This window comes from Argiope bruennichi, chromosome 4 (genome assembly GCF_947563725.1).
Source record: "Argiope bruennichi chromosome 4, qqArgBrue1.1, whole genome shotgun sequence".
NCBI classification, from domain to species: Eukaryota; Metazoa; Arthropoda; class Arachnida; order Araneae; family Araneidae; genus Argiope; species Argiope bruennichi.
In genome coordinates this window covers 77,368,799-77,440,887 of record NC_079154.1, presented here as the reverse complement: position 1 = coordinate 77,440,887, position 72,089 = coordinate 77,368,799, and the positions used below count along the sequence as shown (strand labels likewise).

Sequence of the window (72,089 nt, the reverse complement as noted above, 5' to 3'; positions counted from 1 at the left end):
TGGAAGTAAGTAAGACCAATGACCCCGGCAAACCAAGTGGATCCCAAAGGAGTCTAGTTAATATATATATATATACACACGATAAAAAATTGCTATTATTGAAAATAATCTTTAGAATTTTGTGATAATTTACAAATTAGTTTTGTGCTGCAAAGTGTTCGGAAATTATGGTAACATTTTGTCGAATTTTTAATTAATTAATATTTTTTTTAAAATCGCCATGAGAGACATATTTTCACTTTTCAAAATATACGTATGCCAGGTTAGGCTACTTGAGATTTTTAGGCGTAACCAGTAGAGTGCCGTACATGCGCGCAGATATATACACATTCATCTTTATTATTAATAATGTAGTACAGAAAGGAGCACCGCGCCATGTACCTACACTTAAAAGATATCCTTTATTAGTTGAAAAAACACAGTGTCGGAAAAGAGAAGTGTGAAAAAAGAACTTAAATTGAAATATGAATCCATATTTAACTAAAAATATAAGTATAAAATATAAAAAAATATTAATGAAATAAAAAAAATACAGATGAAAAACTAAATTTAATTTCGATAAAATTCCTATACAAAACTCAAAGAATATGAAAAACAAAACCAAAAATGCATAATGCACTGAAATGTAAAAATGCTTTTAAAAAATAAAATAATATGTAACATTTATAACACCGAAAAATCTTCAAATCAGTTACCTATCAACTCAACATAACAAGTTGACTGTTGTCATGAGCATATGGTGAATATGATTAATTTTATCTCTTGTCTGCCACCCACTTGAGTTAAGTAACTGGAATTTCAACATCGGCTATCTCATATGTAACACACTCTATTTCATAGTGAATAAATTAAACACAGCGATGTTTCTTGAGGGAAAAAATATTCCCGCTTGCAGGATTTTTATTTATTTTGCATTTTTTTAAAATTGTTTACTAACTAATCATAATTTTTCTTATTGTACATTGCAAACACTGTTTCACATTTCTTAAAGTATTTCGCTATGATTTTCGAAAAGAATATGCTCTCCTTAATGATGAGACATAATTGTGAATGCATTAATTATTCAAAGCAAATAGCATCATTGCTTTTAAAAATTTCTCTAGAAAATAATTATTCAAAAAATGAAATAGTTCAAATTAAAAAGATAGAGAAGCTCTTTTTTTTTAGTGAATGTGACAGGATTTTTATTCGGACATGAAAATTATAGAACTAATTTTGGAGTTTATTATTTCAAATTCATTAAATGTTTCAGGACATATTTTATATTTTATATTCTGTAATTCTTGTCTGATTTGTAAGATATTTACTTCTTAAAAGTAATAAAAAATTCTTCATGATTTTTATCGCATTTTTTAATTTGTTTATTTTTTAGAATTTATAATAAAAAATCAGTTTCCGATTTTATTTGGTAGCTACTTCATTTAAAATTGTCAAACAAATGTAATTATTTGCAAAACTCTAAACGCAAAAAATGGCATAATTCTACTTCGAAACATCTCTTGCTAATTAGATAAATTGAAATATCAGAATGTCATTAATTTACCCCATCAAACAGTCGGACACTCTTCTTTACCAAGAAAAATTATATTCAAATTTCTTAACAATATTTTTAATGAATGGTTACAGTTTTAATCATAAAACGGCATTTTAAACATTTCAACTCCTGGATCCATTTTCAACCAAAAACGTAATTAAAATGTTCCAATTTTTTTAGAATAAATTCTAGAGAAATAACCTTAAAATACGCTTCAGAACGAATTTTGTTTTGGGCAGAATTATTGCCAGACTTGTATCTCCTTTTTCTGCGAAGATTTATTGCACCATCCAGTCTGTAATTTAAGAAGTTTCTGCTCATAGAGTAAAGATAAAATTTGTGTCAAATGATGCCAGAGTATTCTTGCTTCAGTACCTATTAAAGCATGCTGACTGCTAAATTATTAGCCGTTATCAAAAATAAGCATTTACTATACAGGATTGAATATAAATAAAAAGCGGCTTGAAAAGCCAAAAACTGATTTTTTTTTTTCATTTATAGCAAAGACGATTTACAGAATCTAGATTAATTCGATGGATGGATGGATGTGATAATTCTCTGGCGCAAGATCCTTTTCTAGGATATGCTGCACCGAAAACACAGTTCATTTGTCGAGTTTCTATTTAGTTCCTTAAGATCCAACGTAAAAAATTGGTAAAACAGTAGGTAAAAGTACTATAATAGTAAATTTAAATTTCATTAAAAATTCCAATTTTCTTTAAGAACGGAAATAAATTTTTATGGGGTCTTTCTCCTATAAGGAAAGACAAGTTAAAATCAGAGGAGTTAAAAAAGTTAATGCGCTCTCTATAAAAATCCGAACATTCAATTAAAATATGACGTGTAGTCAGTGGAACATTGCACGAACCGCACACAGGTGGAGATTCACCGAATAGTAAATGTCTGTGTGTGATACATGAATGGCCAATACGCAATCTAGTTAAAATTACATCAAATTTTCTGTTCAAAGTTGAAGGCCATGTCGTAATATACGATTTCACTTCGTGGAGTTTGTTATTTACTTCTTGATCCCAGTCATTTTGCCAAGTCTTCAGCATCCACTTACGTATTGTGCTCTTTATATCAGTGTAATGAAGAGGTTGAGGGCGATATGTAGTAGCAAATTTAACTGCAGTATCTGCCTGTTCATTACCTGTTATGCCGACATGCGCTGGTATCCATGAAAATAAAATTGTAAAACCTCTCCTATGCAGATGGGATTGCAAACGCTTGATTTCCCATGTAAGACTATGAGAATTCTTACCACCATTCAAGGATTCCAAAGCACTCAAAGAGTCAGAGTAAATAATGGCTTTTACTGGACTTTTTTCAGAAAGATATTTTAGTGATATATACAATGCTGTCAATTCAGAGGTAAAAACAGAGGTGAAATTGTGAAGTTTATAACTTATAATGTCATTCTCACAAACAAAAGCGCAACCAGTATTTGTATCAGATTTAGAGCCATCTGTATAAATGGGTAGATAATCATGAAATAATTGTCTGTGGGAAAAGAAAATAGATTTGAAAATAGAGCTACATATCTCTGCTTTGTATAGATTCTTAAAAGGATTCAGGTAGGTGATGTTATTGCAGATCCAAGGGGGGTTTACAAGTGAATCACTATTGCTGACATCAAGAGTCTGAAATTCATCTGGAAGTAATTGGCTAATTCGTAGTCCCAAAGGAGGTATACATGAAGACCGGTTATTGAATAGCCTGTCTGTGCTGTTATCCAAAAATATTTTCCTCAAAGGGTTATTTTCGGTTGATAAAACTCGAAAGTAATAACAAAAGGATAGCATGTGTGTTCTGCGAGTCAAAGATGGCTCAAAATTTTCCACATACAAACTCATTACTGGAGAGGTGCGGAAAGAGCCTGAGCATAGTCTTAAAGCCTGATGGTGAATATAATTAAGCCGTGAAAGGTATGAAAGTCGCGTGAATCCGTAAACGATGCACCCATAATCCAGTTTTGAACGTATGACGCTTCTATATACACGTAGTAAGCAAGTGCGATCAGCGCCCCAAGCAGTGTTTGAGAGAACTCTTAAAATATTTAGAGACTTGAGACATGTCTTCCTCAAATATGTGATATGGGGGAAAAAGTCAATTTTTTGTCAAAAATTACCCCAAGAAATTTGCATTCATTCAGCATAATTAAAGGTTAGATTAATTCGAAGAGCCTTATATATTTATGCATTACAAGGGAATGAGTATATGTAAAAATACAAATTGTTGACAATTCAATACCCGAAATTGCTTGGTAATTTAATTTTTTTTTTCAAGAGATTACTCCAGAGTCACTTGATTTTGTCGCATGTATGTTAAAATCTGATAAGTGTCTGATGAACCCAAAGTAATAGTTGCTTCTTATAAATACCAAATGCACACAGAAAGGCAGAATTGTATGGAAAAGCATTCATATCTTCTTAATAAAAGAAATGGATTTTGTTGTTGTTTGTATATTTTCAGAATCCTTATTTTGATGTTATATCAGCCAGAGATTAAGGTAGTATAGTTTAAAAACAAACAAACTTGTATAATTTAAAAACGTCGAGAAAATTCTTTTCTGAAGAAGTCAGATTTATAATATAAGAAAATGACGTAATTAAATTAAACAAACTAGCAGTTTATATTAAACTAATATTATAATGCAAAGTAAACCATTTTAATTCAATATTTAATAATAAATTTCAAAGGAAAAAAAACTTAAGAAAAATTTCTCCCATGGGACAATTAACCTTTTAAATCCATTGTAATCTGTAACGTATCTAAAAATTTAATTTGCGTAACTGCATTGGGATACATTTTGAAAGAGTGTAAAAATATTTTTTTCAATACACTGAAACTATGATTAATGAACGAACGTTCATTACGGAATTCTGACTTTCGCAACAGAGGATTGAGGGCTCGAGATTCGTATTATAAACGGATTTCAATATGTTAAACTTGCTGGGCTGAAACGGTCTCCTACTGATTTTTCGTGGAAATCTAGGGATAGTCTTGGCTGGTCCTTTTCGTCATCTGACCCTGTTTAAAAATATGTCAATTTTTAAGTAACCATCGTGGAGCTTGAAAATGGAACGTTAGTCTAACACTAAATGTACCAGCATTTCTTCGATACATTGGAATTGCAATTGGAAAATATTCATTTTGCCGGTCGTTGTAAGTTTTATGTTAACTGCTCAACCACTAATGACTAGAAAGCAATGAAATTCTGCATGAATGTGTCTAATTCTGTAATGTAATTATGCAATACTCTGATCTCATCAGTGGATCTACAAGCATTTATTACTAAACAAATTCTTTCTTATATATATTTTTTATTGAATAGGGTCATTAACAGTTAAAATGTTTTAATATCAGTATCAAGACAAACTTTTTAAGGACACCAGAAAGAGATTTCTTTCTAAAACTTGCTCGTATGCTTAGACATTGCAACACCTTTTATTTCTGTTGGCCTTCTCTATTCTTCCTACATCCCCGGAACGTATAACGAGAGTGAGTGAATTTAAGAGGTAAGCAACAATTCGCAATAATGAGTATCTCTGACCTTACTTCTGTGTGAAGTGAGTTAGTATGGCACTTACTACATGTTTTATTTTGAGCTTGTAATATAATGGGGGGATGTGTTTCTTCATATAATGAAGATAATTGATTATACATTTTGGGCACCTTCTTCTATATCAATTGGATTCAAAATATGGCGCCGATCTACAATTTTGGCAGCAAAAACCCTTGTAGCGGAACGATTGGGAGAGCATGGAGACTCCGGGCATCAGTCTTAGAGAGCCATGGAAACAAACTATTAGCACATTGTTGCATATTTTGAAAATATGGAATACGACGAAAGGATAAAAAAAAAATAGCACCATACCCGTTCCCCATTGTCCTTCGCAAAGCCATTACTGACAACTGAAGGAGGAAAAATTGTATTACACCCTGAAACCCCTTATTGTCGCAATGCCATTACAAGACCCATATAAAAATGCATCTATCTAAGTTTGTCTCCTTTCTGAGTTATCAATGTCATATATACGTGAATATACGAACCAGCAAGTGATTCCATCCTTGACAAATGGTCAAAAGTTAATGTATATCTACAATTAGGATGATAAATCTATGCACCAAATTTCATCTACATTCCTCTTTGCATTTTTGAATTGTCATGTTCCTATGCAAATGGACCAGCCGAGAGCCATCTTCTTTGCGATGGAGTTCCTTAAAACTTTGGAAGAAATCGTCAAAATTTGTTGATAAGACTACATTCCAAAATTCGCTTTAACTCAATAAGTCTCAGAGTCATTGTTTTCTGAGACAGGCAAGCGAACAGAGCAAGAAATGGACATAATTCCAAACGCTTGTTTTTCGAGCTCAGGGTATTCTAAAACGTATTGACTCGTTAAAATCTCAAGATCGAATTCTTTGGCAATTGCCATATTTTATCTTTGTATACTTCGAATAACCGGAAAATAAAAAATATTCCAATAACACATTTCTTTATTTTTTACTACTTTAATAAATGTGACAGACTGGGCTAGCTAGAATAGTTCGTCTTTAGAATTTGTCATCTTTCTAAAAATAAATATAAATGGAAACTAATTTTATATATGACATTTATAGTATGCCATTACATGAAATAACACCCTTAACGCTTCTATAAAGAAAAACGATTGCAATCATTCCCTCCTGATTAAGCAATCCTCATCCTTTGTTCAAATGGTCTCTGTAAACACTTCAAAATTCGATACATCACATTCCCATACAATGAATCATTTTACGACCCACAAGAAACCACTCTCAAGTCCTAGAATTAATATTTTTAAGTCTAAATTCCGCAACCTCCCTCTTTTTGCGGCAAAGGCAAACATTACAAGCCATTAGTGCAAATCGACAAGCCTGGCAGGGAGCAAAAACACACCCTCCTACGTCAGTGGTAGGAGCTTAATAGATACCGACCCTACTTTAATTAATCAGAGACGGCGGACACGGAAGGAAAAAAAAAGATCTAGCTCATTATCTGGATAAAGTAGGCTCTCCAAAAAGAGGAAAATCAAATACCGTACTCTAAAACGATACTCTACCGTTTCCTCTCCCTCCCCCTGCTCCTCTGTTTACCTTCACCCTTTCTTTCATAAAAGTGTAAAATAATCCTCATATCGAGTCGACGGTTTACTATTTTTTACTCTTTTCCTTAAAGTTATTGCTGGATTTTTGTGCACGATTTTTTTATGAGCGCCAAGCACAAACAATTAATTAACTATGCATTACACAAGTTTTTAGCTGGGGTTTTGAATATTTGAGTTGTTGCATAAATAATAAATTGGCCGTTATGCGCCATTATTATGAAGGCCCCTTTTTTTTCTTTCTTTCTTCTCTCTTTGAATAAATGAATCCATGAAAGGTATCTTGAGGTTCAAATGAATAATAATGTTAGGTTTGGGAAAATGTATTTCAAGTAGCATGACTGCCTTCATCCTTTATGTATCCAGATGGTCGTTGAAAAATATTTCCCATTTTTACATTGTAAAATTCGCTTTTTTTGTTTGATGAAGAAATTTAAACTATATTAAGAAAAATATGCCTGTCTCTGAACAAAAAAAAATTCGAAATAATTCATTAACCCAAGATTTTGTTTGGTTATTGAGCTTCAACTTAATGATGTATTCGGGTAAAACAATAATGCCTGTTGTTTAACAAATGTGAAATTTTTATATAATTATTAAAATGAAAAAAATAATACACGACGTTTTTAAAACATTCTAAAAAAATTCTAAAACATTCTACAAACATTCTGCTACCTCCATATAGATTGTCCTAAAAATTTGTATTGGGTTAAAAGTCTGTATAGATTAGGAGTAATTATTTTAGTCTTTTTATTCAGTTTTTAAAAACGTGATAATTAATTTTTTTATTTAAATAATTATTTTCTGCTTTTTAATCTTGTCTATGTGAAATTACAATCGATTTTAAAGTAACTTCGCAATGAGTTAACGATTAAGCATGGCGCCATCTGTCGGTAATTAAGGTTTTAATCGATTACCAAAATATATACCAAAAAGACAAAGAAGAAAGCGAGTTATTATTGCATTGGCATCCAGTTTTGAACTTGCAAAAATTTCAAGTCTCTAGTTCATCAGAAAATTAGTTTAAAATCAAATGCATGATTTGCAAGTAAATTTTGAAAAATTTTGCGGGCAAATAAAGTAGAAAGCGAATGAAAAAAAACACGCTTCAATAAATTAATAATAAATAACAAATTATCCTTAGATATTCTAGAAAGCTTTAAAAAGAAACACTTGAGCAAATGAAATCAGTTAATTTTGTTTACTTCATACATGTTAATGTTTTCTATTTTAAATTTCATTAAAGTTCTTTCGGAATGGACTTCGCAAGTTTGAATCTATCTTAAATGACGAAATTTACACCTTAGCTGACACCACACTTCTCAGGCTTTTACACCATACTAGCAACATAACCTTTCACCCTTGGATTACCAATTCAGCATGTACAAAATCACAGGTGAATATTTCATGGGAACGAATTTCAATCTTTAAACCTTCCAATCCTGAAGACAGGAACCTATCACACGCCACTGCAACATATCCTCATAAAACCATTCAAAGGTAATGAAGATATAATTTAGTGCAATTATGCTGGAAAAATAATAAATATTACAAGATTGCATTAGTACATATTCTACCTTAATTTTATACTTTTATTTCAATGAATTCACTTATAAATCTACTTAGATTTATTTGGGTGTTTTTTTTTGTGTGTGTGTGCGATTTCAAAATATCTGCCATTTCAAAGATTTATTTTAATGAAAGCAATAGCTGAATTTTGCGATTTTTCTTCATGTAATTTAAAAAGCACTGTTTCGTAAGTTGTATTGGGAACATTCACTAATTTTGAAATCTAAGTTTGTACTTAATTCTTAGTATATAATATCAGCTGGATGTTTTTCTCACTTTACATGGCAGTTTCTCCTAACAATTAAGATATAATTTCTAAATGAACTTTAAATTCTACGTATTCTTTTTATTACAAATTTAAACCCTTATCTATGTAATATTCTAAGTAACATGTCTTGGGAAATTTTTAATGAAAATGTAGTTTCAAATATAGAGTGATAAAATTACTAAATTTCACTCTACCAAAGAAAATAGTTTTAAGATAAACAATTTGTTAATAATTTTTTAATTATGATTCCAATTATCAATTTTAAAAGCTCTCTCAATCGTAATTTGATTAAAAAAAAATTTCAGTAATAATGATAAAGTGGTGGGGTTTTTTTTCTCTCATTTTTATTTATTTTCTCATATTAGGAAGTCCGTCCGTTACATTATCAAGTAAATAATTTTAAATCCTAAATCAAATTCGAAACTGTTGTTTCCACATTTTTTTTCCAAATTATGAAAAATCACCAATTAGGAATAATCAAGTACTAAATAATCACGTGATCTTCAAATCCAGAACCAAAACCATTCGGAAGAATTGAATATTTGTGAATCGAATGACAGAATTATCACAAGCAGAATTCTGTTTCATAGATAATTAGCTGTTACCTTTAATCCTTAGAAATAGATTAAAGGAATTGTCGAAATCCCAATACTTCCGTGCAACGGAGATGGTTGTGGCTTTTCCGGCAGCACATTAACGAACCTAATTTTGTACTACCTAACATTAAGACCAGGAACGCTAACTTCTGTTCGATATTTAGGTCGGAACATACTGCATTCAGATAGATATTATCGATACGGAGAATTTGGAATTCTCAGATATTTGAATCTTGTTAGATAGTCATGCTTCTACTGAAATAGCAAGAGAGAGGGAGAAATGACTCATAAATTTAGCAATTGAATTAAACTTCTTTAGACTTTCTCTTCATCTTACCATGCATTTTAGTACCTTTATATACCTATGAGAGTGGTAATGCTATGGGTAAAGCGATTGCAAATATCTTCTAATATTAAAAGACATCCATTAATGAAAAAAAGATTGAGGTCAATAAATTTCAGAGAATTCCTCCAAAATTGGGATAAGGCAATGAATGTCTTACCCAAGGATCCCAATTTTATGCGAGAGAAAGGATAACGCCTTTGTTAGAGAGTATCCGAGAAAGTTTAGAGGAGATTGTTCCCATTTGAAATGTTAATGATGAACTGGAGGAATACTCTGAGATTTATTGATCTCAATCTTTTTTGAAGAATAGATATCTTTTAATACTAGAAAACATTTGCAATCACTTTATTCATAGCATTACCTCTCGCATCGATATGTAAATGTACTCAAATGTATGGCAAGAAGAAAAAGGAAAAAAATATGTTATGAAGAAGATTGAGACCAATAGATTTCAGAGTATTCCTCCAGTTCATCATTACTATTTCAAATGAGAACAGTCTCCTCTAAACTTTCTCGGATATTCTCAAATAAAGACGTTATTTTCCCCTCTCGCATAAAATTGGGATCCTTGGGAAAGGCAGCTAATGCATTGCATGGCATTGGCGAACAGTAGTTATAAAATATTGATTTTTGGCGTGAATTTAGAATTTTTACTGAATTAACTTTGTGATCTTTGGCGATTTTTTTTGTTTGGCAATTAATTTCTGGCATGCAAGCTAATACACAAACACCCGAAAATTGAATTTGCACCATGTACAACTTTTTCTGACCTTTTGAAACCAAAATTTGACACTGGAATATAATTTTAATAACAATATTGTGTAATAAATTTCATTTATCTAGGTCGTTGCGCTATTGACTTATCATATTTGCATGTATTGCAATATACAGACTGACAGACGATCGCCCCTTTGACAGATGTTATTCACATGATACTTTAGATGCTAAAACTGAATATCTATCTTCCTTCATATACCTTATCTATATTTATCTACCTCTTTATGTTTATAATTATCGTTTTCAGTACTCGGACAGTCGTCAAACTCATTTCCTCGGAATGAAAATTGTTCAAAACTTGACAGAAATCTAAAGAAGTGGTGTTAAGTCAATATACCAATTTCACCCACAAAGCGTTTTTGAATAATCATGCTCACAAATAGACAAAGCGACAGACAGACATTATTCTAAAAACATGTTTCGCGGACTCAAGTTGATTTGAAACGTGAAGATTTATCAAAATTTCGAGTTGACAATTACAATTCTGTTTATTTGCATGTACTGTATTTTTGTGCATATACTGTATATACTGTACATTTGCATATACTATAGACAAATTGTTGCATATATTGTAGACATTTGCATATACTGTAGACAAATTGTTGCATATACTGTATATACTGTACATTTGTATATACTGTAGACATTTGCATATACTGTAGACAAATTGTTGCATATACTGTATATACTGTACATTTGTATATACTGTAGACATTTGCATATACTGTAGACAAATTGTTGCATATACTGTATATACTGTACATTTGTATATACTGTAGACATTTGCATATACTGTAGACAAATTGTTGCATATACTGTAGACATTATTCTAAAAACATGTTTCGCTGACTCAAGTTGACCTGAAACGTGAAGATTTATCAAAATTTCGAGTTGACAATTACAATTCTGTTTATTTGCATATACTGTATATTTGTATATTTTGTTTGCGATGGAAAAGTCACCTTGAAGTCTATGGTTTCACCAGAAAATATGTCGTCTCACTAATGGTTAAATCAAATGGAAGAGAACAGAAGTTGCACTGATTTGTCAGAAATATTAAGTGCTAGACGAGATTTCCTCTCATGTTTATTTTAACTTGATTAGATTTGATTTTGAAATATACCTTACTGATTTTATAGTTTGAGTTCATAATCTCATGGGGTAAATTTAGCTATGCTAAACTTAATTGGGCTAGAAATAACAGCAACGGACAACTTTTAATTTGAAACAGATTGATTAAATTTACATTTTTCAGTTTTATGAAACAAGTAGGTGTAATTTTAAATAAATACATTGCCCCCCCCTCCAAAATTATCAATACCGGAACAAATAAACTGGTAGCCAAAGACGGCTGGTTCACTTCTATTTTTAATGTCCTCAAAATGTGTGAAAATAATTAGACATATTAAAATTAATCAATTGAAATTTAAATTATGATAATTATGTTTATAATTGCAATAAGCTATAACCATAGAATAATAAAATAATAAAACCATTTTCATAGAACTTTAAACATCATAATATATGCAGGCGCATATGCCAACGATATGCATTTAAATAGGGCATTTTAGATCTACTACGCTTCACCCGCCATATTATAATAGTTTGCTAAAACGTAGAGCGATTCAGGAAAACGGATTTGTGCAATAATATAATCCCTAAATATTAAATCATGTTCATCATTAGGCATGATTAATTTTGTAACCGTGAAACAAGCTACTGAAATATATAGAATGTGAATTATTGGTCGTTACATCGATGGTGTAGTTTTGACAGACAAGCTAAAATCATGTGCCATTTGTCTCTATCAGTAGTCTGAATTCACACAAGCTAGGCATTTGAACATATCACCAATAATCTGATGTTTCTAAAACCCAGAGTTTTGTATTCTATTCAGCTATTAGACATGTATTTACAATATAAAATAATATTTAAAAAATCTGAATAACTACTTGAAAATAATTTCTTTCCCGTATAATAGAAAATCTATTCCAAGCATAATAGCAACGAAATTAATAATAAAAATCTTTTTTATAACGAAATAACTTATTTAATGACACTGATAATAATACTATTAAATTCAATATATTTCATAATAATAATTATTATTATTTTATAATAATAATTTTATATTTATTTATTTATTATTATTCTATATAATGCTTGCTTTTAAAATTTATTTTGGTATAATAACGATATTCCGAATTACAATTTACACCCTGTTGCACTTACATATTTACAGATGTTTTTGTTCAACATATATGATCCGGCTAGAAGAACAGTTTTACAGTATTACACATGTTAAAGAGCTCATAATGCGTTCTCAAGATCAAGATACAAGGCGTAATAAGCAAAAATCATCATTATAAGAATTAAAATAAATAAAAAAGCTTGAAATTAAGAACATTAGATAATAAACGAAACTTTGTAGCTAAAATTTAAAATAAGCTTTTTTTTATTCTTTTATTTCAAATCGTCTTAAAATAATTTAAATAACGCGGGACCTCTTTAACTGTAGATTGCAATTCCTAGCAAGGGTTGGCTAGAAAAAATTTCCAAAATTTTTAATGTGCTTTTTTTTTAACATTATTTTAACATTCAGTATTCTTACAATAATCTTTATTCGTTGGTTAGAAAATTATTTTGCCATAAAAGTTGCGAATTTTTGCTAACTATTTTTAATTTCTTTTGCATGATTTTAAGACAGGAATATAAAATTTTTTTAAATTTTAACAGAAATATTTTCTGCTCTGTATATACTCAAGTCAAGTCATGGATTCTACGTTAGATTGAGCCAATGCATATATTTATTTTTTCTGCTTATTTTTTTTTTTACCTTCTTTTATTTATTTATATTTTTCTCTTTGATTTAATTTTTTTTTCTGTTTTCAAAATTTAAACTGCTTACTTGTTGTAAATTTTATTATTTACTAATTATGTTTCAATGACACTGTTACTGAGAAATATTATGTAGGCTCTTCTGCTTGAGCCATTTAGGCCTTCTCCACTTTTTCTTTTTATGCCTCCTCCTATATTTTTTTGTTCCGTTTTTCTTTCTTTGACTGTCTTTAGGTTCTCTTGCATCTAGTACACATGCATATGAAAAAAATTTTTGAATAGCTATTCTTTTGATAGATATTTAAATTCTATTTTTTTATTTTAACTCTGAGCTTTTTACCGGTGTAATGCCACTTTGAGCGCACACCTAATCATCATAAGAATACATCAGAATACTAAAGTCAAATCGGTTTTCTTTTTATATCATTTGCAATAGTCTTGAAGTAAAGTCTGTAATTAGACGCTTTTGAATTTTAATAAATATTTTTGCGCATGCGCATAATAACTTTAATACTCACAAAACAGATATTTAATTTTACATAATAATTTTTAATCGCCCGAAAAATTTTGCAACCAATTCAATCTATGATTCTACTCAATTTAGATTAATGAAATGTTTGCATATAAAATATCAATGTAGGAAACACACACACACAGAATAATTCATTGTGCCCACCACATACTTGTTGGTTTATGACTTAACTGAGGAATACGAATTTGAAGAATTGAAATCTTTTAGTAATTTTATCCTCTGCTTAATTTTATTTAAAAATTCGCCATCACATTTTATTTGGAAGAAGTGTTTCAGAAAACCGTCTATAATCCCCATTTCTTTGCATTGTTTCAAAGATAAGTAATATTTGTTCATTTATTTGACCTAAAACTGAGCAGTTTTAATATTTTTTTACATTTGATGCAACTAATTTTACGTGTAGGAAAAGACTGAGGGGTTGAGAATTGTAGGTAATAACAGTAAGAAATTGTTAATAAATTAATTATAGGAGAAATTCACAGGCTAGTGAGATAGGAGCATAAGGGCCATCAAAAATTCCTACTCAGATTATATAATTTAGTAGCTACATTTCCTGTCGTTTCCCTTTATTATAAAGCCTTTTTGATATCAAGAGTTTTTTTTTAAGATTTATATTATAAATAATCCAGAAGAGCTCAATGTTTTATTTAAACTCTCCAAAGAAATAAAGTCTTCTAAAAAGGTGGTGAATGGATCCTAATATGATAAACCGATGTGCTGAAGCAATGAACTGGTCGCTGCTTTAAGATTGGCTTCTGGAGGGTTTTCAGATTTTTTTTTCCTAATAAAACGCAAATGATAACTAAATTTCTTTGAAATTGCTCTGCATATTCCTCTAAATTTATATTAAATCAAATTTCTTCCTCAGTTGCTACCTAAATCTCACATAATTGCTTTGTCTATATTTTTCTTTTGTTACGAGTCTTTGATACTGTAAAGTGTGACCAAGACTACTCAGTTAACAATAGAAAAAATTTAGTGCATTAGTGCAAATCATTAATTTATTACTATTACACACATCACAAACACTAATTTAAAAATGTTAAATATTATAATTCAGTTCGTATAAATTTTAGAATCATCATGTTGGATCCGTCTCTCATTTCTCGCTTTCAGCTGTCATCCTCTACTCTCCAACCAAACTCAAACAGGAAGCCTAGCTTTTCTTGATAATTGCAACAGATGGCGCTGGTCGTTGAAACACACAATTTGATTAAATAGGATCAACAAAATAAATTTAGATCCACCATCATGTTTTACTAAACGCTTTATTTTCATTTATTAACATTTTTTTTTAATTTAAAGCATAATTCTGTAGTTTATTACAAAATTACTATTACTTATAGTATACTTTTATTCCTCATCAAACGACTCACGATCAACTCGAAATTCAGTACTGAACAAAGAGTAGTAAAACATAGTAAAAGTATTAAAAGTAGTTAAAGTCTATATTTTATAAATTATATATGTTATAAAAATATAGATAATAACAGTATTGAACCTGTTATTATCAATTAAAACTTTGATATATGTGTTATTTTGATGTAGAAATAACTAATGAATCCATTCTTCTTCAGATCTATGCATTAAAAAAAACCGCCATTTTCATACTAGTTTATATAGAAAAATTTTCTTCGAAACAGATTTTCAAAGTTATCATTCTTTGACTGAGGTTGTATACAATGAATTACTGAGGTTGTATACAATCAACATTTATAAATTTCAAATTAATAGTAGAGATTTTAGTCCCACTTGCTGCAGCACATTTAACTAAATCTTCGAGAATCTTCTTCCTATTATTAAAGAGAAATATGACATCTTTTGCTAGTCAAAGGAATTTTAGGAACATTAAAAAGCATGTTATAGAAGTCTGACTTACCTTCAATATATGGAGATAGGTTTTCTATCTGAAAGACTTTCAGGAGAAATTTCATTTCATTTCGAGAAAAACCAGGAAATCAGCAGACAGCTAGACCAAACCGAGAACTTGCTACTAAAATACAAACTGGGATGAGTTAGCAATTGTGAATGTTTTATCTGTCCTCATAATATTACTAATTAACAGCACATTAAGAGCACAATTAGAGCACAGAACCGTAACTGTCTTCCATTAACTACATGTTCATCATCCACAATTTAATCCACTGTTAGTTCTGTAACATATTATCATAGCACATTCTACAAAAGCAACCCTTCTCTCTTATTCTGGTAGAGAATTTCAGTTTATCTTTATTTTTTAATTGGAAAAACTTTTTCGATTAATATTTAAATATCATTCTAAAAGTCTGAAGAAAATTTCAAAACAAAATTTTAAAAACTAAAGTAAATACAGATAACAATATTTTTTTTTAAAAAATGGAATTTTACGACAAAATGAACTTTACAAAAGATTAATATATCTCTCTCAATGGTGAATATATCACTATTATGAAATCCTTCATTCTTCAAAAATAAAATATTCGATTCTGATATAATTTTACTTTTGGGAATCATTTAGCCTAAAATTTCAGTGTTTCAATCAATTAGTGTGATTGAATTATATTTGTATCAAAAATGTTGATCATTTTCTTATTAATGTTAATAATTTATTTGCTTTAAATAGAACCTTTTTGACAGAGTCAGATTATCAAATATTTCAGAAGGGCAACTGTATGGCAGAACAATTTGATTTTGTGCTATCATTTTATTTAAAAATGCCATGTATTTGAACAAATTCAGTTGTAAGAAAATTCAGAATATTGTTTCGGAAATTTTATTTATGGTTTCGAAATTGTTACTGATTAGTTTCATTTTTTTTTTTTTTTTTTTTTTTTTTTTTACTTCGCTACTCTTGGAAACGCTATATTTGAATATATAAAATGTGTTTAAAATTTTGAATTTTATTTAAAATTATCTTTTAATTTTTTTTATATTCGCGATATTCAAATCATATCTTTTAAAGATGATCTGCAATTAAATATTTTGACATCAAATTTTGTCATAATACTGTTTATTTAAGAATTGCAAATACGAATACTATTTTAAAATTAATAAAATAATCTGGTTTTAGAGACTGAACGGAAGATCTTCATACCTGCATACTAATTTTGTTTCTTTGTGTTTATTAATTGACTTTTGTATTTTTATAGTTAATGATTATAATATGACCGATACTCTGTATGGATATATAGCGAATATTATATATTTCTCTAATATATTTAAGCTGTTGCTTGCGGAATAAATTTTGAAAATTAAAGGCTAATATTTATGTCTGTATGCAAATGCACAACTACAGAATGGCAAGCAACTTCTTTTCAATTAGTCAGGGAAGCCAAAATTACATTTTTAATAATAATAAATTATATACTAAACATAACCAGTTTTCCAATTTTAAAAGGCGTGTTGATAGTTACATTTATGTTTGTTAGTAAATGTTACTGACCAAATGAAAGCCGTGTAAAATTAGTTTGGTTAATTTGTATTTTTTCGTATACGAAATATAAGGAGAGTATTATAATCTTCAAATAATTCGATTTCTAGATTTTGACCAATTTCCAGGTTTTAGATCTCCCTGAGTTCAAAAAACACATTTTTCGAAAATGCCGTCAGCCTGATTGGTGACAAAGATAATTCAAAAACATTTTGAGCTAGATAAATGAAATTTGGTATACCGTCTTTACATCAAATTTGCAGATTCCTATCAAATTTTGAGCAAAATCTGTACAGAGGAAGTCTGTCTGCCCGGCTGTTCGAATATAAGTTAGCATAATAACTACTACGAAGAGAGCTAGATATATTAAATTCACTACATAGATTTAGCATTTTTAGAATAGACGCCTGCCAAATTTTGAGCGAAATCCAACGAGGGGCTGGCCATCTATCGGTCTGTTAACGCAATAGCTCAAAGAAGATTGACTCAAAAACACAATGATTTAAATATATCAAATTTAGTACGTGATTTTTGTGACTTTAAGTGTAGTTTTATGTCAAATTCTTAACCCAATTGATTGGGAAGAGCATGTTTGAAACCCAAAATCGATTTACTGCATGTCAGAGATTAATCGTTAAATATCATACGATAAAATCTCTAAAATTTCCGAATTCGCATCAAAGGGCAATATTTCGTAACTACTGTGCGCTAAGGCCATGCAAGGAGTTCTCTAAGATAACATCTTTATTGGAGAGTATGCACGAAAGTTTTAGGGAGACCACGCCCGCTGGTTTTTATTACATTAAACGTTTCAGAAACTGGATTTCTTAGAAAACGAAGAGTTTTTTTGTTCCTTAAATATTTGTGTCTCGATTTTGAGATAGAAGCCTATATAATCTTTTTCAGACATACTCCACGCGGCGTCCCATCGATGAGATGTCTTTAAGAAGAGATCTTGCTTAGTCATAAAATAGTTTCCTATCTAGCTCTTTTGAGCTTCAATCCCAATATTGAAACGGGAGAAAATGCTTGAGCAGCAGATTGTCAAAACTCATACGCAAATAACTCAGAAGCAGGTGCGTATTCAATTGTAGAGATAAATAAAATAACAGTTAGAGAGACCAACTATGGCGGATTTCAAAGTGGGCAAATTAAGCGGATACCAAGGACCGCTAGATTGAGATAATGCTGCAAGAGGGTTTGAAAAAAGTATTTCCCTAGTTAAAAAAATAAATAAATTTATAAAAAAAATAGAAATTCTATTAATAATTAAAATATTAGGATAATATTAAATATTTATTATAATTAATCAGACTCTTCTATGTTTTGTTATGTTTACTTAATTATTAGACAGAATATCTGCTTTAATAATATTATATGCAAATGTGATCCCTGTCAGTCTAGAGATATAAATCTATGAATAAAAACAAATACATATTCATTTAGTTAAAATAAAAAACATATTAACCTAGAATAAATGATTAACATGGTACATATATACTGAAATGTGAAATCAATTTGCAATCCTATCAAAAGAGGGATCTTATAATGTGCATTGAAGAGGGCTGCAAAATACTCAAATTTGTCTCTGAAGATCAACAGAATAGGCCTGTGAAAGTTATCTTCCAGTAAACAATAGATAATGACCTTATGTAGAACCTTGGTTATGTAAGCAATATCATAGAACTGGTGAGAAAATAGATGCATCGTGGAAGTAGGTGAACCACATGTGACGTTTTCTCACAACTTGCATTAAGTAGCGACTTTGGTCTTAATGAGTAATTTCTGTCTAGTTCTTCTAGAAAATACTCTTGCGATGAAATGGGAGATCATAATTCATCAACAGATATTCTGAAATCATGGGCAATTAATTACCTTAAAGACAGATGTGCGTTGAATAATGTATATGTAACTTTGGCAGAAGACAAAAAAAGGCCAGAGAGACCAATACAACCAACCTGAGAGAGTTATCTACCAAGTGAATGGTAAACGATGATGTCGTGTAGAAATTTCGTTGGATAGATAACGTCTTATAGGTACAAGGAAAACCTATAAACCACTAGGATTAGAATACTAGGAGGTGAAGATAAACGCCCTTTTCATCACTATTGAGGAAGGCACGTAGTAAAACTACGAAACTGGTACATGCATTTCGTTCTGTAAATCCAAACATGACAAGGGCATGGATAAAACTTTTGTACTTGATTATTCTTTGTTCCTCCTTAAGTGCTCCTCTGTTTGATTATAATTTGTTCCTGATCCTTTTTTATTCCTGATCATCAGTTGTTCCTCTGTTTGATTATAATTTAATTATAGTTTTTCTTTTGTTTTGTCCCTTAATAAAATATTAGTGCTATTGCTGTATAGTCGCAATTTTCGACCATTGGACTAATTGTCTTCTCATGTAAAATAACGATTCTCACGCAGATATAATACAAACTTTAAAATATTTCCAATCTAACAATTTTACTATTTTCTTATTTCTTGCATTAAATGTTTTAATAAGTCAGTAAAAGGGGAAGAGAAAAGAAGATAAAGTTTCTCCAGGCATAAGTTTTGAAGAACATACAGCTAAGACAAAGTAATAACGCTGTATTTGTCTCTTTTAGGTCAAATATGATGAGACGGAGAAAAAAATATAATACTGTGCCTTAAAGTCCGCTAACCCTTTCTGTGTAACCATGTGTAAATGGTGAAAATACTGAAAATTAATATCGTAGTTATAATATTTGAAGATATTTCAATGAAGCTTCGCTTCAATTTCCATTGCGAAACTAAAGCAGTCCATTAATGCTATAACTCTCATCTTCAATTATGACTACTCAAGATGCTATAGAAGTAATTTATGAAATAAGATAAGCATCCTCGCCTACTCAAAAACTGAAAATTGTGAATTATTTCCTCATTTTTATAGTCTTTTAGGAACTGAATATACCGAATGTAGTTTTAACAACATTTAATGAACTACATTTAAGCTGTTTGAAAGACCTACTTCGTATGCATCATTTTTAATGTAATTGTGGGCTATTTCTTGATAAATTTTACAATATGTTATATTCCTCTCAAAGACTAAGAAGAGCGAGGATAAATGCCCTTTGAATATATTGTACATGTTTGAATATCTTGTAATGTCAAAGGCTTGGCTTACAAAGCAATTAAAAGTTTTTCAAAATATGTATGCTTATTATCATAAATATAGTTCAAAATATTTATTAAAAAATTTATAAAATATGCCAAAATATATTATTCTATTTAAGTGCACACATTTTTAAAATATTTTCCAAACATGTAATCTTTAAAGAAATCTGAGATATAGTTATGATAATAAGCAATAAATGTTTTGGTTTCTCTTTAACATCATTTAGTTAAAAATCTCGAAAACTCTAACAACAAGAAAGCAAAGAAACAAGTTAAAGACTTTTAAAAAGCTCTCTATTATAGTTAATTTGCATTGAAAAAGCTGCGAATCTCGCATTTGTGGAATTTTATTTCAAGGGAAAAAAATGGCAAAGAAATTACCGAGATCTTCAATCACTGGATGACAAAAGACGAAATTCCTCATCTCTCTTTTCCTATTTGGCCTTTTTTAGAAAAAAAAAATAAAAATAACATATTCAGTTTTTGAAATCAACTAAAGGATGATAAATTCAAACGTCGAGAGCTCATTATGAAACGCTACTCGCCGAGAGGTATTGAAATAAATTATTCTCCTATCCCATTATGAGTACACGATGATTAATTGATTTGAATGAAGAAAATAGAGTCAAAATAAAAAAAGAAAGAAATCCCAACAGAGGAAACCGTATGCTATGATGTTAAATAAACGCTTCAATAAAAATATTCATAACAATAACGGAATGGTGCAGTAAAAAAAGAGGAACACACCGCAGCTAAACACTTAAAACTTCAATCCTTTTTCATTATCTGAAACCTTTAGAATTTGTAAAACTTGGTGGGGGGAAGGCTAATTCGCCAAATCATGCCTTGGAGGAGAAGAAAGAAAGGAAGGCTCTTGTGAAATTTCGAATGCTTCAAGAACGGAGGGCGCGTTTTGGGAAAAGACAGACGGACCAGCTAATTGGTCCGAAAAGCTTGAAATCTTTTAAGAGCCCGTCTTAATTGGGACGAGACCCAAGTTAGGTAATGACCGTTTTCAGGCGTATTTAATTAGCTTAGTATGAAATAGCTCTGAGACTTGTTTAACAATGGTTTAAGTGTCTACATGCAGTTTTTGACTCTCCTTTTAACAAATTGCTTGGCCTTTTTTTTTTTTTCATAATATAGTAGTATTTCTTGGAGCTGGAAATCATTGCAGGCTTTAATTTTCAGCCAAGATTTTTTTGTTATTTATTTCCTTTATTCTTTCTATCTTTATTCTTTCTTTTCTTCTTATTTGTCTGCTGCTGAGTAGTGGGTTTTCAGTTTCCGGAATGCGCCGGTGGCATTTTGTTTGCAAAAATGAGAATAATGAAAGAGAATTATGCTCTCTTTCCATTAATATTTTGTTTGAGTGAGACATTTTTTTCCAGCAGTAAATAACTGAAATGTGAGTGTGCACTGCTCTGCCTGAAATGTGACGGATAATATTATACTAACTAGACAGAAAATGCTTTGTCTTCAGAACTGCTACAAGAAATTAAAATGTGCCCCGTATAATTATGCAGTTTTTGTTTTTTTTTATCCTCGTCTTCTTTTGTATGAGTACGTCTCGTCTCATACGTTTCCTCGTCTCCTTTTTCTCATTGCACTACTTTATTTATTTATTTATTTTTTGGTGTTGAAAAATTAGAAGAAATTCTCTAATTTTAAGAAGTATGGCTACTGGATTTTTATAGTCTTTTGGTTAGAATCAAAGAACTCAGAAAAAAAAATAATAAGACAAGAGTTATTAAATTAGAGTTATTAAATTTTAATATGAATTTTTCTAAAGGCAAATGGCGACTTTTAAGAATACTTAACTATCTAACAAAAACATAACTTTACAGTAAAATCTGATTTAAAAAATTCATGTAGTCTTCAAAATAATATTTGATTTTAAAAAATCAGAAATGGTTTCTCGAATTCTTCTTATTTTTTCGTGTATTCATACGACATAAAGCTTTCCTATTTACTTTCATAATATACTAGATTTTATAATATACTTCGTTTATCAACTGGATGCAAATGAATTCTGATCTATAATTTTAGAAACGGCATTCAGTAAATCGCATACTAAAATTCACTCATCTGTCTTGTTGTATTTTTAAGTTGTATTGTTAAGTTCATTGTATTCACATACATATGAATTGATGGCTCTACAGAAACTCAATCTGTCTACGGATTCTTTGGAGGATTTTCCATTAGGCAATTACCTGATCCATAGAAGATGAACAGAGGCGCAAATGTGTTGATTAAAAAAATTTATTAATATAATCACCAGATAAATAAATTTATAACAAAAATAGACATGCCTTGAATTATATTAGACTAATATTAAGACCTTGCAGAGTGCAATTAGTCAGATACTTATATATTTTGTGTACTCAACTCATTATCACAGCTTTTATAAATGTTTAGCATCTACTTAGAAAAGATATTATAAATGCAAATGCCGTGAGGCCATATATCATGATAAGTAAATAAGTCGATAAAAGCATATATATTTTCATAAAGTTTCTAAAAAATAATAAAATAAATCAATAACATGTTGCTTAAACAAAACAAAAAAAAATTGAAATGGGAAACTGGGTCGACTAATTTATTTAAAGAGGTACCTCATAATATATACTATTTAGGAAAAAAACGTTTAATTCGTCACTGAATGGATTTCATTCAAAATTTGTCATATATTTGCAACTCTGTTTTGTTTAAATATGTGTATATAAATTGTCATATTTTTGAGTTATTGTTTGATACATGCAAATAAACGAACAGAAAAACAAGTTTTTTTTTAATCGATTTTGTCAAATAAGTTTGTCATATAAATTAATTTATATGTCACTATTATCCACGGTTGCATGATTTAAACCCTGCGGCTCCACTAAATTTGTTAGGAAGATGTAAAGAACTATGCTGTATATAACTATAAGACGAAGCAACTAACAACAGCACAAGATGGAGAACTTGCAAATAACTGATAGGACTCAGCTTTTATACACATGTGAAATGTTTGAGAGCAATCCAGTTTGAATATTTAAAGAAGATCTAGAATCATCCAGAAGTTAGATAAACAATAGATAAAATTTTAAATCAAAGAATCCTAGTCTTTGGATAAAACACCATAGCTGGGATTCGAATCGGAGACCAACAGAATTGAAATGCTATGCCAACTGAGGCACGTCGAATGCTAATTATTCTTATTTGTGCGTAATATAAGGTTACAATTTTGGAGTAAAAATGGAATATTAAATGTATCTGTCTAACGTTTTGCTTTTTTACTATTACTTTATATTTTCTCTATACATAGTTTAGAAAAAAAAATAATGTAATCGTCAAAAAAATGAAAACTCGAGACTTTTGCGAATCTCTACGTTTTAAGCCTCAATGAGTTAAAAAAAACCATTTTTGAAAAATGTATGCCAATCTGTCTGGCTTTGACAAAGTTAACTCAAAAACTCTTTGAGTGAAACGAATTAAAATTTTATGTACGATCTTCACACCAAATTTGAAGACTTCTCTTCACTTTGAAGACTTCCCGAATATAAGTTAACACAACAACTGCTGAACGAGAAGAGTTAGATAAATAAAAAATCGATGCAGCTATAGTGTACCGATTTAACATCTGTAGTGTAGACAAATATAATGAAATTTTGAGTCAAATAAAGCAAGAGATTGACCGTCTGTCGGTCTTTATTTTCGGAAATTCGATAAACATGATAATTTAAAAACACAATGACTTAAATATATCAAATTTGGTTTAGTGTCTACCAGTTAAGTTTTGTGTCAAATTGTTGTTCAAAAGTTTGGTAAAAACACTCCAAAAACACAAATTCCATTTTCAGATTCTATTAACCTCATACCAGGGATTCATCGCAAAATAACTCGCCAAGGATCACACGATAGAAAGTAAAAAACTAAATTCACGTCGAAGAATAATATTTTGTAACTATTGTACACCAGTGCCATGCAAGGAATTCTCTGGTATAATATTTTTATTAGAAAGTATGCAAGAAAATTTTAGGGAGACCTCTATTGTAAACATTTACAAAAAAAAATTCTAAAAATCGATTTTTTTTTTCGATGTAGAGGTCCGTCAGAAGCATGCGGTGAAATAATTTGGCGGTAACATTTTCATTTTATATAGTGAATACACGAGAAAGAAAAAAGTAACATCAACAGAAATTCACAAAATAACATCTAATGTCAAAATAATGTTTATAGATAAGTTTTATAAATTATATCTTATTCGGTAACCAATTTTTGAGTATTTTAATTTATACGAATATAATCTATATACTTATAATAAAGCTCAAAGTGTGTGTGTGTGTGTGTGTGTGTGTGTGTGTGTGTGTGTGTGTGTGTGTGTGTGTGTGTGTGTGTGTGTGTGTGTGTGTGTGTGTGTGTGTGTGTGTGTGTGTGTGTGTGTGTGTGTGTGTGTGTGTTGGCGCTCTACAGGCCAGGTCATTTGACATACAGCTACCAAATTTGGTACGTGTATGCCTTAGAGGTGGGGAATGTGCACCTGGGGTCCCTTTTTTTTTGAAATTTTAATTAGAATTTTAATTATTAATTAAAAACTAACTTTCCCGCCAAAAAACTCTTCCATTTTTCCCCACCGCCAAATGAGTAAGGCTTCAGTTTTTTTTTTTTTCTCCCAACAGTAATGAGGCTAGGGTTAACATTTTTCGGCGGATTATTTCAAACGATTCTGTTTATTTTCTTAATGTTTGATGCATTTAAAATTAAACATTGTTAATTAATCCATGTTTCAGATTCATTCTGAAGTACTTTTGAATTAAAATAACACAGAATAAAGGAAATTAAAAATGTATAATCTGCATAGCGTTACCCCAACTGGCGTAGAAAAATTCACGCATTTGCGTTACCTAACTGGCGAAGAAAATTCACGCATGCGCATTGTTCTGATTGTTGTCATGACAACCACTATCAACGGATGATTTAAGTTATTTTTAGGTTAGTTGCATGCTTTTGTAATTAAATTGTATTTATGTTAGTTATATATTTTTTGTATATGCTTATAGTTTTAAGTACATCGTTTTTTAAGTAGTTTTTTTAAACCTGTTTTAGACCGATTATTTTAAACGATTCATTTTATTTTCTTAGTGTTTGATGCATTTAAAATTAAACATTGTTAATGAATCGATCTGTTCATGATGAATCTGAGAAAAAAATTTTGACAAATTCTTGAGATATTACATAAATTAAGAAAGATATTCTTTAGTGCCCATAAAGTTTAAACGCTCAGTGACTCTATTATCAGTAATCATATTATTAAAAAAAATGTTTTGTTTCAGTAAAAAATATTATTATATTAATTGCAGATTAATCATTTACACTTTAATTTAAAGCATAAATTCTACGAGGGGTAACAGAAAATTAGAGAGATAAATATCACGTTATGACTGAAGGCCTTTATAATATTATGAGTGAATTATATGACTATCAAAATTTGAAATTTTAAAATATTTTGCTGAAGAATCTATTAAAGTTGGAATTGCATAAAATATTTAATTATTAAAATTTTAACGAACATTAAGAATGGCGAACCGGCTGGTCGCCAAAGGCGGCTAGTATACAATATTTCTAATTAAAAATATTTAATTCGCATATACTTAAAAAGTCCAAAATTTTGATTGCAATTAATTTATGTTCATGCGATAAATATAACATCCTATGTGCTTGTTTAATTTTGAAATTCACTAACAATCTGGAAGGAGAATATGTTTTAACTAAACGTTCAATCATGAGAAGTTATTTTTGCCATTTGGTTATGGCAGCAAGGGAATTGACGCATTTTTAAATTCAAATAAATCTTATTATTTTCTGAAAGATAATATACGGAGAGAAAATATTCTTACCGTCAAAAAATTCGACCTGGAAAATTTAACGAATCTTTACGTTTCAAAACTCTCTGAGTCCGAAAAACAAGTTTTCGGTATTGTTTCATTCGGAGAACTCGATAATTCAGAACTGCTTTGAGCCAGATGCATGAAATTTGATATAAATGCATATACAAAATATGGTTTATTTGCCCTATTTACTTATTTAGCAATCCAACCTTATTTTTCTGTTTATGTACCAATGAAAAAATGTTTGACCTCGATGGATTTATTGTGCATTAGGCCCGCGTTTTCAAGAGATCTTAAACGGAATCAAATCTTCAAATTGCAAAGCTTCTTTTCTTACAACTTGATCAGCGGCGATCTGCAACGAACTATAGCAGCAGAGAAATCATTCAAATTATTTCATGTAGAAATAATCTTAACTAATAATTGAATCTACTCATTTAAAATGTTTTTCTTATTTGATTATTATTTGGTACTGTCAGAAAATATCCTTCATACAGCATCAACCAGAAACTATGCACCTGTTAAAAAAATCTCCATTGCTGCTTTCTCTGTGTATAATTGTTTCTTTCAAATAAATAATTAAAAATTAAGCATTTATTGCAACTTTAAAAGAGAAATTACATTCTAGAAGCGTGTTTCTTAAATGCAAAGGAATAAAATATCGAACAAATAAAACCTGAAATATGTCTAATGATGCAAAAATATTTTTGTTTAAATCTTGAAATTTAATCCAATGTCTTTTAGTTAGTACGATGTCCGCATCAAGATCCTCAAATTCTTAAAATTTGTACCACATAAATTTGAATTTAAAATATATGTACTATCATAAGAGAGCATAATAAGAGCATGAAGTAGGTAAAATCGAAGAATAAAGCACTTTAAAATTATAATACTCAAAAAAATATGAAAATATGTGCAATTTTGCATTGATTTAATTTTTTTGTGCAAAAATTGTACCAAAAATAATGTAATTTATCATTGATGGTGCATATACCAAGCTTGAGAAAGCCTCGTCTTTATAATATAAATAAAACTTCATTAAAAAAAATCCAATTCTTTTAATGATTTATAGTACTCAATAAAATATTAAAAGCTGTGCCATTTTGTATTAATTTATATTTTTTGTTTAAAAATTGTACTAAAAGTAATGCAAATTATTTTTAATGGTGCATATACCAAGTTTGAGAAAGCCTCGTCTTTATAATATTAATATTATTTCATTAAAAAAAATTCCAATCCTTTTTATGATTTCGTTTTATCCACATAAAAAAAATTATACAGTTTATATCTTATTGGTACTGAAAAAGATCACATACTATTGCTTCAAAGAAAGCAAACATTAAATCTACATATTTAGCCTTTCCAACACTAATTAACAAAGAGATATGTATATTAATTCATCGAATCGCCTTTCTTGTTCGAATGCATCCTTCCCTTCTCTGCTAAAGATTTTATTTGTCTCTCAATAAAAATGAAAATCAAAAATGCGCAGTAGAAAATAATCTAATCACCCCTTTATACATACATGAGATAAATCAATCCCCTCAATTTTCTAGTTTGTCTAGCACCGCGTACAAAAACAATTCGTAACGTTCAATCAAGCAGAAATATGATTTAGAAAAGAGCCCCGGCATTTATAAAATGTGTTTTCAACTTTATTATGGTGTCGCTAATTTGTGTGCCCCTAAAGTTTCACGGGAAAGAAAAAGAAAAGAGAGAGGAAAAAAAGAAAAAAATCTAGGCACGATCCTATTTCTTCTCCCTTCACAATCCCAGTACTCATCGGCTTGGGTAACGAGGAGCCAATGATAGTCCTTAATTGTCACGGACGCTGTAGGTGGGGGAAAGGACTTATTCCCCCCCTCCCTTGCGTCCCTTCAGGCGTCTCCATCTCAGCCAATTACCTTCTTTCAAATGCTCTATCAATTCCTCGGAGCATTTAGGGGAAGCTTTTTCTTTTCTTTTTATTTTTCTTTTACTTTGTCTTCTACCATCCTTTTGTTAAGATTGAGTTCTTCTTGTGGTGAAGTCGGAGAGAGGACAACTCTCTCTCTTGGGTTACGCCTATTTCTGGTTCTTTGCTCTGTCACTCTCAGATTGCTGGGATTTCTGGTCTTCTATTTCTTCTTCTTTTTCTTTTTTTGTCTTTAGATTTGTGCTGTTTATGTTTGTTGCAGATAATGGGGGATCGTCGACAAAGAAGAGTTTTCTCGTGTTTGTTTTCTAGAATTTGGTCAGTTTCGTTGGAAGGAAACTTAAGACAAGATGAACTCCATTTGAAAGGTACGAACTGCTATTAGGATGGAATGTGAGTGCCGTTCAGGATTTAATTGGACTAATAATTGATTGGTGGATTTTCTTTCAATCCCAATTGATTTCTGACAGCCTTTTACAATTGCATTTCTTGCTAGTGATATTTTAAATTATTATATTCGATAAAAAAAATCAATTAATCTGCATTCTTGCTGTTTATATTTTCTGCACATCTCGTTTGTGAAATTAGACTTTTTGCCGCCATATGCAGTATAGATTAAATAAGATTATCAATTTAGCTTCACATTTCTGTTGGTGTTGTAACTAATTTAATTTATATTAATCTTTCTAATTTTATTGACTTTCTGAAAATGAATGTATTTATCTGATATAATTTCATACTGATCGGCATCCTCGTTTATATTCAATATTACTAAACCAGCGGTCAGGCGTTTATACATATTCCAACATAATTAATGAAATGAGCCATACAAGAACATTACTTGTATTTGCAAATAATGGTGACCGTCAAAAAGAAGTCCCAATTGGTTTCTGACAGTCTTTTGCAGCTGCACATCTTACCAGCAATATTTTTCATTATAATATTGGATAGTAAGAATCAATTAATCTGAATTCTTCATGTTTAAATTTTCTGTACATCAGTTTTGAAGTTACGGGTTTTTTGAAACCCTTTGCAGCGCACTTTTTAATAAGATTATCAATTTAGTTTCACATTTCTGCTAGTGCTACTTATTAATTTTAGATTAATCTTTTCTTTATTAAGTTTTTTTAAAGATATGATTTTATCTATTATGATTCCAGCCTGCCCGACATCCATGTTAGTGTGCAATATTATTGAAGCAGATATTCGGTGTTTATAAACGTAAAGATGCTTATAGGAACCTTAAATGCATTTGCAGATAACGGGAAACGTAGAAAAGAATTTTCTTGCGCTTGTTTTCTAGAATTTGGTCCGTTTTGTAGAAAGGAAACTTTCCATTTGAAAAATACGAACTGCTATTAGGACAAAATGTGAGTGCCGTTCAAGATTTAATTGGAATAATAATTGTTTGGTGGATTTTCTTTCGTTCCCAATTGATTGCTAGCAATTTTTTGCAAATACACATCATTCTAGTGATATTTCAGTTAAGATATTCGATAATTAATCTTAGGTTCAGTTATTTAAAACCAATCGATCTGAATTCTTGATGTTTGAATTTCCTGCATATCAGTGGTAAAGTTAGGTTTTTTGCGGCGCACATTCAATAAAATCATCAATTTAGCTTCACATTTCTGCTAGTGCTACTGATTAATTTTAGATTAATCTTTTCTTTATTAAGTTTTTTTAAAGATATGATTTTATCTATTATGATTCCAGCCTGCCCGACATCCATGTTAGTGTGCAATATTATTGAAGCAGATATTCGGTGTTTATAAACGTAAAGATGCTTATAGGAACCTTAAATGCATTTGCAGATAATGGGAAACGTAGAAAAGAATTTTCTTGCGCTTGTTTTCTAGAATTTGGTCCGTTTTGTAGAAAGGAAACTTTCCATTTGAAAAATACGAACTGCTATTAGGACAAAATGTGAGTGCCGTTCAAGATTTAATTGGAATAATAATTGTTTGGTGGATTTTCTTTCGTTCCCAATTGATTGCTAGCAATTTTTTGCAAATACACATCATTCTAATGATATTTCAGTTAAGATATTCGATAATTAATCTTAGGTTCAGTTATTTAAAACCAATCGATCTGAATTCTTGATGTTTGAATTTCCTGCATATCAGTGGTAAAGTTAGGTTTTTTGCGGCGCACATTCAATAAAATCATCAATTTAGCTTCACATTTCTGCTAGTGCTACTGATTAATTTTAGATTAATCTTTTCTTTATTAAGTTTTTTTAAAGATATGATTTTATCTATTATGATTCCAGCCTGCCCGACATCCATGTTAGTGTGCAATATTATTGAAGCAGATATTCAATGTTTATAAACGTAAAGATGCTTATAGGAACCTTAAATGCATTTGCAGATAATGGGAAACGTAGAAAAGAATTTTCTTGCGCTTGTTTTCTAGAATTTGGTCCGTTTTGTAGAAAGGAAACTTTCCATTTGAAAAATACGAACTGCTATTAGGACAAAATGTGAGTGCCGTTCAAGATTTAATTGGAATAATAATTGTTTGGTGGATTTTCTTTCGTTCCCAATTGATTGCTAGCAATCTTTTGCAAATACACATCATTCTAGTGATATTTCAGTTAAGATATTCGATAATTAATCTTAGGTTCAGTTATTTAAAACCAATCGATCTGAATTCTTGATGTTTGAATTTCCTGCATATCAGTGGTAAAGTTAGGTTTTTTGCGGCGCACATTCAATAAAATCATCAATTTAGCTTCACATTTCTGCTAGTGCTACTGATTAATTTTAGATTAATCTTTTCTTTATTAAGTTTTTTTAAAGATATGATTTTATCTATTATGATTCCAGCCTGCCCGACATCCATGTTAGTGTGCAATATTATTGAAGCAGATATTCGGTGTTTATAAACGTAAAGATGCTTATAGGAACCTTAAATGCATTTGCAGATAATGGGAAACGTAGAAAAGAATTTTCTTGCGCTTGTTTTCTAGAATTTGGTCCGTTTTGTAGAAAGGAAACTTTCCATTTGAAAAATACGAACTGCTATTAGGACAAAATGTGAGTGCCGTTCAAGATTTAATTGGAATAATAATTGTTTGGTGGATTTTCTTTCGTTCCCAATTGATTGCTAGCAATCTTTTGCAAATACACATCATTCTAGTGATATTTCAGTTAAGATATTCGATAATTAATCTTAGGTTCAGTTATTTAAAACCAATCGATCTGAATTCTTGATGTTTGAATTTCCTGCATATCAGTGGTAAAGTTAGGTTTTTTGCGGCGCACATTCAATAAAATCATCAATTTAGCTTCACATTTCTGCTAGTGCTACTGATTAATTTTAGATTAATCTTTTCTTTATTAAGTTTTTTTAAAGATATGCTTTTATCTATAATGATTCCAGACTGCCCGACATCCATGTTTGTGTGCAATATTATTGAAGCAGATATTCGGTGTTTATAAACATAACGATGCGTATAGGAACCTTAAACGCATTTGCAGATAATGGGAAATGTCGAAAAGAAGAATTTTCTTGCGCTTGTTTTCTAGAATTTGATCTGTTTTGTAGGAAGAAAAGTTGAACTCCATTTGAAAAGTACGAATAATCATTAAGAATAAATGTGAGTGTCGTTCAGATTTAATTGGGCTAGTAATTGATAGGTGGATTTTCTAATAGTTGATCAAATAATTGATAGGTGGAATTGGGCTAGTATTTGATAGGTGATTCAGGCATGGTTATTCTTCTTCTGTGTTCTATCTGTGAAGTGTGTGAATGTGCCCCTATGTAAAAAGGGGTTGTGCAAGCGAATGTGACGCATGAAGTAGATAAGTCATACTCTTGGCCTTAGTTGGCGCTACTGAAAAAGCAAGAGATGCTCACTTGGCTTAAATCGCTGACAGATCTGACAGCGGACTTATAAAGTGCCATAAATAACAACAACAAAGATTTATCAAGGATAAAACAACTTAAAATTAATGAATTTGATATAAGTTACAATTAAATCCATCTCATTGTAATAACAGAGTCAATTTATCCTAAAGTGTTAACAATTCTTGTGACGCATGAAGTAGATAAGTCATACTCTTGGCCCTAGTTGGCGCTACTGAAAAAACAAGAGACGCTCACTCGGCTTAAATCACTGACCGATCTGCCAGCGGACTTAAAAAGTACCATAAATAACAACAACAACAAAGATTTATCAAGGATATAACAACTTAAAATTAATGAATTTGACATAATCTACAATTAAATCCATCTCATTGTAATAACAGAGTCAATTTATCCTAAAGAGTATTAACAATTCTTGTTGGAAGTCTATTGTTTGAAATTCAAACATTCAGAACATTCATGTTCAAAATATTCAGAAAATATGTTGATTGCTGGAAATAATGGCTTTTTTTACATTTAATTCTCATTTTAGAATTAAAATGAGATTTTTGTTTCTTATACAATTATTAGACTTGCTTTAATTTATTCAACTTATTTTCGATTTTCATTCACATTATTCCTGATCTTTAGCATTAGCAGTATAGTCAAAACTATGTGGAACTTTCTGAATATTTACTACTAATAAAGGAGAATATGTTTGTGTATGTGTGCGTGCGTGTGTTGTTGGTCTTCATGACAGATTACCTAGAGCTGTCATATTTAAAATAGATACAATCTGGAGAGTAGGAATATATATATATGTCAGCGTCTTGGAATAGGGGTAACGCGTCTTTCCCGGGTTCGAGTCTCGGTTTGCGCATGGTTATTCTTACGTTGTTCTATCTGTGAGATGTGTGGATGTGCCCTTCTGTAAAAAAGGGTTGTGCAAGCGAATGAGTGATGCGTGAGTAGCAAAGTCGTACTCTTGGCCTTAGTTGGCGCTACTATAAAAACAGGAGACGCTCCCCCTCCGGCTTAAAATCGCTGTCTTCGTAACAGCGGGCTTGTCCGTGGCAAATGCCATAAGAAACAACAACAGGAATTAATATACCTAGAAAGATTCATTTTGAAATTTTAATTAATTTAAAAATTTGGCGAGATTTTAACGTTTTCCTTCGTTAACTTCCAAAAATATCATTGCACACAATTCATTTTTAAATAATTTTAATATTTAAAATATTTGTTTATCGCAAGGCATATCAATTTATTTGCCCAGCAAATAATTTTTGAAATTTGGCAACCTCTTAAAAATATTTCTTGCATAACTTTTAACATTACCTTTCATTACTGCAATGAAATTTCCTTACTGCTTTTCGTTATTCCGTCAAATATTGAATAGTGGGATTTCCTTTCATTTTTGGCAGATGAGGAAGAAAAAAATTTGTTCATATTTTAAAAAAGTAAGATATGGAAGTACCAGAACTTCAAAAGGCAAATGAGAAGCTCGAAGACTGATTACCCATACAGTCAATCTTTGAATGGACTATGGTACCATTAGATTCGATTCCAATACAGATGTACATAATAAACGGAATATGTCTAAGGTTATTATAAGACAGCTTTCATGTCTGTCACGATTTGATGCTTAAAAATATTTTGTTGAAGGAATCATGAACACCCAGTTTTACACAAGTAATTTAATTAAAATTAAACACAATCAATATTGCAGGGGAACCAATTGATCACCAAAAAACTAGTTTAAAATATTTTCATATTTTATATATAACAACTGAAACAGTTAAGAAAATTTTCACTCTTATCGGCAAATTTTTAGCATTCAATCTCTCTGTAATCTGTTTCATTTTGGAATCAAAAATATTTAGTTTTCAAAACTTTCGAAGCAGTGATTAATATGGAGCAATGCACAACACAGCGGTTGCTGGTCACAGAAGAGCGGGAAGAGCATCTTTGATATAACTTTATCAATTTATAAACTTGATTTAAAAAAAGAATGTTACAAAAATAGGGACAATTAAATAAATCATGCTTTTTAATGTGATGATATTTGTATGCTAAGTACATCATATTAATGTGACATTCTTTCTGTTAGTAGCCTGATGTAAAAATTCGATATGCACAGAATGCAATAATTAATGCGATTATATCGGAGAAAAAAGACAAAATATCGGCCCTAAAACATAATTATATTTCAATACATCATGCTACAGAATCGACTTTACTTCTTTTACTTTCTAGTATACGTAGTATAAAGAAAATATAGTTATTGTCAAAGAATTTGAATTCGAGATTTTGGCGAATCTAGGCGTTTTAGATCTCCCTGAGTTCGAAAATACAGTTTCTGAAAATGTCCGCCTCTCTGCCTGTGACAAAGATAACTCAAAAACGCTTTCAGTTAGACGATTAAAATTTGAGATTAAGTCTTTACCCCAAATCTGTAAATTTCCATTGAATTTTTAGCAAAATCTATTCAGAAGAAGTCTGTCTGTTCGGCGGTTCGAATATAACATAACAAAATAACTACAAAACAATAAGACAAAATATCGGCCCTAAAACATAATTATATTTCAATATATCATGCTACAGAATCGACTTTACTTCTTTTACTTTCTAGTATAAGTAGTATAAAGAAAATATAGTTATTGTCAAAGAATTCGAATTCGAGATTTTGGCGAATCTCGGCGTTTTAGATCTCCCTGAGTTCGAAAATACAGTTTCTGAAAATGTCCGCCTTTCTGCCTGTGACAAAGATAACTCAAAAACGCTTTCAGTTAGACGATTAAAATTTAAGATTAAGTCTTTACCCCAAATCTGTAAATTTCCATTGAATTTTTAGCAAAATCTATTCAGAAGAAGTCTGTCTGTTCGGCGGTTCGAATATAACATAACAAAATAACTACAAAACAATAAGACAAAATATCGGCCCTAAAACATAATTATATTTCAATATATCATGCTACAGAATCTACTTTACTTCTTTTACTTTCTAGTATACGTAGTATAAAGAAAATATAGTTATTGTCAAAGAATTTGAATTCGAGATTTTGGCGAATCTAGGCGTTTTAGATCTCCCTGAGTTCGAAAATACAGTTTCTGAAAATGTCCGCCTCTCTGCCTGTGACAAAGATAACTCAAAAACGCTTTCAGTTAGACGATTAAAATTTGAGATTAAGTCTTTACCCCAAATCTGTAAATTTCCATTGAATTTTTAGCAAAATCTATTCAGAAGAAGTCTGTCTGTTCGGCGGTTCGAATATAACATAACAAAATAACTACAAAACAATAAGACAAAATATCGGCCCTAAAACATAATTATATTTCAATATATCATGCTACAGAATCGACTTTACTTCTTTTACTTTCTAGTATAAGTAGTATAAAGAAAATATAGTTATTGTCAAAGAATTTGAATTTGGCGAATCTCGGCGTTTTAGATCTCCCTGAGTTCGAAAATACAGTTTCTGAAAATGTCCGCCTCTCTGCCTGTGACAAAGATAACTCAAAAAACGCTTTCAGTTAGACGATTAAAATTTGAGATTAAGTCTTCACCCGAAATCTGTAAATTTCCATTGAATTTTTAGCAAAATCTATTCAGAAGAAGTCTGTCTGTTCGGCGGTTCGAATATAACATAACAAAATAACTACAAAACAATAAGACAAAATATCGGCCCTAAAACATAATTATATTTCAATATATCATGCTACAGAATCTACTTTACTTCTTTTACTTTCTAGTATACGTAGTATAAAGAAAATATAGTTATTGTCAAAGAATTTGAATTCGAGATTTTGGCGAATCTAGGCGTTTTAGATCTCCCTGAGTTCGAAAATACAGTTTCTGAAAATGTCCGCCTCTCTGCCTGTGACAAAGATAACTCAAAAACGCTTTCAGTTAGACGATTAAAATTTGAGATTAAGTCTTTACCCCAAATCTGTAAATTTCCATTGAATTTTTAGCAAAATCTATTCAGAAGAAGTCTGTCTGTTCGGCGGTTCGAATATAACATAACAAAATAACTACAAAACAATAAGACAAAATATCGGCCCTAAAACATAATTATATTTCAATATATCATGCTACAGAATCGACTTTACTTCTTTTACTTTCTAGTATAAGTAGTATAAAGAAAATATAGTTATTGTCAAAGAATTTGAATTTGGCGAATCTCGGCGTTTTAGATCTCCCTGAGTTCGAAAATACAGTTTCTGAAAATGTCCGCCTCTCTGCCTGTGACAAAGATAACTCAAAAAACGCTTTCAGTTAGACGATTAAAATTTGAGATTAAGTCTTCACCCGAAATCTGTAAATTTCCATTGAATTTTTAGCAAAATCTATTCAGAAGAAGTCTGTCTGTTCGGCGGTTCGAATATAACATAACAAAATAACTACAAAACAATAAGACAAAATATCGGCCCTAAAACATAATTATATTTCAATATATCATGCTACAGAATCTACTTTACTTCTTTTACTTTCTAGTATACGTAGTATAAAGAAAATATAGTTATTGTCAAAGAATTTGAATTCGAGATTTTGGCGAATCTAGGCGTTTTAGATCTCCCTGAGTTCGAAAATACAGTTTCTGAAAATGTCCGCCTCTCTGCCTGTGACAAAGATAACTCAAAAACGCTTTCAGTTAGACGATTAAAATTTGAGATTAAGTCTTTACCCCAAATCTGTAAACTTCCATTGAATTTTTAGCAAAATCTATTCAGAAGAAGTCTGTCTGTTCGGCGGTTCGAATATAACATAACAAAATAACTACAAAACAATAAGACAAAATATCGGCCCTAAAACATAATTATATTTCAATATATCATGCTACAGAATCTACTTTACTTCTTTTACTTTCTAGTATACGTAGTATAAAGAAAATATAGTTATTGTCAAAGAATTTAAATTCGAGATTTTGGCGAATCTCGGCGTTTTAGATCTCCCTGAGTTCGAAAATACAGTTTCTGAAAATGTCCGCCTCTCTGCCTGTGACAAAGATAACTCAAAAACGCTTTCAGTTAGACGATTAAAATTTGAGATTAAGTCTTTACCCCAAATCTGTAAATTTCCATTGAATTTTTAGCAAAATCTATTCAGAAGAAGTCTGTCTGTTCGGCGGTTCGAATATAACATAACAAAATAACTACAAAACGAAGTGAGCTAGATAGATAAAATATGATACACAGAATTAAAATCTGCAATTTAGACACCTATCAAATTTTGTGTCAAATCCAACAAGGAATTGGCCATCTGTCGGTCTGTACATGAAAACATGTCTAAGAAACATGTCAGCACAGTAACTCAAAGTCACAGTGCTTAATATATCAAATTCGGCATGTAATTTTGTGACTATAAATGTAGTTCTGTATGAAATTTTGGTTTCAATCGGTTCGGAAAAACGCATTTAAAACAGAAATTCGATTTTCGGATACTATTAACCGCTTGCCAGGAACTAATCGCCAAATAGCTCGCCAAGGATAACACGATAGATTCAGTAAAAATGCTAAATTCACGTCACTGGTTATTATTTCGTAGATATTGTATGCCAATACTATGCAAGATGTTCTCTATGATAACACCTTTATTATAGAGTATGCGAAAAAGCTTTAAGGAGTTTACGACTCCAGCTGGTACTTTTCGTTTTTTAAACTTTTAGCCATCGATTCGCTCGACCTGAGTAGAAAATTATAGTTATTTAAAATTTTCTTTTAAATGCAATTAATAGTGCATATTATTAATTAATAATATATTTATTAAAAATATATTAGTTTAAATATTAATAATTTATTAGTTTCTTTAATGAAAATGAAATAATAATATTTTTAATTTGTAAATTATTTTATTGAACTCGTAAAAATATTCCATCCATCTGTATATAAAAATAGAAAACACGTTTGTTTGTTTAAATCTAATGCAATTCTACGCCCCTTAACAGATTCGAAGGAAAGTTGGTGCACATGTATCTTAGCACCTAGAAGGATTAACTGCACTGTTGAAAAGTTTCTACAGCTCTCTAAAGGGGGGCGAAATAAAGTGGAAAGATTGTATGTTTTTTTCAGCCGTAACTTCTGAAAACAATCACCGCACAGAAAGTATTTTTACACCATCAACACAAATAATATTTTTTTTAATATTAATTATGCAATATTTTACATCTCAAAATTAAAAAAGTAGCTGTATGATTTCAATAATTTCATTACTATTTCTCTCTGAATTTTAATTAAATTTTTTCAAAGTTGGTTTAAGCAATTTTTTTCATTTCTTTTTTTATCCAAATATTAACCGTATTACACTTACTAATCACAGATATCATTCCCCAGATATCGCCAATGCTTTAAGATGATTTAAGACCAAACGCCGCTTATTCTGCCAGTGCTTTAGGCATGCATTTTTATTAAAAATTGTGTTCTCTAAGTGTTTGATTTAAAGTTTAGCTCTTTCAAAAATTTTAATTCGTTCTATTGATATATTATTCTCTCTCTCTCTGTGTGTGTGTGTGTGTGGTCTGTGTGTGTGTGTGTGTGTGTGTGGTCTGTGTGTGTGTGTGTGTGTGTGTGTGTGTGTGTGTGTGTGTGTGTGTGTGTGCGTGCGTGCGTGCGTGCATGAGCTTACGTATGTCTGTCAAAGCTTTGAGCTGACACAATGGGTTTAAAATGTTATACTCAGGTGGGAAAGCAAACGAAGGAACAAGCAATAGAAGGAATCTAAAGTCTCAATTACAGGAGTTTAATAGTTAAAATGCACTAATATATATCCCTTTATATTAAAAGAGAAGCTTTTTACGAATGGTTTGTTGCTGACGATATCAGTCCTAGCATCAAAACTACTATGTATAAATTCTTAAGTGGCTTTTTAGACTAATCAAAATAAGTAATAACAGCCTTTTAAATCGGATCAAAATAACACCCTATATGGAAGAGGGTTTCTACCATAAAAACTAAATGAGAAAGTAAGGAAATTGAGAATATTTTTTCAGTTTCTTGAAATAGAATGGCAATTAAATCAATTATTTCCGAATACAATGTGCATTGTGAAATTGTTAAGAATCAGTCAATGGCGATATTTATAACAACTGCGTTTCGTCAAAAGGTCTTATTAGTAAAATGATGTTAAATTGCATATATGTTTGTGATAACTAATAATTGGAAAAAAAATGTTATATCTATAATAAGTTGATAAAATAATTTTTAATCTAAAAACATGTTTAAAAAAAATTTCACTCCTAACTGATCATTGTTAAAATTATTGGTATGATACCTAATTTTATCATTTTGGTCTGATTTGTTTTGCTGAAAATTTTAATTTAACGCAGATTGTTTGTTTAGCTTAAATGAAATGAAGTATTAATTAATAACGATATCAAGCATTGGTTTGTAACCAATTCAATCAAATCCAAAAAAGAATTTCGGCCCTTTTTGGAATAAGCGGAATAAGACAAAAACCACGAACAAATGCAAAAAGGCCTAATAATAAGGCTTCATGCTTCCTTTAAAATATATAATGACTTGAATGCTTCTAGGTATTCAATAAAAAGTGTCGGACTTCCTTTAGAATGTATAACGGCCTAAATGCGTCTAGGTATTGAACGATGTTTAAAGGAATATTTAACCACTTTTTGTTAAGAAATCACGAGACTCCATAGAAATAATTAGAGGAGGATAACAACAGATTTTTTTTTTCTACAACTGAAACATAGTAATGCAATAATTTTGAGCTAAGGAAACTGGAACAGTTCTGAAAAAATGTGCGACTTCTTTAAATTTTAATAATTCTAGTTGTATGGAGTTATCGATCTGGAAAACTTTATTTCCAAATCGGAAAAATGTTTGCACTATAGAACATTTCAACAATTATATTAATAGGCTAAATTGCCCATATAATTATTCTCATATTATTCTTTAAAGCTTCAGTCCCCTGCCATATCATATATCCTTCATATCTTATTACGCCGGCGTCCTGGCATAGGGGTAGCGCGTCTTCCTCGTGATCTGGCCGTTCTGTGTTCGAGTCCCGTTTTGGGCATAATTGTTGCATCTTCCGTTGTTCTATCTGTGAGATGTGTGAATGTGCCCTCCTGTAAAAAGGGGTTGTGCAAGCGAATGAGTGATGCGTGTGTAGCTAAATCGTACTCTTGGCCCTAGTTGGCGCTGCTATAAAAACAAGAGACGCTTCCCACCGGCTTAAAATCGCTGTCTTCGTAACCGCCGGCTTGTCCAAGGCAAGTGCCATAAGAAACAACGGCATTGCATTCTATGGGCAACATTACATCAGAAGGTACGGAGTAGCTTAAAATACTTTTCCTTATTTGGACTTTATTCCATTCATTAGCTTTAAATACATTTTTGACATCTAAATTCTACACTCTCGATTCAGCAAATACAGATTCTCGAAGGCATAGGTAAATGGATTCCTTAAAAAAAAAAAAAAAACTTCAAAAAAAGTAACAAACGTCTCTATCTGGAGATTTCATTTTCCAGCGCTATGGGAACGAATCAATAATTATCTCGATTGCACAGAAAATAAATCATGTAAAATGTCATTAACATTTGAATGATAAAAAAATGCTCCTATAAAAATGAATGATAAGTAGTATGAAACTCAAAAAAAAAAATGTTATTTTTATTAATCAACATTAGGTAATATTTTCAATGTTCTGATTTTTACCAATGTGTTTATAAAATTAAATGACAACTTTTTTTTTCTTTTTTGCGGAATCTATCTTTTTAATGCCTTTTACAATTCCTATATGAGATGTTTCATTCAGTTCATTAGTTTTAACTGAAAAATGTTTCAAAGCATTTGAAAATTTCATCACTTCTTCTAACTCGGGATACATTTTAATAAAATATTATTTACAGGAATAATTACTAAAAATAACTATAATTCAGCAATAATGGTCTTGATGATCAAAACTTCTCATTGGACTTATGAATATATTTGTCTAGCAGATCAAATATTAATGTACGTATAAAATAACACATAAAAACTCATATCCAGGATTTAATAAGCAATAAATATGAATTTTGAACATAAGAATAAAACTTAATAGATTCGATTGATATTTCAGAAAACTGCGAATCAATTATAATTGCCATACAATTAAAGAACAATATCGTTACGAAACTGTCAGCTGCAAAAAAGACTATAAAGTGCTTCGTAATTTTATTCAAGAAGATTTGAAAAGAATTCTTGAATATTTATCCTTCATTGAAAAGAAATGAAATCAATTGCTGAAAAACTAATTGAAACGATTTACAATTCCAAAAATAAATTTATTCGATTATTTTCCAAAGTATTATGAGTCTGTTAAATAATTGCATAAAACTTTTTTTTATGTGTGTGTGTTTAAAATGAGAAAATTAAAGAGAAATTATAACATTGAAACAAGTAATTATGATAACAAAAGATATAATATTGTAAGTCAAATAAAAATTTAGTTCCAATAATTCCAACTGCAATTCAAACTTTTTCTTCTAAAAAAATCGTTTGAATGAATTGAACAAATTCAATAATCCATTCACAGATTAAAAATTAAACAATAAAGAAAAGGTAGGGAAATTTAGATATCTGATTAAATTTTTTTAGAAAAGAAATGCAAAAGATATTACCACGAAAGACAACAAGTGATACGAAAAACGGAATTCGAAATAATACATATTCGTGTTAATTCATTCGGAAAGAAAATTAACAATCAACACTAGCGGTTTTCGTAACCGCAATTTCAATAATCAAAATACAAAAGATACTTTACATTATTCATCCGCAGAATAATTCTTTTGATTTACAGTTTAAATGAGGGAAGACTTATACTTTTTATTATTTCAAATCATAGTTATTCTTTATTTAATTTTTATTTTTTTATTCTACGATTCGTAAAAAGAATCGTTTTTCTTTTTACTCAAGACTTTCATTAAATGCGCAAATAAGATATTAATTTGCAGTTAACACTTCAGATTCGTGAAGAGAAGTAAAAAAAATAAATAAAAAAATGAAGGTAAAAAAATCAACTTTTTTTTTACCTTCAACTTTTTTTTAGTCAAATTTAGGGTGAGTCTTCATTCATTTTAACTCAATTAAGTCACGTATGGGGCAGGGGCATAAAAGCGAAGTAATGCAATGCAAATTAAAAATTTATACACTTATTGTGATTTTTTTTCCTTACCAACATGAGGAAATAAGCTGCAGATCAAATAAAAAAAATCGAAAAAGGGCTGCTCTTTTGAATCACTGTTTATTAGAAAAACATGACGGGAGAAAAAAAAAAATCTTTAATTTCAATGCAATGAATAAACGTTGTTAACCCTCTCGATTACGACTAGATATCTTTTTTTTAATCTTTTCTTTCTTTTTTTTTATGCAGCTGCTCTACGTTAAGCTGCCACTTATGGTGGAGCTTTAACGGCAATTAAAAAAAAAAAAATCTAACTTCGATAACCTTTTGTCAGTGGCTTCTTTTTGCCTTTTGAATGGAAATTAATCAAAGGGAAGGAAGACTTCGTGCTGTTGCATTCGAGGCGGGATTCTTTTTACTGCATCAGCACGAACGTGATTTGTAGAATCCATCTGCAGAGAATTGCTGAATTGACAGTCGACCTCCTCTTTCTTCCCTCGCCTACTCACCCGCTCAACTTCTTCAAAACAAGGGAGTAGTATTTTTGTCCCCACTTCCTCCGAGTTTTTGGAAAATGTGAACACATCCATTTATTTAAGGGCGGCGAACTCAGAATTACAAAGCCGTCTGTGATATTAAGTTGTAGTTACGACACCGTCTGATTTATTTCGTTTGTTATACTCAATGATCTCATGTAATTGCCAATTTAAATGTTTACTTTAAATGTACATTTTTTTTTATTTAAAAATATTTGATTTACAACAGCCGCATAAAAATATTGCTACATATTTTCAGTAATATAATAAATATAATATTTCTTTAACTATGTATCTCAAATGTATTCATTAATTGCATTTAAAGAACATAGAAAAAAAAATGATTGATGAAGATACTATAAATATATATATGCGATTCCTAACTCTTGAATATATTCTTTTTAAATTTATTTCTGTTTATTATGTAGCTTTATTTAAATTTATTTGCCACTATCCCATTTAGCAATCAGTTGGTTCCCTGAGATTAATGATGGCTAAAATTGTTAATTAAATATTTTATGTAATTTGATCTTAATGGCTTCTTCAGCAAAATATTTTTAAGCTTCAAAATTCATAAAACAAAATATTTTTCATTTTAATTCGTTCTGTTCTATTTACTTTATTCTGCTTTTTCCTTATTTTCTGTCAGCCTCCCCTAAAATTCGTAAAAAAAAAAAAAAAAAAAAAAAAAGAGATGCATTCTGCTATTTTAAGCCTTTTTATCAATGTCTTAATTTTAAACCTGAACAAGATAAAATTTGGCATTTTTTTTTTTTTTTCATTTTCATAGCATCTTAAATATAAATTTAATTTTGCTATATTATGTTTGATAAATTTATGTTTTTTTAAAATTCCTACTATTAGTTCACACTCTCCTTATATATATTTATATATCTTGTTCAAATTTTCAATCGTTAATAAAATACTTTTTATTCACCTACTCCAGTTCAAATACATTTTTTTAAACCTGTAGTGGATGACACTTGATGTTAATACAATTTTTTCAAATATTAATTCATTAATTGTTAAATTAAATTAATTTTTAATACTTTAAATAGACTTTTAGCAGTTGGTAATGAAAATTGAAATCAACAGGCAGTAGCTCAATCGGTAAAATGATTTCAGGATTTTTCACGTGAAGGTGAAGAATGCGAGTTCAATTCTTGCGAAAGTAGGAATTGACTTTATATATTTTTTTTATATAAATTACTTATTTTTCTCATAATAAAGCGAATATATCGCTTGCTTTCCAACAAGTATACAAAGATATATAAGAATTCTGAATTATTATTTAACACATCACGAACAAGAGATCTTCTCTGTGATACGAACGATGAAAAGAATTCTGAAATCTGCTTTGTTTAAGGGCAAATATTTAATGAAGGAGATCTCTATGGTTCGTGATATGTTAAATAATAATTCAGAATTCTTATATATCTTTGTATGCTTGTTGGAAAATGTGCATGAAATCGATATAGAAAAATTATAGGGCAAGAAACTTGGTATCATTAAAAAGGAAATTTTTTCATTTTTTTTAAATGATGTAAAAGTCACTTTTGAAATATATTTTTGGAAATTATTGTGAAGAAACACCAAAATTTCTTTTAATTATTAATAAATTAAAATTTCTAAAACATAAGTTTAAGTTGCGCATTCAAATCTTCCAAAGTATATAAATGCCAAGCTTGGTTGCTCTAGGTCAAATGATCTAACGCCAATGCACACTAGGCGCTGTCCATTATTCGATGAATGTCAACGTAATCAAAAAACACAATCATATAAATAATTTAATATATATGTTTATAAAATATGTTCATAAGTATATAGTATATATAAACTTATATGTATTCTTATGTAAACATATGTTTACAAAATTGTATATAAAAACAAAAAAAAACAAAAAATTGTAATGGTTTTTCCACATTTATATTTTTTCGGAACAATGATATTTCGTGCTGAATTGTAGACAATAGTAATCGAAAACTAATGAATAAAACTAAAGACATGTTTAAAAAAAATTTGTTACAACACTTTTTTCGATAGTACACCTACATTTATTTCACACTCTTACAATCATTAGAAACGATACCACGAGCAAATATGTGCAAAAGATTAACCAAAACATTACAAAATATCAAATAAAAAATTTCTACATTAAATTTTAAAATTCAAACTTCGATGTATAATGAGCCCCAATTATACCTATTTAATGTCTGCAAGCGCGATAGATAGGTTTGGATACCGCAGATATATACATACTCAACTTCCTTCTATAAGTATAGGTTTAATAATGACAATTTAATGTATTGACTTCTTTATTGTGTAAAGTCTAATTTCATTATTTATTCATTAAATTTTAATATATAAAGTAAAAAAATATATATATAAAAAGTTTAAAAAAAACAAGAAAGGAAAATGACCGAACTGCAAATATACGTAAATTTTTCCTTTATTTGAAATCTATATTTTCTTGTACTGGCAAAGCTATTTTTAAAGAAATAGTCTAACTAGCCAAGCAAACGAAATTTTTGAATAGAGTCAATTCACGGTATACCTTTTCAACATAATAAACATAACTGCGCATGTTATCTGACACCTAACTGTACTTTATCTGGCGTTGTGTTTTTATATTTTACTTATTTACTTACGCAAGATAAGAATACATTCAAAAATTAAATTGTCACCGCACACCTGATGTGTCTTATGTGATCATAAACTGGCTCCATTCATACTTACTCAAGGATATTTTTTCTTTCTAAATCCGGCATTTCATTTTATGCAATAGAACTACTAATATATCGTGAATAGCTAAATGCTGTGGCGAACTGTATGGTAGCACATGTTTGCGAGCCACTAAGATAAATGGCTCAACTTTTCAGTGTACTAAATAGTTAACATTTATGTTCATTAAACTGGCAATGATTGATGAAAGAAATTCCTGTGGCGTTTTGCGATGACCGAGGATAGAACCTGGGATCTTGTGGTTCGCAGCCCAGTAACATGACCATGATACAAAAGCAATTGTTAACTGGCTTATAAGCTTTCACTACAGACTCTCTCTCTAGTGAGTCGGAGGTCAGACGAACGATATGGTTGTTGAGTGGTGATGTATTAGCTGTTGATTCTAATGCGCCTGTATCCATTTGAGTAGCGCCAAGCGTTATGGCGAGCGTGTGTGGGTGAGTGGTTGCTGTTGCTGCGTCAAGTGAGTCTGACGACTTTGGGTTGCTGTGGGTAGACAGTTGCACGAAGGTTGAAGGTTCATCATCCGAGGTCACCAATGTAGCCGATTTGGGATGAGCGAGGATAGAACCTGGGACCTTGTGGTTCGCAGCCCAGTAACATGACCATGATACAAAAGAAATTGCTCGTGCAGGGTAGCTGTTTACTGGCTTATAAGCTTTCACTACATTCCTTTATAAATATAGACATTCTTCCTATATGAACAAAGTATATCATAAAATCCCATTAAACAATATTACATAGCATGAGATAAAGTGAGTGTAGATAAACCTTGTGTCAATTAAAGTCAAAGATAACACTCGCTAATCTCAAATCGAGACTTTATTCAAGGAATTATAGTTACATCTGTTTTTATCCACAAGATGAAATGACTCGAATCTTTTAGATTTAGAAAGATACAGAAATTGTAAGAACATTCTAGAACAAACGAGGAATAACGAAAGGTACATCAATAGCAAAAGAATTTTTAGGCAACTTGTCTGCAGTCAGATACGAACTTGCGAACTGTCGCTTTCAGTTTCAGTCCTCACAAATTAGAACAAGTTTCGTTACAATATTAATGCTTAAAGAGATATCGTAAGGAATTGATTTTCTTTAATAATAATAAAGAAGCGTGTGTGTGCTTGCATGCTAGCTTTAATCTAGAATACCAGATCTGTCATACATGTAGGTGACAGCAAAATTATTTTTTTCTATTTAATTTCTTTAAAAATAAAGTAAGATTTTGCCGGTTTTTTGCAAAAAAAACAATGAAACTATTCCTCCGAATATATTATTGCCAAACTCCCGAAAATATTGCTGCATATAGCTGAGTTTTACACCGATTGATTTTAACTGATCCAACTGATTTTTTTTAATTTTAAAAATTGTTTTTTTATTGAAACAGTTTAGTTATTCTGTGGTTTTTTTCCCCTAAATATTAACAAATTTTGTCTTTTTTATATAATTTTTAAAAATAACTATTGCTGCGCTGAAATTCAAACCACTTTCACTGTTTCACTAAAAATTTAATTACGTGATTTTATTTTCTCCTATTAATGAAAGTAAAGGAAGAAATATTCTATTTAATTTCTATCATAAAGAATAAGAGAAAGATGAATTGGGCAGTTGCATTTTCAATAGTGTTGTGATTCATGGGACTAGACACCATTAGAAAGGTTAATGCTCACAATTAACAGAATTGGTTAAAAATATGGAGTTAAAATGCGGATTTAAGGTCTTTTTACAATTTGATAACTAAAATTATTTTGTTTGAGACCATGATTATGAAATTATGCATAAGAACATGGACGATGTATTTAATATTTTGGTCACTCATTACAATTTTTTTAAATATCATGACCTTTGTTTTGAATAAGGAGATTAAATATACATTCAATAAATATAACGTCTGAACATTTCTTAGAAGTAAATTATTCAAAACCAGTTGGAAAGTGGAAAATCATTTTTTCATACCCTTGATTTGCTATCATCATGTTGATTTAAACTATAATGAAATGTCACTCTTCTTTTCAATTGGAATTATCTGTAGTTCATATTGTCTGCCTCTGAACTGTTAAACTGCGACTTCGTAAGCTACTATATAATACAATGTAATTTCTTTTTCCTCTTTCAACGATACTAATAAATTTTTAAATTTTCAGTCTATAGAATGCGATTTCAATAATTCTTATAACTTTTAGTCGAATTAATCCGATTAAAACTAAGAGCATATACAATCGTAACAATTTCATCAATGATGAGTTCAAAGGAATCGTTGAAATCTTTTATACATTCACTCTGAAAATTATATCCCAATTTTTTTGGTGATTTAGTTGGCCAAATCTAAAGCTTCCCTTTTTGTTGCCAAAAACTCTTCGTTTAGTTTGTATTGATACAGTTTAATTGGGACCAAAATAATGTATGCTGAAACAGATTTTATATACGAATACTATTATAATTGTACTTTTATTTGAAGAGAGGCATAAAATTTAAAGTTAAAATCTAATGCTAACGTGACATATGTAAACTAAGATAAAATATATTGACAGAGAAATGGAAGATAGTGGAAAGCAAGACCATTACAAAATCATTCTTATCAAAATAATAATAATAATAAAAGTAAGGAAAAACGGTGAAAAAGGTACAAAGCATTTATTAAATGATAACAATTTATAAAGCAAAATTCATTCAAACTTTCGAACTACTTTACCTTCTAAATTCCATTTTTTATACAAACATTTAATTTTATTTATTTATTATTATTATTATTTTGCATTTATGTGAAATTTTTGAGATTTATTTTATATTCCACACAATGAAAAAATTTTTTGAATCTTTAGTGGTTTATAAAAAATGCAATAAAGATATAATGCAATTGCTTCCCCTCTTTTAGGTACACAAATACTATAAATTGCAATGGCTCTATAGATATGACTCCGTAAAAATTTCTGTATATGTTTTTTGATCATGATAGCACCTAAAATCATATCAGTATACATATGTATGTATATAACAATTCAATAAAGTTATCTTATGAATACGATGACAAGGTTAACTAATGATTAATCATAAATGGATTTGATCTGGCAATGAATAAGTCATAAGGAGAGTGAAAATCGCCATCGAGTTGTAAATACGTCCATCCATCTCACATAGAAACGAAGATTGATAAGGGCTGAAATTTTTTTTAACTCATAATGCCCTTACCATTGATGACAGAGGAAGACAAATAAGATAACATTAGCATTTAATCATTATGAACCATTTTTGTAGAAACATTTCGATGGTTGCAAATGATGCAGGTGCAGAAAAGGATATGTGTGACACATGACATTTCGTCGAAAAGCTCTTGCTGCATTTCCTTTCATCACCATAGTTTAACCCTTATAAAAGGAACGGAGGAAATGATGGAGGGAAAATTTCTTCGGGAAATAACTTCGAACAAACGGAATCTGCTTTTGCCCTTCGGTTAGTTGACAAAGGTTTTTTTTTTTTTTTTTTTTTTTTTTACATACATATATATAAAAATACATATATAGTGCCAAGTTACTCTTTGTATTTTGTGCCTTACATGTTGTACAGTTATAATTTTTAACCACTTCATTATTGTTGTTTATAATGGCACTCGCCATGCACAAGCTCGGTGACGAAGTCAGCGATTTTAAGCCAAGGGGGCGTCTCTTGTTTTAGTAGCGCCAACTAGGGCCAAGAGTACGTCTTACCTACTCACACATCTCATTCGCTTGCACAACCCCTTTTTACAGGGGGGCACATTCACACATCTCACAGATAGAACAACGGAAGAACAACCATGCCCGTACCGGGACTCGAACCCAGGACGCCCAGAACACGGGGAAGACGCGCTACCCCTATACCAGGACGCCGGCTTTCATTATTAATCTTATTATTATGGTTTTTCTTTACCAGCAATTTAAAACCGGAACACCTAAAAAGTTTTTATCGAAATTTTGAGCCTTTTTTTTTTTTTTTTTTTTCTTCTTTCCCCCCATCTCGTAAAAGTCTAAAATCAGGAATAGTGCAGCTAATCATGGACTTTTGAAAGCTTCGTATTGATGAATATTCTATTTCAATAATAGTGGCAGATTTTATGATATTAGCTTTATTCTTGGGGAAATGTCAATATTCTTAATATTTTGCGGTGATAAACTTCATGTTTTCCGATACCATCTGAAAGCAAATTTTCTAATTTCAATTTAAGCCACATATCTCAGCTGTTAGAATTTTTTTATGAAGCTAATACATTTCCAGCAATTAAAGCTTTAATGAACAGTCAAATTTACTCCACTGTGCTTTTATAATCATTTCAAAATCTCATGTTGATGCAGTATGATGGGACTATGGATATTTTCGGTAATATGCTCAAAAATATTTAAATCGCACTTTCCGACAGATTGCTTAGAAAGCAAGAGCATATCACTGAAAACAATGATCGCTGGATTTGTATCTTTTCTCACTGGGGTTTCTCAAAATTCTCATCTTACCCTTTGTATCGGAGCAAGAATTGTTGAAGCAGTAGCACGTGTTCAAAATAAACCTTAAATGTTTAGAAGTACTCATGAATTTATGACTGCTTAGCAATCGTGACATATGCTTATGAATTATTGCGAGGATGATATTGAAATAGATAGAGGACACGCTTTCAGCATTATCATGTGCACAACGTTTTCATCTGCATATAGAGTGTTATTAAATTCATGGCATAAACTTTAGAAGTAGGTTTAAGATCTAAAATGTACAATTCATGTTTAATGGAATACAAATTGACAACAGCCCCAAAACACAAATGCAATAAAAGCAAACGACAAATTAAGTATGTATCACTTCGGATAGTAAGACCGTTAAACAATTAAGTACTCCAAAATTTAATGTTGATACTGCGCCCTATTTACTAGTTCCGAATCCGCCATGTTGTGTAACTATATATAATATCGTTATTCACGCATTTGGACAATTGTACTATTGTAGATTTATATTCTATTAAGTTTGTGTTGTACATTTTATCTAGTGCATCACTTTTTTTTTTACTTAATTCGATGAAAAAGAGACTCTTATAAAGACATTCCCCTCTGACAAAAAAGGGCTGAGAAACTTGGATTATGCGGATTGGCTCTCATTTCCCTGTTAGCTAAAATAAAGGTGTAGGGTTGGTTATCCTGGTGAGGAGCATACCTTCTACTTTAAGGATTGTACCGTGACCGGTGATGGTCATTAGAACTCAACCATTAACATCATCATCTGTCGCGAGGATGATGTCTCATCGTCTTCATATGAGCGAGAAGTACCCTAGATGCTAGGGAAATTGAAGGCGGGAATAGCTCTTATAGGGTAACAACACTCCCCTTTGCAACTCAGGCCATAAGTTGTGTTGTAAAAAATTAGTTATATTTGTAAATTTAATCTCCTTTAAAATTTATTTCGCGATGTTAAAAACGTTCTGTAAATGATTTTAATCGACCTTTTCATATTAAACTTTCGAAACAAAATTGCTCCTAACTGCTTTTCTATAAAGGAAAAAAGGAAGAGAAGAAAATAATAGGGTAAGAAAAAATATCGATTTTTTAAAACTCATTCATAGTAATTCAAAATAAAAACTATCATTCGGTCTTATTTATGACTAATCAGACGAAAATTAGTAATCATAAATAAGTATGTACAGTGATAGAAGATAATATATATGATGATGATGTCATGCCCGTGTTACCATGGAAAGGGGGTGCAGCAGCTTCTGAGGGTAAAGACCCCTGAGCACCCGAGGGCAGAAGTCTGACTTCTAGCTCATATGAAGATAAAATTCACACATTCGTTTGCACAACGCCTTTTTACAGGGGGGCACATTCACACACCTCACAGATAGAACACAAATGAAGAACAACCATGCCCAAACCGGGACTCGAACCCAGGACGCCCAGATTACGGTGGAAGACGCGCTACCCCTATGCCAGGACGCCGGCAGATTATATATATATCCTGATAAAAAAAATTCAGGGTTTGAAAAAGACCTATTCTCATTACTTTTCTCATTATTAATAAAACCTAAAATAAATAAGTAAAAATGTAGGAAGTAAAATATCTTATTTTAAAGTCAGATTTTTATGATGAAAGTAACTAATATTTAAAGCTTGAAAATAATTAAAATGCAATGGCAATTGATTGAATTGATACATAATTAGTTTGATTAGAGTCAATCAATTTTGGTAGAGAGTTTTAAAAAATGGTAACATTAGAAGATTAGATGTTATTGGATATAATAATAAAAAACAAGTTTCTATTATAGCTCTTTAATCTATAATGTAAACTTTTGTTTTATTTACTGATGTCCAGAAAAAAAAATTAAACCTTGAGCCTGCTAAAAAGAAACGTTAAATAACCATCTGAAATAAAAAGTAAGATGGAAAATAGAAGGCTTTAATGAAGTCAAATAATTTAAAATTATAAGATAGTTTTACATTTTAATAGTGAAATTTTAATAAAACTAGAAATAGCAGCAATATTTACTTAATAAATTTAATGCTATCATATATATATAAGTCTAAATGACCCCCAAAGTCTTTCTTGAATAAACGTATTGAAAGGAAAAAAAGGATATAAGAAACAAAATTGTTAATATAGTAAATCGATGAAATATGCTTTGCAACAAACACAGAAATGAAATATTAGCATAAAATCTATATGAAAAAGAAGATTTCTAAATAATTTGAAGAGACTTTCTATGAATCAGTGACTTCCACAAACTAGACTAAAACTTCATTTAAATAATTAATTTAAAAGTATTGAATTAATTTTTTATTCACTTCATATTTTGACACCAATTTTATAACCCTGAAAATAATACAAATCGTATGTAAAATCAAAAATTAACCTTATTCCGTAGATGTATTTTATACTATCAATAATACAAACAATGATATTTTGAAAATTGTATCTCCAACATACTATATATTTCAGAATTGTTTTCTCAACTAGTCCATGGAAAATAACAATGGCAGATTATTATCAAATTTTTACATTTTTATCATGTAATAAAATGTTAAATATGAATTTCAAAATTTTGTACAGAAAGTTAAAATAAATGTTCAAAAAATAAAATTAAAACTACAATTTTGAGAAACTTTATTTATTGATTTGATAATCAAGATTTTTTAAATGAAAATCATTTGCACAAAATTATCAAACCAAAAAACTTGATAATAATAATCTTTTATATGGAAAATATAAATGTTTCATTTATGAGGTAGAAAATAGTTAAAACACTTTGTATCATACAAAATAGAACTTCATTTATTATAAAAATTACATATATTGACTCAATAGTTTATTCACACATAAGAAACACATTAGGAAACATCTTATATTAAAAAAATACTGAAAAGTGTTTTTTAAATTTGAGATTCTTGATGATGAAAGTTTTCTTTTTGAAATCATGCACTCTTTTTATCTTTAACAACCACAGTTCCATCTGGTTGGCCAAAATAAACTTTGGAAGCCATACCAACAAAAAGACCAGTATCCACAACACCTAAAAAAATATTAGTCAATATGTAGGATTCATGTGAAGAAATATTCAAAAATATAACAATTTCCAATTTTCAACAACAGAAAATTAACAAATCACAAAAAGCCGAAAGGTCCTTTACCCACCAATAGCAAAGTGAACACAGATTTACATCTGAATTCAAATTGCTAAGGTAAACATTCTTTTTCAACAATATTATATTTCATATTTTGAAATCTTGTATAAAGTGATGAACAGTTTCTTCTAATCTTTCCATGTTGTTAAATTAAATCCATTGTTGTTAATGCAAATTAAATGCTATGCTAATATGTTTCATATTATAAATTTTGAGGAAAAATTCCACCAGATTTACTTCAGTTAGATGAAACAAACAAACTGCTTATTTACATTTATAAAAGTTCTTAAACTTATACAATAACCTCACCAAAGAAAATGAATAAATAAATAAAAATGAAACAAACAAATATCTAACAAATTTAATAAAAACATGCTTTAAAGATAGTGGAAATTTTTAAATTTTATTTTACTCTATTTCTTAATTTTTAACATATGATACAATATTTTAAATATTACAGACTATTGAATTAGCCTATTGTATAAGCATTACGAATAATTTGTTCTGAAATTCTCTAAAAGTGACATCACTAATATGGCAAATAAATAAATAAACAGTTAACCAATAATTAAGCTTTGAAAACATTAAAAAATTTATTATCATAAAAATGCATTTTTTACAAAATTTAAAAATAAGAGCCCATTAGGAAATAGTGAAGAATCGATTACAAAAACAAAACAAGTGAAGCTAATTAAAAGTATTTAAAAAATGTATTAAATGAGCAATTGGTAAAATAATAACGATGTGTGAAAAATATATACGTAAATAAATAATAGTTTAAGAATAACCAATACAAATAATACATGATTTCATGACAATTAAATTTAAATTTTGTGTATTATTATTAGCATTGATAAGAAAAAGGATATATATCTAGATTAATAAAAAAAAAACTTTAAGGACAAAGATAATATAAATATCTAATTTATAAGACAAGGAAATTTAATCAGAAATGAAGAATTTTGAAGAAAATAAATTCTATAAATTATTATTTTATAAACAATTACAATTTTTTAGTTAATAAAATCAAAATATTCTTTTACCAGGAAAGCAAGTTACTTTTTGGTCAATAGCTTTCCAGTCTGCATTTGTCACAGTGAATTTCCAGTCTAAGATAAAATTTCCATTGTCAGTTACAACAGGACCCTATAAAAATAATAGTACATAAATAATCAGAGAAAAATTCATTTTATTCTTATTATTTTGCAACATAATTATCAAAATTTAAAATTAATATTTAAATTAAAATAGAACTTCCTTTTTAGAAAATATTTTCAATCAATAAATATAAAAAGACGTCATGGCATTATAATTCCCCAAAATGTAACATTTATTACAAGATTATAAAAAATATCCTTTTTTCCCTTCCATTTTATGTAGCATATCCAATAAAATCAATTTCCTATGTTTTTATTTGATGCTATCCTTACAGATTATAATTTAATAAATATCTACTAGAATAATATATATTTTCATCATTTTAAAATAGCTCATAATTATTTTATTAAATAAGAATAAATTTAATATCATTAATAAACTTTTTACAGAATTTCTTTTCTATTACTGACAAGGAATTAACAATGCAGAATAATATTTAAAACCAAAAATATTCAACTTTTCTATACATCAGTGTGATATGAAGCAATATTTAAACAAACAGAGCAATAAATATATCACACAAAAAAATTATGTGAAGGAGGAGGATGTCAAATTTCATAGAAAATGTGATTAAAACAACTAGTTTTTCTTTGAAAAAATATTCGGCTTCATAAATATGATGGTAATGCTGTATATATAGAATGTAGGGCAGAAATAGCTTGGATATCTTGGCTCTTTTTTTTTTTTTCTTCTCTGTTTTAGAAAAATAAATAAAAACTGTAGTATGCATTCTTAAATTTGTACAGTCTTCATTTAATCCTTACTCTCATAAATATGATTGGCATTTCAAAACTAATAAATATAATAAGCCACAGGCAAACCGTGGAGAGAAGTGGTCAAAAATACTACAGTTATAAACATTTGAATGCTTTTTTTTTTATTTTGAAAACACAGGATGTCTGTAATACTACTTATGATTTTAATTTGAAATTATTTAATTTTAATGCACCTAGAAATTAATATAATTTTTAAAAATCACTCTATGTTATTCTTTAACATTTTTATTATACTCAAATTTTAAACAAGAGTATGCAGAATTTCATTGTTAAAATTTTATAATTTCATGATTTCAATTTCTAAATTTTTAAAAAAATTACAAATTTTAAATGCAAAAAAATTTACTCTAAAATGTTCTCCCTATTACTTTTCCTATCACTAACTCAATTCTTTCTGCCACCACCCTCAACACTATTAACCATTGTTGATAGTGTTAGGGGGGTAGAAAAATTGAAAATAACATTCATAAGCAGCATTCATAGCATCCACCAGAGATTCAATAGTGTCCCTGAATCTTATCAATACAAATGAGTCTTGATACTATTCCTTCTTAAAAAAGTTCCTGCATAATACTTCCTTTTATGTGTAGAAACAATAGTCATAAATTCCATAAAAGTTTAAATGTGCAATTTGGTACAATATTTTCAAAAGAGGGGGGAAATATAATTCAAATTTTAGACAATTTATGAAGGTTTGCATAATTAAATAATACTATAAGTATTTAAATTACTTTTCACATACAAAATCTTCAATCATTAAAAATGCTACCTGTTTTATTTTCCATCATAAATTTACAAAAAAATACTTTGTATTTTCTACATGTTTAAAAAAAAATTACATGTCTTCATGTAGTATAACAGTATAGAGAACGTCTTTTAAAGTTTTATAAACAATATTGAATTCATATTATATTCAATATATTTCATTCATATTATTTTTAATTTTAATTCAATCAGGTACATAACAAAAGCTTATTCAGTTTCTCATCTTTCTGTCTTGTTATTTTGATCTAAAAATCAACATTAGAAATAATCTATCAATTAATTTTTTTCTCTTAAAAGTATAAATGGCAGATCTTCACAAAAATTTTAATATCTAAAAACTGATTGTTAAAGGTAATATTTACAGCTTTAGATTTAGCCATCCTTAAGTCTGCTACTCCACCCATAGCTTCAAGTCGATTTTTGATGGGTACATATGCCATTGGAATGACTTCAATGGGAATACCTTTGGTCCAATTTGTTCCTAATGTCTTGGAATCCTTCCTAAGAAATTTAAATATATTTTCAGTATAACATTTCTTTTATAAATACAATTGTTAAGATTTTATCATCAGCATATGAATATTTTAAAAATACTTTACTATAATACTTTTCAATCATCATTTTATGTCACATCTGGAAAAATGGAATTAGACATAATGCTTGCATTCCATAACAGATAATGCTTAAATAATAATTTCTGTAATTAAAAGCATTGCTTTAAGTTTGAAGGTGAGGCAATATTTGCGTATTTGTATTTTGCTCAGTAAACTCGCATATCTGGGCCTTGAGTACTCAACTCTGGCTACACACTGCTTCGATGGTTTTAATTTCAGCTTCCACTGTTTAGATAGGCTGATTTTACTTACAGATTTCACCCTAATTGGCAACTTGGCTTCTTCTCAGTTGGGCAGGAAAATGGCCTTATATCTTTCAAAGTAGACCGAATCAGTGTGAATCTCTATCTATTTTTTTTAATAATGTTCAAGGTTAGTGATCAGTATATTAAACTTGCTACCACAAAGGAAAGAGAAAAGGATATTCTAGCCCCCACCCCCTTCTCATTCATGTGCAAAACATAAAGATGAAAAAATATTTCAATAAAAATGGCAAGAGATTTGGAATGAATATAATTTGAATTCTGAGGTGTAGGGTTAGAAGTTTCAAGCCATGTAAAGATTTTTTTAAAAAAAATCATGGTAAATTTTAAATCTTACTATTAACTACTTCCATTATCTTAATAGATATTTTTAAAAACTAGATTTACTATTTTGTCTGTGTTGTTTAATTGGTAATCCCAGACACAAAGTAGTTAAAAACTCACTAATAAAACAGCATTGTTTAAAAAAATGGTCAGTAAAAAAAAAATCTGTAATACTTGTTAGAATTGGAAAAAAAAAATCAAATATTTCATATACTATGCAATTAACTGAATCAGGAACAAAACTTTTGTGGTTGTTCTAAATTGAATTTTTAAACTTGTTTTATGTTTATTTGCATTGCTGCCAAAAATAGAAAATCAAACCAGTCCAGCCAGTTGAAAGCTAGAGATATGAAAGTCATAAAACTACATAAAATTATAAAGGATAAAAGCAAAACCATAGCATCAGATTTAAAAAAACCAAATAGTAATACAATAGTCTATACCAAACAATATACTACCATTTAAAATGTTTTATTATATAGTTAACCAACATGGTTAATAAAATTAAAACCTATAGTTCATAAAAAAAAATAAGAACCATATATAATTTGAAACGAAATTTCTATTGCTGAATTTCTTGAGAATGGATCAAAATTCAGTGAATATGACCTTTAATTTTAGAACGGAAGACGGCAAATATACTAATCTATTTATATCGGTAAAAATTTTGCAGATTTTTAATGAAATGGGGTGAGAATCTCTCATGCTCATGGATCTTCAATTCATGCTAAAAAAATGACAATCCAAAAATGGACAGAAATCCAACTATATGTTTCTAAATGAATATAAGTATCAAATATCAATGTATCAGATATCAATGAATATAAGTTTACAAATATCAAAACCAATTTCATTTTACTTTTTTAAATTTTCTTATCTAGAACATTAATGTTACACAGCAAAGGTAGATTTCTATATCAATAATTGTCTTAGTTCACTTTTAAAATTGACGATAACTCCAAACTTCCTTCATTTTTAAATCTATCAAATCTAACTAAAATCTTGATCAATATCACTAGAAGATGAAAATTTAAATTTATTTGAAAACTGTTATATTTCATAATATTTCAGTTGTTAAACTGAATAAATTTAACATTTTATTTCAATGTATGTAAGACACTGTAAGAATGTGTTTGCTTTAATAGTGCAGGTGAAATTTTATATGTAATTCAATTCAATAAATATAATTCAAATTTTAATAACATCATTCACAGCAAAAAAAGTTTTTGTCACAAACCATATATTATAACCACACAATATATTATACATATAACAGTCACACTTTCATCTGAAAATAAATTAAAAATATATGTAATTCTAAGTACATTTATAGGAGATTGTAAAGTACTTCTTCAACAAATAAAAGTTTCAAAAGAATTTAAATTATATAAGGAAGAATTAAAATTACTTAAAAGATGTTTATGTTATGAAGCTTAAAAATGTTTAAAAAAATCCTTTATGTATTTCTACAAGAAACATTTCCCAAAGAAAGTGATGAAAAATCTAGTTTTTATTTATTTAGTTCTTCACGAAATATCCCTTTGAATTTTAATTTCAAACGGTAATGGATTTTCTATCACTTTCGTTCATTGAATTGATCAATGATATTAAAAGATAATGAATATATATATATATTCACATATACAAAGTACATACGTTGCAAAAATACATAATTCATGCTCACCTGTGATCAGCAACAATAATCAAATTTTTGGTGCATGAAGCAACAATTTTTTCTTGAGTCAAACATCCCCCACCACCTTTGATTAAAGTTAGGTTCGCATCAACTTCATCTGCACCATCAAAGACAAAATCTAGCTATAATCATACATGACATAAATTAGTAAGATTATTACAATTAAAAGGATTCATATATGCTTTTTCATTGATGATCATTAAAGAAAAAATAACAATGCAGAAAAAGGTAACGTTTATGTTTAAAAATTATGAATCAGAAAAAAAAAAAATTACAAATAGTTAATGATTTATTAAAAATAAAATAATGCATAATTACCTCGGGAGTTTCCTCAAGATCACTCAAATATAGTTTATGAAGTCGAATAAGTTGTTTGGCCTAAAATTTCACACAAAATGAAGAAAAAATTACAACATTCAGCACATAATTCAAAGCACAAACTGAAATGTACTTATTTGAATAACAAATATAATTTCTCAAAACAAAAATCACTGCACCTACATCAGATTCAGAATAAAATTTAAGCATTCAAAAGAACATTTTTTTTTTTTTTCAAATATTTCAAGACTAAGCACAATATACTGGATGGAAACAAACAATCATCACAATAAACTAAAAAAAAAAATATGCATTTTGGTTACTTAAAATGAAATGAATAAATTTATTTAAATATGTTTGCTAATTTAAATTACTTAATTAGAATAACCATTTGATATGTGTGTAGGTCAGGTATTTTCTTTTTCTTCTCTCTCTCTCTTTTTAAAAACACCATTTCAACATATCTTTTAAGTCTAATAATACAAGAATTTTCACTACACCTTTCTCTTCAAATTTAAGACAGAATGTTTTGTTGTTCATTTAATTTCTTAATATTTCAACCATAAATTTTACCTATAGATAGCAGCTATAAAATCTAAATAAATTGCATATTTATTATACAGATTCTACATTTATTTTGAACAGCATAATTGTTAAATTAATAATTTATGTAAAGCAAAATTATCTATTAGGGTTCCAACATGAAGTCATCTAAATAATTCATTACCATTAATATTGCGATTAAAATTATCACAAAGTATTTAGCATAATTCTAAATACTTGGAACTTCCAGAAATAGATAATATATGCCGAGTGATAGTTTAATAAAATTTGATTATACAAATACTGATTCATCATTATATGATATCTCCTTAAAATACAAAAATTAATGTGAATGTTATATCTGCACAATGCATATATCACAATCGAATGTTCACATGAAATATAAGTTTTAAAAGTATGTAACTTGTTTAGTTTATATTTCTAAATTGACTTTTGATAACTAAAAATATCAAATTCCATGAAATTAATCATTTCATTCATCAGAAACATTATCAAAATAAAAAAATAATAATTTAATAAAAAATATCTATTAAACTTCCACATCTCAAAAGCAAAGCAAAAAGCAGTAGTAATTGAGATCCTTATTTCGATAATCTTTTCAAAGATGTGTAATGAAATCTCATGAACATACTGAGGCTCTTTAAAGTGATTTCATATTTAAAAGTACAAAATAGATAATATATGCCGAGTGATAGAAAAATAAATCCAAAAATCAAAGTGAAGTGCCGTGAACAGAATCCAATGGGAGCAATAACAAATAATGATGTTATTTGTTATTGCCCCCATTGGACATGGAAGTACAAGCACATAGACAACAAAAGACAACCAAAACGTACGCAAGAACAGTATTTACAACAAACAGTGCACAAGTAGTAAATCGACAGTAAAAAAAAGAAACAGTTCAAAGCCAAAAGGTAGAGAATACTCGCATGAATGACACTTCACACGACTACCCATGCTTCTCACATCATCTTTTTTTTTGCAGATAAGAGAATTCACACTATTATTCACACATCTCGAATCGTCTGCTGTTCTCAACTGACTATTCCCTTGAGAGGATTGAGGATTCCACCTACCAATACTAATTAATACTCTGATACTAAGTTTTAAATCTTTATTATTATTTTAAAAATTACACTTTTTTATTTGATGAATTTGTTTATTTTCATTTTATTTCAATTAAAATATCTAGTTAATTCCTTGTCAATCTCTGTTACTTAGCTTGCAAAAAATTTTTACACTGGACAACATTAAGATAAACTTATTTAATACTGTTCGTAGTTGAAAATGTAATAACTATATGGAATTTCTTTTTGCTTTGAATTTAATAACCTTAGTTTCAAGCATACTTTGAATTTATATAAATCAAAGCATTTTTTTTTTCACAAAAGGAAGCGACTTATTAATTTCGATCTAATTTCTCGCTCTTTTCTCATATTAAAAGGCCAGATGGATATAAAGTACATATTTCACTGAAGTGAAACACACAATCATTTCAACCCCTCAGAGAAATTCGGCAATTCCAAAGAATATGTTTTGTATATAGAGTAAAATATATAGAGTAAGTTTTGTACATAGAGTTAACTAATATATTTTGTATATAGAGTAAAAATTTCCAATTATACAAAAGTGATCACTACGTAAGAGTGGCCACTTAGAGATGTTTTACAATTTATAAACACACTAATGGACAATTGCTACGAACGGATTACAAATGGCTAAACAGCCATTAAAAAAAGTAAGCATATTAGGACGCAAAGTGAAATAAAATAATGCCAGAGTGCTAGGACATTACAATAATGATAATTTATTGTGTTCTAAAATCCAAAAGGGTTTGAAAAGTGTTCAGGAGGGAGAGGAGGGTCACTTTGACCTCAATTACTCTCTGTGGGTAGTCTGGCAGAAAATGTCAATGCGAGTTATGGCCATCATGGAGGGCAATGCAAGATGGCGTCATAGCATGCTTTGCACAATATTATCCAGGAGCTGTTGGAGGAATTTATTCCATTCCTCTTTCACTGTACGGATACTGTTGACCAGCAAGATTCCTTCCCAAAACATTCCAAATATTTTCAATAGGATTCAGATTAGGAGAACATGCCGACTATTCAAGTCTGGACACTCCTGGACAGAGATTGTTCAACGACATGTTGCGTTTTTGTCTATGAAAAAAAATTATCATAGACAACCACATGGAACATGAAGCAGCATGAACGTATGGTTCACCAGTTCATAAAAATAGGACTATGACTAGTGAACGATACATTAATGTTTAGTTCGAAGCACATAGAAGGGCGTATAGTTATTGAATACGATGCCACCCCATACCATGGCACTATATGAATGATATCAGTGCATTTCCTGTACCGATATCCTTCACATTCAGGTACTACCACTCTCACACTAGATCAGTTGTCATCAACAATCAGACGAGAAACTGAATCTCGTCGACGATTAAGCAAGACCAGTCCTCTTCTCACCAATTGTGATGCGGATGGCACCATTGTAAACAGGCAGTGCTGTGAGATCTGGAAAATAGGATACATACAACAGGGCGTATATAGTTTTTGCTTGCAAGAAATTGATTTGTTACTGGATTAGCTACACTGTGCATGTCCCTTTTCGTCGATAGCACAATATACCTATCTTCTGCAGGCATTATACTGCGGAGACGACCCCCAACCCCGTAACATTCACGACACATTCCATTTGATTGAAATGTTTTCCAAAACCTTGAAAGAATATTGTGGCTGATGTTGAACTCCCTGGTAAAATTTGTTATTTTTGTCCTTCTTCAATCTTGACAATAGTACAGTCACGTGTAAAATCATCTAAGAAATGTCGAAAAGACATACCGAAAATTGCAAGTTAATTTTTTTTATTATTTATTTATTGCCATTAAACTTTGCATTTGAGCGACAGCAGTCAATAGGTATCAATTCTTTCAACATTATCACGAAACGAAAAGTTCGCAAATCCAAAATATGCATATGCATAACACGCCTTATTGTATCCCGCACTTATACCATTTCCATATTTGCCTGCCTTCAAATTGTAGTTGCTATCATTGCTATTATCATCTATCCTTACCAATTATCCAACAGTGCAAATTACATAACTGTATAATATAATTATTGCATATCATAAAAAGCATTCATGCTAAAAAACTAGTAAAAGCAGAAAGAATGACTCTTCATAAATACAGTATGTATTTTCTAATTCATAACTATAATATAAATTATGTGGTATGTTTTTATAATGACATGAAGTGGATAGTTACAATGTCATATTACCTGTATTGAAGTGGGTACACAAGGAATTTTCAAATTATCTTTCTGAACTTTCTTCGCTAAAAGGCAAAAAAATGTATATAATAGCCACAGAATGGCAAATTTAAAAGATATAACAAAGAAATTAAAGATAATATTTATCTTACTTTTTTTTTTTTTTGCTAAACATTTTATTCTATTAACTTCTTACACTTACCTCTCTCTAGTTAGATTACACATACAGACATAAATAAAAGAAGGCAATTTTTCTGAAGATGCGACTTTTTATTATATCAGCTTAATCAAATATAATGACTTATAATGAAATAAAATGAAAAAAAAATATTTGAAATATTCATAAATCTTTTTTTTTTTAATTTTATAACAATGAACTAGTCTTGTACATATATTATTTTATTTTGTGTATCTCGGAAAATGCTCCAGCGATTTCCATCAAATTTTATAATCAGATAAGGTTCTGCTTTTTAAGTTTATCTATGTAGGGGTCTTTCCTGAGAAAAAGTGATTTTACAAGCATACAAAAAAAAATTATGCCAAATATTGACAAGTGACTATACTGCCATATCCTGCATAAGCATATCAAAGATGGAGCAGTGGTTAGGGCTTCGGACTCCCATGCATTTTTCTCGTTTTCTATCCCGCATTTGTAATTCAATGAGATTCCGCTTATAACTTTAAACAAACCATATGGTGGGATTTTACTTATAATTTTACAAAAAATAAATAAATAAATAATATCATTTTTTTAAAAAAAAAAAACCTGTTGAGAGAAGCTTGATTTCCAGATACTTATTATTAAGGCATACAAGAAGATAATATTTTCCAGTAGATATTTAACAGTAATAAAATTGAAAATATATCTAAATTTTCCTTATCAATAAAATAATAGAAGAAAAAAAAACTAAAGAAATAAAATATAAAACAGTTTAAAACAAATGCAATTAATAGCTCTTAAATAATAATATGTTAAATATCTGATTTTTCCCTTAAAAAACTATGGAGTAGTTATATTTTCTTTTTCATTATTTTTTTAATATTTAAGTCAGAAGCTCTGATTCTACTACAAAAATTACTCTAATTTTTGACTCACTCAAAGAAAAACATTCTTCATGATACTGCTATCTTTGCTTTGTATATAAAGCAAACAGTCAATGACAACTTGTCAAGGTCAACTTACTGATATTGAAAAGCAGCTGGTCTTTTATCCATTCTACTTGCATTTGTGACATTTATCAGAATTTTTTTTAGATAGATAAAATAAAAACATTTCTTCCTCCTCTCCATTTGTAAAGCTTTCAAGTTATAACTCAACAAATTAAGATCAGATCACAGAAATATCAAAAAGTATTAAACAATTTAATTGATTCATATAGGATGGTAATGTTTCTGATAATAATTCTCAACAAATTTTACTAAATAAGTATGGAAAATCCTTTAAATGATTTTTTTTTTCATAAGGCAAACAGAAGTAAATATCAATTCTAGAAATATATTTCTAACTCAAATATATATTTATATATATCACCCACCTTAAAGTTTATCTGATTTAATATCACTTATTTTTCAAAATATAAACACTGGATTTTGTATTGTTATTCACAGAGAATAATTTCAATTTTCTTAAATGGCAATTTTACTTTTTATTATTCCCTTTTTCTTTTTCTACTGCTTAAAAAAAGCACTTGATCAGTGTTTTTCTCATATTTATCAACAGTAAAATGCATGTTTCAATTTCTGTACAGAATTAAAGGCAATTAATTTCATGAAGAATGCATGTTTAAAAAAAATATGATGATTTAATTTAATTATAATTTTTATATAAGTTAATAAAATTTGACAAGAAGTAATATTTATTATTTAGTTATTAGTAGAAGAAGTACAAAATCAGCTTATATGATAATTAGGCAATAAAAAAGATAATGTGCTCGCAAAATAACATACAGAAATTGGAATCTACTTTATGATTATTTCCTCATATTCTTTTCAGAACAGGTTTTCAGTAAATAGTTGAGAGATTCTAATGCCAAGGTCCTTTAGTTATTTTAGTTCATTTTAAATAATAATGTTTCATTTTTAGCATTTACTTCCTTATTAAAAAAATTTTAAAGACAAAAAATATGCATTTACCTAATTGTTCTACAGCATAGACAATAGTAGAACCACTTCCAATACCGACTGCACAATTCTCCTGAAATAAAAATAATCTTTATAAAATACTTTTTTGAACATTTATTTATTAATTGGCAATTCAGTATCATATTAATGACCTAGGAGTTTCACCATAATAGTAATAATTAAAAAAAATAAAGAAAGAAAGAACCAAACTATTGCCCATAAATAAGTTTTTCAAAGGTTTTAAACTCATTTAATCCTCTTCATATTTGCTGCCAGAAATTACATGTTCAAATACACTATTAAAATGCTTTAAAATTTGTGCAATTTTTTCTTCTTCTTAAATCTCATTTAGTGTAGGTGCAACAAAAAAATTAACTCTTTATGGTAATTTTTAAGTTAATCAATGCAATCCTTATTTATTGATCAAAGTATATCAGGCTAACTTTCCAAATTGCTATGAATTCAAAACATAGCAAAACTATGTTTGTTTACATAAATTATTTTAAGATCATGAATTATTTAAAATATAGATTTAGGAACTGTTATAAATTATGAATAAGAAGCTGATAAGAAGATAAATATTTTTAAGTATACATTTTTAAAAGTTAATTTGGAGCACAATAATTGATGATCCTGAATTTAAAGAAAAACATTTCTGGAAATAATGCAAGAAAAAATTTCGCTATTTGCTTTTAGATAATCTCTTTGGAAGAAACATATACTTGTCTCTTTTTAATGATAAGTTGTTGTTTTTTTTTGTCCCTTCATCAGAATTAATGAATTTTAACAATCACAGATGTGACAATATCATAGAAAAGGGAATATTTACAGGAAAGCTGTTGATTTAACCTTCCAGGACAGTAAAATCTGAATGCATTCACAATAAGACTTTTGGAGGAGTATGTATGGATAATAGCTTTCTAGTACTATATATTACATAAGAAAAATACTAAATAATAGCTGAATACATAAGGCTGTTTGCCATTCTTTATTTTTTAACTGACTTTTCCAACTGTTCATGGATTTTTAAAAGAAATATCTTTACTTAATTCAAGTATATTTCTATTTCAATATTCTACTTTTAATATACATAAATTTCAAGCAAACGGTCCACTTCATTTTTATTTCAACTTATTTAAATATCAGAAAAAATATGCATAATTCTTAAATAAAGAAATACTCATATTTCTTAAAATGCATTGTCAGATTTTGTTAAAATATTATTAACAAAATAATAGAGATATATAACCTTGATATGATCATCAATAGCTTTACAAGCAGCTGCTTTTTTCGACAATTCAGCAGGGTCCATTTTTAAGGAAGAATAAGAAATTTTTCTTTTATCACAAATTGATCGTGAATACGAAAATCCACGATAAAATATCTCTCGGCACAACTTAAACGACAGCCGCATGAAGATCTTCAGCGAGACTCGTTAACCGGAGGACGCTTGAACCCCCCATTTGAAGTTGAAATGGGGGGAGCAGTGGGGGGAAGCAGCACTGGAGGACGGATTTCATTCCGGTAGTGATGGAAATGGGGGAATCGATGTATGGTTGCTTACGGAAAAGCTTTTTTCGCCAAAATTTGAAAATTTATTTACCCGCCAAGAATGAAGCGCATTTTTGGAATGTATAGGGTGGAGTCTGGAGTGTGGACGAATGTCGGTTGCATCTATGATGAAGGCAGACCTTATTTATGCACGATCTTTTTTAATAAAAGAATAATACCGTGTTATAATATATTTATTTTTGCTCTTAATTAAGTTTTATGAATCCAATTTTTGACTAGAAATGAATGTTGACTGTGGCTGGGAACTTGGGAAAGCTGAATTTTCTACAGGCGCCTTCTATTTATAATTAATTAAATGGCAAGAAACTAATATGCTAACTCATAATTAAATTCTATCTTCTATTGGTTTGTTAAATGAAATTTAAAGTTTTCACAAAGTAATGGAATGAACTTACAAGTTTCATTTAAATGGAAGCTAAAAATGATGCTTTATTCAGAATACAAATTCGATGTAGTTTTAATTTTATTTCTTGCAATTTGGCTGTATTCATTGGAAAGTATTTTAGTTTTTTTATACTATTAATTTTAATGCCCATATTTTGTTTGTTTGTTGTTGTACAATACTAAATGTTTTTTTAAAAATTAGCTACATTTTTTTTTTAAATGATGCTTTTAAAAAATTATATATATATATATTTTTACCTAATTAAGTAATAAATTAGTGTTATAGAACATTTAAAACATTTTTTATAACTGCGGGCATGCTTTGATTTTGTTATTTGCTAGTATTTATAGTAGCAATAAAGCATTTATATTTTGTGATCTAAAAATTGCAATAATAAAAATCTGTAATCTCTTTCTTGCAGTTTTGTCCATTCTTTTTTTTTAATGTTGATAATGTGCATGATGAACTCTCTAAAATTTGTTTTCAAATTGAATAATTCATACTTGTAAAGATATATATATATATAATTTTAGCTAAGTTTTTGATAAAATATGGCTTATTCTTTGTTAAGAAAGTATGATAACCAAAAATCCTCAAAGGAATCATCAACATTTTCTATTTAATAAAAAGTAATTTTTGTTTTGTTAAAATAAGATTTATATTGAATTAAAAATTATATGCATAAGCTGATTAATATTACATGATTTTAAAAAGTACTTTTTCAATACATATATTTCTTATTCTAATTTATTAATTTTTTTTCGTAAATGCTTAATACATTTATTTATGCATACAACAATTTAGTTCTTTTAATGCTAAAAATCAGAATTTTGATTGAAAGTATCCAAACTAAATTTGAAAAGGTAATAGAATCAATTATTTCTAATTATACAATTGGTGTAATAATATTTTAAAAGAAAATTTGTATTAAAAATTCTAATATCGTGGATAAATTTGTTCTAAATGTTGAATTTTCTACTTTTATAATAATGCTAAGAAGTTAAAACTTTTAAAGAAAATTTGGAATGTAAAAGTCATATTTTATTCAACACTTACATTTTCTCAAGAAATTTTTCTTTTTCTTAGTTTTTTGAAGCTTAATTTCTTCTCATTTTGATTTTCAATAATAATTCATGAAATAAAAATGATTTGCTTCACAAGCATTCATTATTGTAATATACAAATGTATATTAGTTAACCAAACCATTAACAAAATAAACATTTACTCCACCTTAAAAAATACTATACTAATATTGTTTTAACTGATTCAAATGAGTGGATAAATACCAAGTGATGAATAGTTCTGAGATATTGTGTAAAAAAAATTATAAAGGATGATGAAAATCCTTAAAACCTGTAAAACTTATATCTTTTATATACCTACTTTATCTTTTAAAATTAAGGTTTTGACTAAATTATTAAAAAAAAAAAAAAAAAAAAAAACGACAATTTCTATAAGGATATAGAAAAATGAAATGGGAGAATATTTTTTATTGTTTTAAGGTAATGATAATTACACTGGCATAATGAATTTTAACACTGTTTATGTTAAGTTGAAAAAATTATTTACAATTTAGAATCAATAATAAAAATAATCATAATCTCTGAATCAAATTATCTGGAAATTTATTTGTTCAATAGGCAATTTAATAACTTGGAGAATAAGACTAGTCTCTTGGAGACTTTAAAACAAATTCCATTGTCCCCATTACAAAAATGTAAAGAAAGGCTAATTTCCAAAAATAATTTAGTATTGATTCAATTCACCTTCAGTAAAAATTTTAAATTACTGACACAAGTAAATTAAAACTGTCTGAGTGGTTTAACTTACATATATCAATTGGATCAATAAAAGAAAATAGATGGCAATCAACTGAAGACAGATTTTATTCATTACAGAAAAAAGGATGGACAGAGAATGAATAATATCAGAAGGATCACAAAATATGTTCTGATCATTGTTTTGATGAAGGAGTTTGTATGAAACCAGTATTTTAAAAATCAAAGTAGTTTTGTACATTTTAAATGAAACTGAAAGAACTTCCTGGGCCATTGTATTCACAAAAGAAGAAAAAAGAAATCTTTTAGCATATGAAAGAGCAGTTGAACTTGGATATGTATCATATAATTGGGAACTTCTAAAGAGATAAAGAGAACTTGACAGGAAAAAAAAAAAAAAAAACTTAATGAACAAAGAGAAAGCACAATCATTTACAATTGGAATATATGATATAATATATTCTCAAGATATTGTATCAAAGCTGATAATCTATGCAACTCCTCTCAAAATTCAAATTCTACCTCTAAAACATGATTCTTATTAATGCTTAAACCACAGCCTGAAAATTGGAAGGAAAAAAACTGTAAACAGTATCTTTCACTTGTGTTTCCAATATCATTTTAAATAAAAAAATAAAAAAAAAAAAAAATCTTTCTTTTTTATTTAGTTAAAATTACTTTTCAAAAAATCGTCTACCTCATTATTATTCATTGTAACTAAAAAGAATTTAAATTAAGTATGTTAAATGTATGATGTGTTATTCTTTGTTTTTTTATTAATTTTTTAAAAATTTTATGAAATAAAAAAAATTATGTGCTTCCCTCCCTTTCTCTCTTTTATCTTTATACTTTTTCTGCCTCTTTATAACATTAGTATATAAGATCATACAGTTTTTTTTATATGAATACAATTAATTGAAAAATAAATAACCATTGTGGATATTTATCCTTAAAATTAGATACCTGAATGCCATCACTAATCAACTCGCACTAAAAGAAAATTTTACTTTTGAAGAAAAATAATTATTTTGCTAATAAAAGAAACCTTGGTTAATGCTTCAGAAGAAAATTTCATAATTTCCAAATGTATTTTTTGAAGTTTTAAATACTAAATCTGAATGATAAAATGGTATTTTAACAAAATTTCGACTATGTCTGTGTTAATTTACCTAAGCATTTTTATTGAACAAATAAAATATCTTGAAGGGTACGAGAAATTGTGTTGTTTCAAGATGTCATAAGGAATTGTTTACCTCGCTTGTAGATTTTTCAGCTACTACTGCAAACATAATATTCCATTTTTTTTTTCCCCCAAGATTATTGTTATCATATAATATTATTGCTGTCATACTTTTTTTTTTTTTTTTTTTTGCATACAAACAAGCGCGTAATGTTGAGTGACAGAAAAAACAAGTTTAAATTAATGACAAAAGAATAAATTCATCTTTACTTGATTAGTTAAATTTTGATAGTCTTGGAAATGAAATGAATTTTATTACAATAATAAAAATTATTGTAGAAATACATTCTAAAATATTTTTTTAGTTTATTTATATTAAAAAGACAATTGTATGATAATGAAATTGATATCAATAAAAGGATTTTGATATTAAGTTTGGAAAATGGTGTTAGTATCATTTTTGTACAATAATATATTTGGGAATTATAAGAGGAAAACATCAACAGTTTGTTTAGTTAAAATTATAACTGGAAATTTTGATGCATTGCATCAAAGCACACGGTTTCATCTTTTAAAGCATGTTTGATAGATTTTCAGGAGTCGGCAGTCTGTCTTAAAATTCATGTTAAAGTATAGATAAATATATGAACAACTATATATTTCTTCAGTAAGATTGAAATTACAATTGCATATCTGTATATTGACCTAATGTTATTCTTTGATTTGATATCCACCGGAATGCAGCATCTTGTAAAATTTTTATTCATCTACTATTCTATTTAAAAGTGAAGGGGTTTTTTTATCAATTAATTTTAATAAACATTATTTTGATATTTTTTTCTTTAGCATTTTAATCATCAAAATAAAATTGCTTAAATGTAGTTTCTCAAAGAAAGCTTATTTGCAGAAAAGTATTTCTTAGATAACGAAGTAACCGATGCTTTTATGAGAATAAAGAAAGAAAAATAGATACTTATGACAGTTCTGTAATTGATTTTTCCACTTCCATCTACTTATCTATCTCTGCTGCTTTTGAAAAGCTACCCCAATTTGCTTACGGCAACAAAAACACTGGGTGGTGGTAAGCAGATGCGCTCTTATCTAGTATCATATGTGCTAAAGTTGTAGGATCAATGTTATTTAATTACCTTTTAGAGAAAACTTGGTAAACAGTTAGAAAAGCTGTAGAGAATGCATATTTCTCATTCTTATAATGCGAGTGATTGATGGATAATGATTCTTTTTTATGGGATAATCAACATTTTTCCCACGCGAAACTTGATAATTACACTTTAACCCATGCCTGGAGATGGGAAAATTCAGTGAACTCATGATCTAATTTCCTTCAAACAAATGCCTCCATTTTATAAAGGCAAATGAATAAATTTTTATTGAATTAAAAAAAGACAAATTAAGGAATAATTAAACAGACAGTTATTTGTTTACACAAATGATATAACAAAGTATTTGACATTCGCATTGGTCTGTGAATATCCATTTTGAACGGATGATTTTTAAGTAAAGTTGATTAAACTGAATCTATTTTTCCCTTGTAGCATATAAATATTACAAACACTTGATAAAGAATATTGGAATTATTATTCCGATTTATTTCTTATTTAATACTTTTTTATCGATGTATTTTAGTCAGTTTTTGAGTTCGCTGTTTTGAGCTGCATTTTAATATAGTTAATGTTTTGATAGCAATAATGGACAAAACCATTTTTTATACAACCATGTCGAATGAGTTTTATTTCAATATATAGTATGTATAAATATATATATATAGAGAGAGAGAGATTAATTAAAATTATAGTAGTAAATTTGGATAAATTGCCTACACATACACATACATAAAGTACACATTTTTATCCTCTAAATCACGTTTGCTAAAAGTTAAGCTTTGGGGCGGCAGTCTGTCTTGTAACTCATGTTAACATATAGATAAACACATTAATAATTATATTATTCTTCAGTAAGACTGAAATTACGAACGGGTATCAACATCTTACTCTAACGTTATTCTGTTGATTTAATATTCATTAAAAAGGACCGAGAAGAGCTATTTGGAAGGCAGCATATAGCAAAATTTTTATTATTTTTATTAATCTGCTTAATAATGAAGATTTTTAACCAAAAAATTTTAATAACATGAGTTTTATATTTTTCCCTTTCTTGTTTGGTATTGTATTCATCAAAGAAAGAAATCGCTTAAAAGTGGCTTCTCAAATAAAGGCAATCGTTTGCAAAAATAAATTCAAGTTAAAATATCGATTTTTATTTATTCTTTTATTATTTTTTTTATTGGGCTCAATTTTTCATTCGGTTGATATGTCTAATTTTTCTGAAAAGGATGTTGCATTATTTACAAAAATTTTAACATGATTAAATTTATAGATTGGATGTTGTCTCTGAATTAAGTTAGAACATTTATAAGGTAAAAACATATTCGAGATTTCTGAAGGCTAGACCGTTCGACCGAAAGTT

General features: G+C 29.1%; 1 protein-coding gene across 1 annotated transcript; it reads right to left on the bottom strand.

The window, feature by feature from the left end:
* Positions 1–52,426: 52,426 nt before the first annotated feature.
* On the bottom strand, positions 52,427–66,123 carry LOC129966982 (ribose-5-phosphate isomerase-like). Its single transcript, XM_056081604.1, has 8 exons — positions 65,936–66,123; positions 64,699–64,759; positions 62,575–62,630; positions 58,718–58,777; positions 58,388–58,521; positions 55,865–56,003; positions 53,847–53,949; positions 52,427–52,691 (listed from the first exon to the last, which is right to left on the bottom strand). The coding sequence occupies exons 1-8, from the start codon at positions 66,098–66,100 to the stop codon at positions 52,594–52,596; spliced, it is 816 nt and encodes a 271-aa protein (XP_055937579.1). The 5' UTR covers positions 66,101–66,123; the 3' UTR covers positions 52,427–52,593.
* Positions 66,124–72,089: the final 5,966 nt, after the last annotated feature.

Excerpts from the sequence above, each read along its gene's own strand:
- LOC129966982 (XM_056081604.1), bottom strand. The coding sequence starts at position 66,100 with ATGCGGCTGTCGTTTAAGTTGTGCCGAGAGATATTTTATCGTGGATTT. Across the intron at positions 62,631-64,698 it reads CTATGCTGTAGAACAATTAG|CGAAGAAAGTTCAGAAAGAT; the intron begins GTAAATGCATAT and ends TTTGCCTTTTAG. Across the intron at positions 58,522-58,717 it reads ATCTTGAGGAAACTCCCGAG|CTAGATTTTGTCTTTGATGG; the intron begins GTAATTATGCAT and ends GTATGATTATAG.